Source organism: Galeopterus variegatus, unplaced genomic scaffold (assembly GCF_000696425.1).
Source record: "Galeopterus variegatus unplaced genomic scaffold, G_variegatus-3.0.2 Scaffold1212, whole genome shotgun sequence".
In the NCBI taxonomy this organism is placed as follows: domain Eukaryota; kingdom Metazoa; phylum Chordata; class Mammalia; order Dermoptera; family Cynocephalidae; genus Galeopterus; species Galeopterus variegatus.
Window position 1 is genome coordinate 34,314 of NW_007727323.1, and position 72,089 is coordinate 106,402.

At 38.2% G+C, this 72,089-nt stretch overlaps 1 pseudogene; it reads left to right on the forward strand.

Annotated features, from left to right (window-relative positions):
• The first annotated feature begins 18,456 nt into the window (after nucleotides 1-18,456).
• Nucleotides 18,457-23,844, forward strand: LOC103592754 (annotated as a pseudogene).
• Nucleotides 23,845-72,089: the final 48,245 nt, after the last annotated feature.

A 72,089-nucleotide genomic window follows, 5' to 3' on the forward strand; every position in this document is an offset into this window, starting at 1 on the left:
ATAACTGGAGCACACAATAAAATATATAAACAGCAAAATTGCCCTTTCTTACCTATATACAGGAGAGAAGAAGTCAAGGTCACAGGGTCCAAACACATCCAAACAGAGGAAGCCAAAGGGGAAAAAAAAAAAAAAAGAAACAGTGGATCATTTTGGGTAAAACTAAAATGCAGGTAAATATAAAAATGAAACATTTTGGAAAGAAAACCATGCTCCTCCTATATACAAAAAGCTTCTGATTGCGTGGGCTTGTTCCATTAAATCATATTTTTCAGCCAAATAAACCTGAGTTAATTTGTCTGTAATGTCATTGACCACTCACATTAGACACTCTTAGGTGGTACACAGCTGTTTCTGTTCACAATGATGGATGTATATGACCAGTCTCACATTTTGAACATAATCTGACAATATAGAAAACATTAAGCATGCCTTATATTATCAATGCACAGACATTCAGCTGCAGAAACCCTGCAATCATGTTCAAACTCAGGCTGAAAAGGAATTATGTGCCAAATGTAAATAGTCTGAATGTGACCCAGTATCTAATTATCTGTTTCACTTTGTTTAATTATTGATTGCACCTCTAAAATATGCCTTGAGCCAATGCTAGGAGCCATGGCATATAGATACCAAACATGGCCTTTGCCCTTTAACATCTAACATTCTACCCGAATGTGACATTCACATCATATAAATGGGTATAACTAAAGGCCATCAAAGAGTTACAAATATGAGATTGCCAAAAGACTCCCCTGACACCAGCCCCACAATAAACATTAGTCCCTGTTAAAATTTAGTTTTTTACTTTGCAGGGATATCACATTTAGAAATGAAATTTAAGCGCAAAGCAGTTTTTAAAGATTTTTAGCAGTCACCTATAAAGCCCTAAGCCAGTGAGGTATACTCACAACCCCAAGCCCGCACCAACGCAACATGTGTTCTAGCAAACCGCAAGTATCCCCCTATAAAGTTACTTTCAAAACAATCTACTAGGTCTTGCTTTGCCCTTGGTAAATAACATTGCTTTATTAGAGTTTTCTTATTTTTTTTTCCTGTCTTCTTAATCATTTTATTTGGGGGGGAGGGGGATTTATAGAAAAACCTGCACAAAAGAAGTCAGATCCATCTCTCATACCTCTGTAAAAACAAACAAAACACAACTGCAGAGGGTGTGAGGTGCCTCTTAACAAATTGACTGTAATTGAACAAGATCCAACCATATACTTATTACCCTATGTGGATGCATTTTAAATAATTTTTTATCCCTTAGATTTCCTAGTCAGCCTATCCCTTTTTCCAACTTTTTCCAGAGTTGGAATTCCCTAAACTGTAAATTCTGCATATTTATGATGTCTTATCCAATGGCATTTTTGCTACTAAATAATATCAGTCATCTCAGATTTCTGCCTTCACAGTCAAGGAAATCATAGGTCAGGCCAAGTCTGCTCTAATTTTAAGCTTTCCAACCACTGATATTGATGATCATGCTGACCCTCCAATCTATCTGTAAATCAAGAGCTCCTATTGGATACAGAATTAACAAATATATACATTTCTAAAAAATATTTGAAAGCTATTGAAGTATTATAACCTAAAACAACTCCATATGTGGTAGTTTATATCTTTCCCTCCATCCAACTATTTCATTAAAGAATATCTACAAAAATCCTACAGCTGACATCATACTTAATGGTGAGAAACTCGAAGCTTTCCCACTAAGATCAAGAATATGGCAAGGATGTCCCTTGTCACTGGTCATTTTCAACATCATAGTGGAAATCCCAACTATTGTAATAAGAAATAAAAGGTAGGGCTGACCCCGTGGCGCACTCGGGAGAGTGCCGGGCTGGGAGCGCAGCGACGCTCCCGCCGCGGGTTCGGATCCTATATAAGGATGGCCGGTGTGCTCACTGGCTGAGCGTGGTGCGGGCGACACCAAGCCAAGGGTTGCAATCCCCTTACTGGTCACGAAAAAGACAAAAAAAATAAAAATAAAAGGTATATTGATTAGGAAGGAAAAAATATAACTGTCTTGGGTCGCAGATGACATGATTCTCTATGTAGAAAATCCAAAATATTCAGTTAAAAAAACCTCTTGAAACTAATGAGCAATTATAGCAAGATTATAGATACAATGTTCATATACAATAGTCAATCGCTTTCCCATATACGAGCAATGAACAAGTGAAATTTGAAATTAAAAACACAATACCATTTACGTCAACACCCAAAAACTGAAAAAATCATTTACAAATATAATAAAATATGTACAACATCTATATGAGAAAAACTACAAGACTCTGATAAAAGAAATCTAGGAAGAAATAAATGAAGAGATATTCTATGTTCGTGGGTAGGAGGACTCAATTCTGTAAATGTGTCAGTTCTTCCCAACTTGATCTATAGATACAATTCAATCTCAATCAAAACCTTAGTTTGTCAATATTGACAAAATAACTTGCTAATTCTAAAGTATATATAGAAAGCAAAAGACCGAGATCAAATCTGCAATGAGATATCTCATCATACCTGTTGGAACTGCTAAAAGAGAAAAGATAACAAGTGTTTGCAAGTATGTGGGGAAAATAAAGAAACACTTGTACACTGTAGGTGGGAATGCAAATTAGTTCAGCCATTATGAAAAACTGTATGGGGGTGCCTCAAAAAAATTAAAAATAGAGCTACCATATAATGCAGCAATCTCACTACTGGTTATCTATCCAAAGGAAATAAAATCAGTATGTTAAAGAGATATCTACACTCCCATGTTTATTGCAGCATTATTCACAATAGCCGAAATATAGAATCAACCTAAGTATCTGTCATGGATGAATGGATAAAGAAAATATAGTATATATACACAGTGTAATACTGTTCAGTCACAAAATAAAGGAAATCTTGTCATTTGTCATAACATAGACTAACCTGGAGAATCAAAGGCATGATTCAGGAAAAAAATAATTGATAAGCTGGACTTCATTAAAATTAAAAACTTCTGCTCTGCAAAAGACATTGTCAAGAGAATAAAAAGACAGTCAACAGACTGGGAGAAAATATTTGCAGAAGACATAGCTGATAAAGGACTATTGTCCAAAATATACAAAGAACTCTTAAAGTGCAATAAGAAAACAACCTGATCAAAACATGGGCCAAAGACCTAAACAGACACTTCACCAAAGAAGATATACAGATGACAAATAAGCATATGAAAAGGTGCTCCACATAATACCTGATCAGGGAAGTACAAACTAAAACACCAATGAGATACCAGTATACACCTATTAGAATGGCCAAAATCCAGAACACTGACAGCACCAGATGCTGACAAGGAACTCTCATTCATTGCTGATGGGAGTGCAAAACGGTATAGCCACTTTGGAAGACAGTTTAGCAGTTTCTTACAAAACTAAACATACTTTCCAGCCATTGTGATTGGGTATTTACCCTAAGGAGTTAAAAACTTATGTCTGCACAAAAACCTGCACATTGGATATTTATGGCACCTTTATTCCTAATTGCCAAAACTTGGAAGCAATCAAGATGTCCTTTAGGGCCGGCCCGGTGGCGCACTGGATAGTGCGCCACTTGGGAAGTGCGGTGGCGCTCCCGCCCAAGGGTTCGGATCCCACATACAGACCGGTTCCCGCTCACTGGCTGAGTGAGGCACAGGAGCAACACCAAGGGTTGTGATCCCGTTGCCGGTCCCCGGTCCGGTACGGGGGCAACACTGAGGGTTGTGATCCGTTGCCGGACACGGAAAAAAAAAAAAAAAAAAAAAAAAAAAAAAAAAGATGTCCTTTAATATGTGGACAGATAAACTGGCACACCCAGACAATGGAAAATTATTCAGCGCTAAAATGAAATGAGCTATCAAGCTATGAAAAGACATGGAGGAAACAGAAATGCATATCACTAACTAAGAGAAGCCAGTCTGAAAAGGCTCAGTACCGTAGGGTTTCAACTATATGACATTTTGGAAAGGGCGAAACTATGGAGAAAGTAACAAGATCAGTGATTTCCAGAAGTTGGAGGGAGGAAGAGATGAATAGGTGGAACATGGAGGATTTTTAGAGCAATAGTACAGAAACTATTCTGTACTATACTAAAAAGGTACATACATGCATTATACATTTATCGAAACCCATAGAACGTAGAACACCAAGAGGGACCCCTAATGTAAACTATGGACTCTGCGTGATAATGACGTGTCAATGTAGGTTCAGTTGTAGCATCCCACTCGGGTGGGGGATGTTGATAATGGGGGAGGCCATGCATGTGTGGGGACAGAGTATATGGGAAATCTCTATACCTTCTGCTCAATGTCGCTGTGAACCTAAACCTGCTCTAAAAAAATAATGTCTGTTTAAAAATACCAAAAATAAAAAGAGACAAAAAAAATTCTTCTGTCAGGATGTTCACCTCTTGAGACATGCAATGCACAAAGATACGCTGTAATATAATGTGATGAGTGACATCATAGTGAGCCAGAATCTATACTTCAAATTTCTCAGTTTCCTAAGTCTGAAAGCATACTTTTATCTTTTCTTCACAACAAAGCTAAACATCTCTTCTAAAAATAAAAATCTGATCATATCTCAATCTTTATTTAAAATGCTTTCTTTAGTTGCTTCACATGACCTTGCATGGATGGCTTTGGGTACCCTGCCTGTCCACTCTTCCACCTCATGCCAAACCACAGCCCTCTTGTACTCTGAGCTCTGAACACACCATCCTCATTAAAGTTCATCAAAACTTCCAGGTCACTCCCACCACTGAGCTTTTGCACCTGCTGTTTCCTCTCAGTAGAATTCCCCATATAAGCTCCAGCTTTCATCTGGGTAACTCCTACCCACTCCTCAGATATCTAGGATGACCTCCCTGACTGTCGTACACTCAAAATCTGATCATCCCATGGTTAAATGCATTCATAAAACCATATTTCTTTCCTTCGTAATTTAGATCTCAATTTGCTTTTATACTTTCATTAATGTGGTTATCTCATTAATTACTGTAAGATCTATGAAGATGGAGACTATATATGCTTTTGCATATTAATGCTATCCTCAGTGCCTAGTAACTGGCACACTGTAAGTGCTCAATAAAGTGCCTATTATCAAATCAGTTGATGGATTAAGAACCTCTTTTAGTGTATGAAATGTTAAAAGTAATACTAGGAAAAAAATGAATATTTATTGGGAGACACAGAAGTCATAATCAGTAGTTAAAGGCATAGGCATAACTCTAATTTTTTCTTTTTAATAATTTTTTCTAGGTCTCCTCTGGATATGATGATATCAACAACCAAAAGTGGAACATACCATGCAGATTAATCTCTCTTTTTTCTTTCACACTTTCCTATAGATTTCTATTTTACCAACTTCCTTATATTTAATCTTTGACTCAACTTGAAGTGGGCAAATACAACTGCTGCATGGAATTGATGGAAAGTCATTTCGAAAGCTGGTCAGGACCTAGCGAGACTAAGCTGCCTCCATCCAGGAAATGACCTTAATCAAGTCATTTGATTATTATGGGACTATCATAGTGCTGCAGAAGAGACCAGATAAAAGGTTAGTCCCATAGCTATACCCAAGCTGAGCTTTACGGAAATTTTTTTTTTTAAGTAGGAATATGAATCTATAGAGATTGAAAATTATTGTCATACGAGCAGAAAATACATTCTGTTTGGTTTCGAGGAGCCAGATTTGAAAGCTAATGATCTCAGTATCCTACCAGTCTCTCAATCTGTCTCCACTGGGAGGTGTAGCAAAGCAAGTGGATTGACAGACCAAAATAATGAGTCTGCATCTGCCCCCGGAGGAAGGACCCTGAAGATCAGTGTCATAGGTGACTAGTAAATATCATCGTCGGTGTTATTATTAATAAGAATATTTATAAAGCATCCACAGTGCACAAGAGGCACTATGAATAATATACTTGAGGACAAGAATGGAGAAAGAGAAAATGTTTGCTGAAAATTTCAGCAGTGGCAAGGGATCCTCCCTCCTACTTTTATTCCTTTATTTCTGGAGTGCAGAGGGTAGAGATCTAACAGTAAGGAAGTGAGCATGTTGGGAAGAGGACAGAGGTGAATAGGACACAGAGAGAACAAAGAAGGGAAGGAAGAAACAAAGGTGAGCGAGGCGAGAGCCTGGCCACAGAAAGAGAATGTTGAAAAATAATTAGTTTCCCTTTAGAGCTCCAAAGGGTTTTCCAGTTTCCAAAGCATTCCACACACGATTTTATCCTGCTTCATGTCCAGCCTGTGAAATAGGCCAGGATCACCACCCTGATTCTTCATTTTTAGCCAGTCACCCACGGCTCAGAGAGGCTGCAAGTTGCCCAAAGGCCCAGAGCCGGGGAGCTGAGGAGCAGGATGGATCTGCAGGCTTTTTCTGACAGCAGAATGCATCTGGGGAAGCAACAAAGAAAGGTCAAGTTTTGAGGTTGATAGAGCACGAGCCTGTGCAATTGCTGGTGATATTACCAGTCGAGGGTTAAGCAGAGCTGCTTCTGGAAAAGGAGAAATCCCCCACTGGCACCCAGCACTTCATTAAGTCTTGTTTTTCTACTCTTAACTCATTCTACAAGTATTTATTGCAAGCCTATTGTGGGCTTACTGTAGAGAAAAATGTTCCCTGAATCCTCCCTCTCCACATACACAGGAAGAAAACAAGAAACAGAGCTCTTGCTTATGATTGCTTTTTTTAATCAAAAAACACACATTTTTTAAATTCTCACTTTCTGTCATAAGCTTCTCTCAGCAGCCTTAACAAGACTTCTAGATCATGTGCTTTTTGATTTCAGATAGTTCATCTCACTTTGACTTAACTGGTGTCTGAGGAAGAGCACAGAGATGTGCATGAGGTACTTGGTGGTTAATTCATATCCTGAAATTTATTTTGCAGAGGAAATCAAGAAATTCTTATTCCCTAGCGAAGTCCTAAATCCCATGCTATAAAATAGAAAATAAGTGCTGTTAGATGAAATAGATATTTTTGTGATTAATTAATCTTATTTATGGTTTGGAATGAATCTAAACAAAAGTGTCTAAACCATTTAGTTTCTTTTTAGTATACGGCTATTTTTGAGTGCATGTAAACATTTTTTCAATACCTGGGCACAATGAGCTCCAGAGTATACTGAGCCACATTTGGATGAATCCACTACCTGGGTCAGTCCACAGAAGGACTGAGGATTGCTGGTGAGTCATTTCTCAGTATTGTACTTACCTGCCATCACTAAGCAGGTAAAACCATTGCTCCAAAGAGTTGCCTAGACCTACAATGAACTCTTCATGAGAGAGAAATAGCTTTTGTTCAGCTATAGAGATTTGGGTGCTGCTTTTTATAGCAGTGTAACTTAGTTTAACCTAACTAAGACAGTCTACTTTGCCATATTATTAGTCACCAAATTCTCTTAATTCTGTCTCATCAACATTTCTCAAATCCAAGCCAATGCTAACCATTGTCACTATCTTAAATCAGGTTACTATTCCTTCTTAACTGTATTGATGGGGCAGGTCTCTCTGCCTCTGTTTTGATCCGTTCAAATCCATCTTCCTGTATAGCCAGAACCATCGTTCTAAAGTTCAAAGCCAGGCCTTTTATTCCTTTACCTAAAATTATTCAGTGGTTCTTCACTGCTACAAGGACAAAATACAAACTCCTTCCATGGCCTTCAATGCCCTCTATAATCAGACCTCTGTTTACCTCTCCATTCTCATCTCTTGACATAAGCACCTGTTTTCACTGGAACCACCAAGATATAGACACATTGTTTCCTCTTTCTGGGACTCTGTTGTCCACCCTGCGCAGAGTTTTCTAGGCTCATTCCTTAGAAACTTGTTTGGGCAAACACCTTTTATGACTTCTTAAGGCTAAATTGAGTGTTCCAGACTCAACCTCTGCTCACTCCTGTTACCGGTCACTAATTCAGGATATGTAGTCACTGCCTCCTTGATACTCCTCTGCTAGAGGGAAGACTCCTTGACACGGGACCTGTTTTCTAGTCATCACTCCATCCTCAGGGCTTAGCACACAGTAGACTTTTAACAAGTATTTGCCAAATAAGTGCGCCGCTTGGGAAGCGCGGTGGCGCTCCCGCCCGAGGGTTCGGATCCCACATACAGACCGGTTCCCGCTCACTGGCTGAGCGAGGCGCGGGAGCAACACCGAGGGTTGCAATCCCGTTGCCGGTCCCCGGTCCGGTACGGGGGCAACACTGAGGGTTGCGATCCGTTGCCGGACACGGAAAAAGACAAAAAAAAAAAAACACAAGTATTTGCCAAATGATTAAATGAATAAATACATAAATGCATGGCTTAAGTCCAATGTGCCTTTCTCGGAGCATCCCTTCTCAATTATTCCAAAGACACAGACCACACAGAAAGAGAAAAGACTTAAGAGTCCAATCAATCTGTCTTTAAATTCTCTCTCTACCACTTGGGAACTGTGTGATCCCAGGCAAATAACCTAATCTCTCTCCCATTTGTAAAATGGGAGTAATCATATCTCCCTTATGGAGTTGTAAAAATTGAAGTTGTGAACATAAAACAGGCACAGAGTGAGAGGCACAAAGCAAACATTGAATATAAATGGTAGGTATAATATTATTAGTATTATCGATCAAATAAAAACTAGTCTGATGGCATAAACGGAAATGCACTTGGAAGTGAGATCAGATTTCGTCTCAAGCAGGAACAGAGTAAACAATTAGACTGGAGATGAGTCTAGGGAACTATGTGGGGGATAATGGACTCCTGTTCAACTGCCCTGCCAGCTTCCTCTGTCCTCCTCATCCTTTATGGTTCTCTAAGTACATTCATTTTCCAGCTACTCCAATTCTTCCCTTTTTGCTGCTTAGGATTTCTGTCATTATTCTCTGCCTTCTCCATGTGTTCTTCTCTTATCAACTTTAAAACCCTTCTCTGCACATTTCCCTTTTTATATCTCTGGCCAAAAAGAAGCAGGCAGTTAACGAACATAAATAAAACTAAGCAATCTATCCTCACTTAAAATACTAAGGCTTAATTCTGGGTCTGCAAATGTTCCCATCAGTCATTCACTCAACACATACTGAGCACCACTGTTTTAAGCCTGGGGCACTGAGCTAGGTGCTAGTGTATTCTCTGAGCAAACACTAAGTAGTTACAAACTACTGGCCATTACTAATTAGAAGAAAATTTCTTGGAGGAAAAGTTAGTCCCCCTTCTTGATACTCCAGCCTTCGTGATACCCAGGAAGAAAAAGAGAAGTTTTGTGTGTGGTTTTTGTTTCTTTAATAAAGGATTTAGCAAATTGGTAATACAGTATTTCATTTTCAGCATATGTGAGACTTGCTTTTTAATCATGAAAATTCATCGCTCCTTTGACTGAACCAAAGACGCAAGGGCATGCATGGAGGTCAGTTCTTCCGCACTAAGACCCTGAGCTACAGATACATAAGTGTAATGATCTCTTTAACCTAAACAGCTCACAGGTGTCAGCAAACCATAGGTCATTGTCACCTATTAAAGAATACAGTAATATTTAACTTTTTACTTTGTGTTACTTGTAGTTGTCATTCCAAAAGGGGTCTGATGACAAAATGAAAAATCTATTTACATCTCTCTCTTCTTCCACTATCCCATTCTCTCAGCCCAAAAGGCACATTGCCTTCTATATAAACTAAGTGAAGCAACAGAACAGTCGAAGGTAGGCTGTTCAAGAAGTCCAGAGGCTTACCTTCCAGTTAGCACTAGTTAGAGTGGGATTGGGGGTGGAGGGGACGGGAGTGGGCCCCTGATAGCTTCTGGGTTCTCATGAAGAAAATAGAAAGAAATGCCATATGGTCAGCATTTTACCATAAGCAGTTGATTTTTAAAACAACACACACAGGAGGTTGAAGAGTAACTAATCTTTCTCAGCAATTCATGTCCAATATTAAATAGTCCTGACTTGCAGGAAATTCCTCCTTACAATTTACTCCAACCCTTCATCTGTGTGAAATGTTCTGAATTATTTAGAGGATCTCAAGGACACTATCAAATCAAGATACTGTCATCCTCAGCTCCACTCCATCAGCTTTTGATATCAACTTTTCCTCAGGGATTGGTTTCCCATCATTAACAGCACAAATATATTTCCCTTTCTATGATTCAAGATACCACACCACAAATATATTCCATCCAAGTGAGCCACACTTGGCAACATTCACAAGATCTAATGTCACCACATATAGTAAACTGTCTCAAGGAATGATTCAAGTCTTACTTGTCCATTCCCTTTAGCAACCCATCCATTGGATTTGTGTAAAGTTCCCGAGTAGCTGTCAAGAGAAATTAACCTAATCATGTGCACTCAAGCGTTTAGGCTCTAGTAAAGATGAAGGTGGCCTCTTCTCACCACGTCCATTTCAGATTTATTTCTTAAACTGAGCAACTTCATGAGCCATGAAGATTCTTCGCTTTCAATAAAAATGCATCTATCTCTTATTTTCAGGTTGTTGTTTCTCTCTTCAAATAAAAATCTACCAGCTACCAAGTATCTGCATCTTAGCAGGTCACTCTATTTTATTCTAAAGCAGTTTGAAACAAGGACTGAGATATCAGACTGTTTTGTTGTTTGTTTTTTAGTTTGTTTGTTTTCAGACTCTTCCTGCCTTTTCTCTTTTCAGCCACATGAGGATTTTTGGATGAGATTAAGCCAATTATCATAAGTTCCATTTCAACTTGCAAATTCTTCATTTGGGCATATGACCACATATAATGGCTTACTGTGGTGGCAATGTTACAGTGATTTCAACTGAATTTTTTTCTTGTGTCCATTGTTGGTTAAGTCCCTAATTACCTAGTACATACCATTAGCCAAAAAAAAAAAAAATTGAGAACAATTTAGGAGTATTTTTTTTTTCTTATAATACTGTTGCTGGGTAAGTGCAGCTATTTTCTCAGGGTATTCTAGCCAAATAGTTTCTGCTGACATACATCTTAACAGACTGCTGGTGGTCAAGGGGCAGGCAGAGGTTTCCAGGGAAATAAAAGAAAACTTGTGAAAACTAGCTTGAAGGACACATTACATATTTATTATCAAGCAGCTAAACTATTTTGCTTGTATTAGGGCCCAAGGCCGTAAGGAAAAAGTGGATTCATGGAGCTTACTTTAATAGCTGCTATCAACCTCCTGTCATCCCTAGGGCATTGATTAAACCATGGAGTGGGCTTCTACGTCATTGACCACTTTCTTGGTCCAAAACCAAAAAAGTAGATGACTGAAGAGTTCTTGCTCTGAGAATTGAATACATTCAGAATCCAAGGATGTTCAGGATTCTGTACTGGCATCAGAGCAGGAATTTCCAAATGCAAAATGTAAATTAAAGTTTCTGTTAGGAACCACCACCCCCTAACCCCCTAAAAAAAAAAGCCTCACCTGTGAAAGGATAGAGTTGCATTTTAGCCTTGAACCTTGCTTTTTCTACTTGGGGAAAATTCCTATAACCATCAACTGCTCCCCCCATAAAGTAACATGTTTCAATAGCCAATCAAAATAGGAATTTGAGTTCTCAGCTCAGCATTGCGATCAGCTTCTATTTGATTTCATACAATTTTTTAAAATGTGCTGTGCCTTAGTTTCTCATCTGAAAATTAAAAATATGAAGAGCAATCCAAAGATTCTTTGAAAGAGTTTACTAAAACAAGTCTAGCTAGAGACAATAATTTTCTGTTCATCTTTTCCCATTAAGTTAAACAAGCCTCCCTGGGGCAAACATTTCAGAGGGGTCATGTTTTCTGGGTTTCTAATTTCTCTTCACCATAGCCAAATTATTCTTCCAGCAAGTGTGGTGACTGAAAACAAGTGATGAACTTCAAATGATTAACTTATTACATTAAACTTATAATATTGTGTACTAAATATCATTTTTTTCTTTGCATTCTATCAATGTGATAACTTTGTATAATCTAAAGATCCCTCCTAAATCCTGCAATTTGATCCACACAGATTTGGTTCTGCTCTCTTCTCAACACCCCACACTTGCTCTTCATCTATGGGACCTATCATCATTTCTTTCTACTTTCCTTTTTTTTTTTTTTTCAGTGTTTTCTATCCATTTGAATACAATCTCACCAGTCTCTAAGCTAACCCAAGGAATCCTAATAGCACCATTCCCACCAGTCTTTCCATAGGGCGCCCTCTCTAACATCCAGGAGCAAGCATCATCCTCCCCAAGCTTCAGTGTCATCTCACTGTGCTCCTCTCCAAACCTGACACGCTGCCACCACTAACAACTCTGCGTAATTAAAGGAACTGCCACTGTCAGTACTGTGCTTGATGCAGAGCAGTAACATTAACATGTGTCCAACAAGGAAAAAAAAAATTGAAGGAGGGGGTTCCATAAAATGGAGGTGATTCATTGACCAGCAAAAATCAATGAAGCAAAAATGGACCATTTTCCTCTCATCGATTTTCACTGCTCGTTGTATGTTGACAGCCATCTCTGCAACTCTCCACTCCTTTTGTGGTTCCCAGGGAAGCCATGTGACAGCACAGGAATGCTCACAACACTTGGTCAAGCCCTGCCCATTCCATCAGGTTAAAACAACCTACTGGAAAGAAATTCTCACTGAAAAAACAACTGTAGTTTCTCACTTCAGAGTAAGTTGCAGCCAGCACGTTCCTGAGAAACATTGTCCTCATGGGTTTCTGAAGAAATCTCACTGCTGCCCTCACGCAGTGGCCTCTTGACTTTGGCTAGCCACATTCTCAGTTATGCTGTCCTGTGGGAACAAAGACCTACCCTTTTCCGGACTCAACCTCCCTATTCCAGAGAAATCGCATTTTACAGAAGTGCCATCCATCATGTGTGAAAGCCAGGAAGTGAAAGTCCCTACCAAGAGCAGGAGCAGATATTCTGAGTAATTGGACGCCGCCTCTGTAGACCTAGCTGCCGCCAGAGCAGCTGGAGACCTTTTGTCGACGACGAGAAACCTTCCCCAGAAGAGGCTGCGATGCCAGACACTTCGGCTTTCATCTCAGAGGCAATCAGGTGTGTGTCAAACTCCCTACCTATTTTTAAACAGCACATGCATTCTAAAACAAGTCAGCATATACTTTTTTAAGAAGCTATTTACCGTGATGTGTCATGCAGTCACTTAGGCTCTAGAGAAGGTTGGCAGGAGAGTTCAGATAAAGATAAACTCCTTTTGATACATGCTTAGAATACGGAGGAATTCAGTGCTGGCTACATTCATCATCCTTTCCTTTTCCAATAAGAAAATGACCTAGTAACAACGAAGTCCCCATTTCCTTATTAGCATTCCACGAAGGGAACTCAAGGCTGTGCCTTTAACTACATATCAGTCAATGACAGGGCCAGAGTGAGTGCTCCGTGTGTAATTACACCCGCCCATGTTGAGGCAGACACTGCTTAGCAAGGAAGTAGCTGAGAAATATTTACAAGGAGGTGAGAAAGGGTACAAACTTGGTTTTGGAAAGAGACTTATGGTCTGAGCATGTGCTTATAGTACTAAATATCTGAATTCTATGGATGAAAGAATAATGCCTACAAAACTGAGCAAACACTGGTATATTGGTTGAGGCCCCCTGTATTAGTCTGTTCCTGTTGACATAAATACCTGAAACTGGGTGATTTATAAAGAAAACAAAATTTGTTGCTTACAGTTTCAGAGGCTGGGAAGTCCACAGTACAGGAAATACATCCGATGAGGGTCTTGGTGGTGGTGACAGTGACCCAGGGGTCTCACATGACAGAAAATGGGGGAGCAGAGAGAGAGACTCCCACAAGTCTCCTTTTAAAGCCTCCAGAAAAATACCCAAGACCACCATTAAACCATCAACTTAATCACTTCTTCAAGGTCCCACCTTTCAATTACTATAATAGGATTTCCCACCCTCAAAAGTCACAGTGGGGATTAAGCTTCTAATATACAGGCTTTGGGGGACACAACCAATCAGTCCACAGCATCCGCCATCTCATAACTATAGAAACAAGATATTCCTACCATAAGTCGACTGGATGAATCCAATGAATGAGTTGTCCTGCAAGGAAGCAGCCACCACTCTTCCCTTCCTTCTTTCCTCTCTCCCTCTCTTCCTTCCACCTTTTCATCTTCTCACTCCTCTCCTTTTCTTTCACAAACATTGAATGAGTGCCTACTTGGAGCCAGACACTGTGCTAGATACCAGGGACACGAAGTCAACTAAAGTATGACCATAGCCCTTGAGGAACTTTCAATACCGTCTGGAGGGAGAGAGAGTTAAAGCAACGCTATAGCACAGAATAAACAGAATGACAGCGGTAAGAAAAAGAGGCCAAGAAACACAGAGAAGGGGCATTGATGGGGGCTTAGCAGAATCATGGGGGGCTTCCAGGAAGTCTTGACCTCAGTTTTAACGATAAGAATTAGCTAGATAAAGAAGGAGGAGGAAAGCCAGAAAGAACAGCATGTGAGAAGATATGAAACAATATGGTGCCTTCAACAGAGATTCAGTTTGGCTTGAAACCAACTGTACGTATATGTGAGGAAATTATGAAGAAATAAGGCTGGAGGGATCAGCCAGAGGCAGTTGCATACCGAGCTAAAGAATCGGAACTTTACCTTGAAAACTAAAAATTCATCAAAATTGCATAAGCAATTTAGGACTATGGTGCGTTGCATTCTTGTTCCCAATTCCTCTTCACTGAACCTGCAGTACAGGAGAGAAAGTGAAGTACACATCCTCACCCCATCAACATTGAGCTTGGCCCTGTCCTATAGCTTTAAGCAACAGAATGAGGGTGGAAGTGACAGTTTTCACTACTGACCCCAGGCCTTCAGTAGTAGCCCATGTTTTTATGCTGGATAATGTCAGAGAAGGGCAAGCCCCAGGTAGCCTCTACTCCTTCAGCCCAGGTCCTGGAAGGAGCAGACCCAAACCTGGATGCACCAAACCCAACCAAGCCCAAACCATAAACATCCAAACCTTAGCTCCTGCAGACCCATGAGCAAGAAAATAAATGCATATTGCTATAAGTCCCTGAGATCTGGGACATAGTTTATTACACTGCCTTATTGTAGCAAAAGCTGACTAACATAAATCCTGAGTCCATTCCCCACTTCCTAACCCCTACTTTTCCAATGAAAATAATAAGGTGATGGTTAACTCAGACTCCATAAGGAACTCATTTTAGATAAAATAAGCCCTTTTGATAAGGACAATATATCCCACTGCGTTAATAAGGAAAGTATAGAGGAATGTTGAAACTCTCCCGGATAAAATCACTTTCTTGTAAATGAGGAATATTAGTCTTTTGAGGCTTTAGATTGCTTATGGAAATGAGAAAACGCTGGGAGACAGTTGTTCAATCACTTCACTGGATTTTTAAGTGAGTACTGAAATAGATAGTGGGATGCCTGCCAGCTCCTGATCCCTACCCTCTGTGAGCAGCCCACGGCACCCCAACACCCTCAGGTTGCAACGCTGGACACCATGTTTCTGCCACTTGTGTCTGCTCCCCTGGCATAGATGACTGGAACTGAGGATGTATCAACTCAGAAGAAGGAAAGGGAACCCTATAAGAAGGAAAGCGGGTCTATAAAAGGGAAAAAATGGGGCCAAAGCACAGAAAGAAACAGAAGCTAGTAGTCTTTGGCCCCGAAGGCAGAGCACATCTAAGATAAATTGTCTTGATTCCTACAGCTGTCTCTTCCTATTCTCAGTCTTCCAAGGCCTGGTGGCACTTCCTGCCTTTTGACCCAAGATGTAACTCTGAATCATCACAATAAATTCTCCTTTTGCTTACGCTGGAGAAAGTTTCTATTACAGGAAACCAAAAGAAACTTGAAGAAAATATACGTGTACTATATGTCATATATGTGCTAGGCATCAGGGAATCAAAGGAAACAGGTCGGACAAATGAATAGACATGTTTAAACAGTTCCTAAGTTATGAAAAAATACAGATGCTATTTCTTTCCCAGACTTGGAGGGGTCCAGAAAGTCATCTTGGAGGAACTGATATTTAAGCTGAAACCTAAACAGTGAACTAGAGATGACCAGATGAATAGATTAACAAGAAGGGTGGCCAGTAAGGGGTCTGAGAAATGGCCTTGAACTGGGCAAAATAGGGCATTGGCTTATACTGAGAGAAGGTTTAAGGGAGTGCTCAGGACAGAAGCAAGACTACAATGGGTTGAAGAGATGAATGAGAAAGTAGAAATGATGTAATTAACTATAACAACATTTTCAAGAAGCAGGACCATGGACAAGACAAGGCTGCAAGTGGAGGGGAAGTGCAATGGAATGGAGTTGCCTTTTGCTTGTTTGTTTGCTTCAGTGGGAAAGGCTTCAAATTCCAGACAGGAGGAAGGAATAGGTGTCACAGGAAGACATATCTTGAAGAAGATATCTTTTGTGGAAAATGACGAGCAGAAGGAACAGTACAATGAAATTGGGAAATAATGTGTCAAGAAGATAAAGGCAGTCCATTCAGAATGTGCAAATTTAGTCAAACTAAACTGTTCTTATTATAAACCAACTGCTCAGGAGGAAATTATTTGGAGGGAAAATACATTGCCATCCTCAAAAGGAATGCCTGAAAACTAATTACTATTCCTAACGTATTCATCCCCAATGCCTCACCAACATGATCCTTTTGTAATAGATTCATATTTCAAAGTGTGAAATGAAAAAAAAATGTGCCAACTAGCAATGACAGGGAGACAATCCTCTCAGGTATAACAGTGAGGGGGAAAGCGAATATGGGGAGATTTTTAACACTACTAAATTACAGGGTTGGTTTCCTTCTACAGCTCTCATTTCCCAAGGGTACTGAGCGTGCATCAAACAAATAATAGAAAATTTATTTTGTTGACTTTGAAGAATCTTCTATCTATATGTATATAGCATTATTTTATAAAGATAAAGACTTCCCTTGTTAATATTAATTGTATTTTCTAGAGACGGAAAAACATTAGAATAGAAAAAGAACTACATGTTGTGGTAATGACCAGGGCATAGAAAATTTAAAAAGTGTCACATCAACTGCATTTCCTAGAACCTTAATTGGGATGCTTTTAAGCCACACTAGCACAACTACCATTATTATCATTACTACCACCACCACCATCACCAACACCACCACCATTGGTGTAGGAGGTCCTCAGTTTCCCTGGGCTCGGGTTTCAGGACACATCTCCGGGTTTTAAGCTGCTCCCTGAAGTCTCAGGCCCCTCCTCTAAACCCTCCACTAGAAGAAAGTTACTGTTGCTAGTTAGACCTATTTTCAGCACCAACAAGAGGAGAATGAGACCACAAGGGGCAGCTTATGCAAATCCAGTGTCTGGGCATGCTCAGTAGAGAGGGGTTATGTAGCCCTGATGGTCAGTCATGCTCAGTAAAGTGGAGTTTATCCTCTGAGTGACTTTCCACTAAAGGTGGTAGAGAGCACAGAACATTCTTGAATATGTCTAGTGCATGTGAAGGATTTGACCAGTGAACATGCTCCAAAAGGGGACCAACTGAGCATGTGCAAGACTAATGTTACATAACTGGGAACCACGCCCTTAACTGAATATTCATTAGATAGTGAAACTATAAAAGACAAATCCCAGCAGAAGGCAGAGCTGCTGCTCACTCTCCTGGAGCCAGTCCACACTGTGCCTGCGGAGTGCGTATTTCTTTTGTATCAAATTTACCTTCAGTGAGTTGCTGCTCACCCTCTCTCCAGCCAGCCTGCATTCTGTACTGAACTTTAAGTATTCATTTCTCACTTTTGTGTTACACTTAGTGTGGGCCCTGCTCAGACTCCAGAGCTAGGCCGCACTCTCTCTGTGAAATCTGTGTTTCTTATTCATTATATTAAACCTGTTCTCATTTTCTACTCTGACTCTGCTCTTGAATTCTTTCCTGTGGTGGAGTCAAGAACCTGATAAGGAGACGGGTGGGTTGAGGCCAACTCTCGGGCCCCCCTGGGCCCTACCTCCAACGTCAGTGACATCACCACCATCACCCCCACCATCACTACCACCATCTCTACTTCCATCACTACCACCACCTCTGCAAATATCATCACCCCCCAGCTAGTTTCCTATCCTGATTTCTGAACCATGAGTTGCTGTTAACTCAGTAATTTTAAACATGGCTCATTCAATTGCAACCAAGTTCTTCTTGGCTACTTTTGCTCCTGAAACTGCTTTCCTGCTCTATTTGTGAATAAATATACAAATACAGGCCAGCTGGCAGAGGTAGAAAGTGGAGAATTAAGCCTCAGGGCAAAAGGTGGAGGAGCAGGGTACCAAGGAGCTGTGCTGCCACAATGACCCTGCCTCTCAAAGCACATTGGCTCTGCAGCGGGACGGACTTTGGATAGGAACTTCCAAAAATAACGTATGCATCCAGGGCTTTATTTTTAATGTCCCAGCATTGATTAAAAAAAAAAAAAAAAAATGGGGGGAGGGGTGGATTCAACTAAGCCAATGACGGAGAAAACTAATTTCATGGTAAAATAATTCTAAAATGTATTTAAGGTGCACTGGCAAGACCATTTTCAAAGAAATCTGCATTACAAAACATGCATGGGAATTGAAGACTCCATTCAGACAACCTCCAGCTGCTAAAGAAAAACTGTTATTCTTCAGCGCTCTCCCACTGTTTCGTGTAAACAATTTTATGAGGGAGAAAAAGCTTCCTTACCACATTGGCCCTTGTCAAAAGAAAGGCACAGCATGGTGTAAATATTTTGGTTTTGTTTCTTCCATTAGCAACATTTCTTTTCTTTAGTAAAAGACATGAATAAACAAGAAGAAAACAGTGGTGCTGAAATTATTTGCTGGCTTCCTTGAAGAAGATCAATATGGAAAAGTCATCAAAAATGGTCTTTTTTTAGGTCTTGCCAAAGAGAGGAGCTCAGTGAAGGCATTTCTTCCTGTGAGCTGTTGTATTTCATGTTTAATGCCAAAAGATCCAAGATAAAGATTTTACTGCTTAAAAATGTCCAAAATTCTAAATTATGGCTTCCACAGCCTCTGCAAACAGGGCTCGATGGTACCCATGGAGTAGATTTTTCTTGTTGTTTATGATGATAACTCCTTGCCCCAGCAGCTGTGTGTTGCACGGACGTAAACTTGCAGTGGGAACTATAATTCAAACACAGTCTTGCATTTGCATGTCTGTTACTTTCAGTTTCCTTCTTTTCCTTGAAGAAAAAGGAGATAGGGTTGCTAACATGTGGTGGGGGGGGGGGGGTAAGCTGTTAAATGTTAAATAAAATCCAAATGACCACACAAAGTCATTCAATTAAATTATGATTTCACCTAACAAATATTCTATTAGTTCAATGTCTGTTTCTATTCAAACTCATTTCAATTTAAAGACACCCAATTTCTTCCTTTCTGAGATTTGTTATAATTTATGAGAAAAAATTTCAGGGTTCCTAGCCCATCGTGCCTTACGTTGTTTGTACATTTATTCCTAAGCCTGATTTGTCATTTTTCTTAAATTTAAGGCTTGAAGTTCGCATTGAGGACTGTGTGCAGCAATTCCTGACATTTTAAAATGCAAATAGCTGCTTGGAAAAGTCCACAATAAGGTATGTTTAAAGAAAACAGAAGTTTTAATCACTAGGAAAAGACAGCCCTTAGGTATCAGCATAAAGAAACACAGGGCTAAATAACACTGAATACATGTCCCCAAAATTAGGGGTTTAACGAAGTCAGTTCCAAATTCCTGAGTTTCATTTATAACCTTGGTACTGACTAGTACTGTTCTCCATCCATACCTAGCCCTTGCACCAACCTTGTTTTCTGTTTTATTTCACGGTAAAGTTGAATGCCATGTGAGTAGCACATACAAACAGTGGGTCAGGAGTCAGGCTGCCTGGCTTTTTAATTCTGACTGTACCATCTAGTATTTATATCACTTCATGCACGTGATTTGACTTTTCTGTCTCCATGTCCTCATGTGCAAAACCATGCCCAGGTGATATAGTTGTTATAAGAATTAGGGGGGTTAATATGTGAAGGATGGGTGTCATACAGAAAATGCTAAATTAATGCTGTGGTTGTTATCATCATGATTTATTATTATAATTAATTATTATTAATAATGTGGTTTTATGTCCCTTTAGATAATAGATTTCTGGAAAAAAGGACCCGGCCCAGTACATTCGTGTAGTGTGAGCAATGCTTTGCATATGGTAGGTGGTCAGTCACGTAAAGCTGTCTAGCCTCTGGGTTTTATTAGAAAATCTACTGAGGTAAAGATAAAAAATGACCAGGGGCACAATTATGAAAGAATAATGAGAATTCCAAAATTATCGCACTTTTCAGCATGATCTTGCTTTTTTTTTTTCCTATGAGACTAATTAAAGAGAAATGGGACTCAGAACAAATTTAAGCAGAGGACGGTGCCAAGCAGCTAATGTGGCATTCCTGAGCGTTGCCTTGCGATCTTTTTCCTTCTCATCATGTTCAAAGGTGGTGCTTGAGAGAGACTTCCCCACTTAAAAGCAACAGAGCACGAGAAGAGTTGGGAAGTGTAACCAAATTTTGAAACTTCTGGGAAACAAGGATGTTGTGTGATATGCAGAACTCAAGCAAGCACGGCAGACTCAGAGCCAGCAGGGAAGGTCAAAGCATATTGCAATAGGCGTCAGAAACTACAAACTGAAAACATACACGCAAAGGTGAAATGATTGGAACAAAGGAAATTAGCTTCCGGGGGAACCTAGGCTTCAGCAACGCTGCACTTTTCTAACTGTTCTTCTTAACATTTCTTGCTAAGAAGTACGGCAAAACTGAATTCCCCTTGGGAGGCATCCACCTTCTTCTACTGTGACCAGGAAAATTTCATATGGGACACATGGACTCTTGCCGTCATAGAATATTTCCAACTTGAAAATGATAACATGGTGCATGTCATTTTTTTAGCTTTATTGAGGTAAAATTGACAAGTGGGAGTTGCATATATTGAAGGTGTACAACTTGATGTTTTGATATATGTACTCATTGTGAAATGATCACCACACTCAAGCTGATTAACATCACAGCAATCATCTCACATAACTACCATCTTCTCTCTCTCTCTCTCTCTCTCTCTCTCTCTCTCTCTCTCTCTCTCTCTCTCTCTCTCTGCCTTAAAAAAGAAGGAAATCTTGACTTTTGCAACCACGTGGATGAACCTGAAGGGCATATGCTACATGAAATAAGCCAGGCACAGAAAGACACATACTGCATGATCTCACTTGTGTATGAAATCTTAACGAGTTAAATTCGTAGAAGCAGAAAGTAGAAGGGTGGTTGTCAGGGACACAGGTGGGAAATGGGGACATGTCTGTCAAAGGATAAAGTTTCAGTTACACAAGATAAGTAAGTTCTGGAGATCTACTGTACAGCATAGTGACTAGAGTTAACAATACTGTATTGTGTACTCGAAATTGGGTAAAAGGATAAAAGGGTAGATGTTATGTGTTCTCACCAAAAAAATAAAGAAAGAAAAGAAAAGAAAAAATGAAATAAAGCATGTCATTTCTTTTAGATTATTCTAAAACTAAAATTATTTTGAAATTAAAATTTAAATTATTGGAAAACGGAAAACAAAAATTCAAAGAAAAAAATTAAAATTATCAGTGATGCTATGCCTAAAAGAGTATTGTTAGTATTTTGGTTGATTACCTCATTTTAAAATTTTTAATTATAAGACATAATATGTAATTCACAAAGTATATAGAACAGACATTTTTTAAATGTATAACAAAGTGAACACCTATGTAAGCACTACCCACCCAGTTTCAAAAGTAGAAATTGTTCCTAACCAATAACGAGAGGAAGAGAACGTGTGGAAATGCACTCTTGATCAGGACTCTTGCTCACTATGTGACACCCTGCATCATCATTTGTAGAGAGCCCCCACCAAGAAGAAGGCTCTCACCAGGTGTGCCCCCTGGGCCTTGGACTCCCCAGCCTCCGAAACTGAAAACGGCAGCCCCCGAGCAGTCACTACCAATACCAACAGGATGCCTGAGCTTCACTTCGCCCTCCTCATTGCAACGCCACTGAACCCTTCTGATGAGGCACTTCCCAGCCAAGCTGACTGCTGAGGAGAAACAGGAGTTGCTGAAGTACCTCAGGGTGCAGTCAGTGGGTATCCTGTCAGATACGGGGCAACTGACATAGATAGATTTTGCTACTTTCCCTAGTGAAAAAGCAGGTAGAAAGGCACTGACAAGAATCCATCAGCTAAAACTTTTAGGTCATACTTTAGTAGCTGAATTTGCAAAAGAGCAAGATTGAGTTCACTCTCCATGTCCCACTTCCCGCACTAAAAAAAGAAAAGGTCTGAAGGCCCTGTGCAAGATGAAAAAGAAAAGAAAGAACTTGGTTGTTTAACAATAGAAAATGGAATTGCACCAAACTATGGGGTGACTTTTCCTCTAAATTCATGCCTGAAGTATATGTACCCACCACCTTCAAGCACAACCCTAGTGAACATAGTAAATGCTTTGACAAGTATGCCTAAGTTCTATGTACAGGAGTTCCATCTTGTGAATAAAATGAATTTTCCCACACTTTTTGGACTAATTACTGCAAGACCTCCCATGTGTGGAGATTATAGGCCATTGCATGCACATCTTCCACCCACACCTCCTGAGCCACCTGAGGAACCTCCTTTGCCAGGTGAGAATAAGAAATTATCTAGTAAAGAATCAAAATATGAAGACAGTTATGATGAGGACCGACAGAGAATAACCACACTGATGGAACTAGCAAACCTTCAGCCCAAGAGAACAGAAACAATAAAGAAATGCCATGTGAGAAAAAAGCCAAAAAATTGGGGCTGGCCCGGTGGCGCACTGGATAGTGCGCCGCTTGGGAAGCACGGCGGCGCTCCCGCCCGAGGGTTCGGATCCCACATACAGATCAGTTCCCGCTCACTGGCTGAGCGAGGCGCAGGAGCAACGCCGAGGGTTGCGATCCTGTTGCTGGTCCCCGGTCCTGTACGGGGGCAACACTGAGGGTTGTGATCCGTTGCCGGACACAGAAAAAGACAAAAAAAAAAAAAAAAAAAAAAAAAAAAAAAAAAGCCAAAAATAAAGGATATGTTGAATACACCTTCATGTGCTTCACGCAGCAGTTTACATCCAGTGCTGTTACCTTCAGCTGTGTTTGACCAACCACAACCTGTAGGTAATAAAAGAATTGAATTCCATATATCTACTGACATGCCAGCTGCACTTAAGAAAGATTTGGAGAAGAAATAAAATTGTGAGGAAAAAAAATTGTGAAAATACTGGAATATACATCTTTTTACATATATCTTTGAGAACTTGTATGAATATAGGATAGAGTTCTAATTTACCTGCTATTGAAGTTGATGCATCCAATATAGGATTTGGAAAAATCTTCCCAAAACCTAATTTGAACATCACAGAGGAGATTAAAGAAGACTCTGATGAAATACTGTCAGAACATATTTCTGGAAAGGAATTGGAAAAGGGCAGAATTTCTAGAAAAGAAATGGAAACACTTTTGGCTTTCAGAAGTAATTGATCTGGTAAACCAAACGGTAGGATTTATGTAAAGAATTTAGGTAAACATGTTCAAGAAAAGGACCTTGAATTTATTTTTGGAAGATATGTTGACTTTTCATTAGAAACACAACGGATCATGTTTGATTTAAACTTGATGAAAGAACGTCACATGAAAAGACAAACTTTCTTTGGACTTCCAAATGAAAAAACAGCTGCAAAAACCTTAAGGGAAGCTAATGGATATGTTCTTTTTCGAAAACCCATGGTGATTGAATTTGCATGATCTGCTAGGCCAAAACAAGATTCGAAAGAAGAAAAAGAAAGTGTTAAAAATTAGTAAGGGTTCCTTTTGAATTCCATGTCTTTCAAGTGCTTTCCAACTTTGGGGAGAAGAAAGTGACCATCTGGACTACGGGACTGTGCATAACAACTTTGAAAACATATTTAAAAATTAAATCTATATGTATTGAAATCAGTTTGTTAGAGATATATTACATGTGTTTTAAGAACTTTCCTCATATACAATAAATTATTGTTTTCCGATAAAAAAAAAATTGAACCTTACATGAGATGTCCTTGTTGGTCCAGCCCTGAGCACATTACATTCCTCATCATGCTCCCATCCTTGCTCCCTCCCTGAGCTTGTCATCTGTTTTGCTACCTGTGGGTTGCATCCCTAAATAATGTATTAAAAGTTCTGTTTGTTTTTTAACTTTGCATAAGTGAAGTAGTTCACTCTCCATGAGTATTATTGGGGGGCTCCAATAGTATTATTGGGGGCTTGCTTCTTTTCATTCCTCCCCCATCTGTGTAAGATTCGTCCACATTAAGGCTCAAGATGTATTTCAGTTATATTCATTGCTGTGTAGTATTCCATTAGATGAGTAAGCCCCCGTGTATTTCTTGGTTCTACTATTGATGAATATTTTTGTTTCTACGTTCTGCTGCTACGAATATTTTTAGGAATGTTTGCTGGTGCCAATATGCAAAAGTTCTCTAGGGATCCCACCTAGTAATGGAGTTGCTGTGTTCATGAGTTACATGCAGGCTCAAATTTATTAAGTAATTCCAAAGTGTTTTCCAGAGTGGTTATAACAATATCACCTCCCAATAGAAGTGGAAAAGAGTCTCCATCAACAACCCACTTTCTAGTGTTATCCAACTTCCTAATTTCTGCCAATCCTGTAGGTGTTTGTACTGATGACTATTGAGCTGGAGCATCTTTCACCATTTACGTTCTTTCTCTCTCACTCTCTCTTTCTGTGTATGTATGTGAAGTGTCTTGCCAATATCATAGCATATTTACTATGGATACTGTGGAAAGCTATGTGCTGTTTTCAAATTCATCGAGAAATACAAGAAGCTTCTCTGGTCATCTACGCCTTTGTAATTTAAAATAAATATAGCAACGATTAGAAAAACTATCATAATCAATGGCACCACTATTCACATAATTGACTAAATCCAGAACCTGGAAATCATTCTACCCCTCTCTTCTTCTACTACTCTACCTTACAGTAGGTGATCAAATTCTACTGAGACTGCTTCTTAAACACACAGTGATTTCTAGAAAATTGGTTCCCTCTCCTTCTATTATATAAATATGCAACTACTTACTTCTATGTTATGCCATTGAGAGCCATCTATGTTGTTTCCACTTTTTAGCTATTACAAACTATGATGCTATGAGCATTTTTGGATAGTAATGTGTAAGCATTTCTCCAGGATGTATTTTGAATCATGGGAGTGTGTGAATGTTTGTTTCCTAAAAAATCCCCAAAGTGAAGAGGGTTCTGCTCCACTATTATAATCTCACAACAGTTTTTAGTGTGGTAGCTTTAGTGGGTGGGTAAAGGTACTTCATTCTATTTTTAATTATCATTTCCCTGATTAAAATAATGTTATTTCACATCCTGTCATATGTTTGTGAGTCTTTCTATTTTATCTTTTCTCTTGTCTTTTTTTTCCTATTAAATTGTCTTTCCTACTGATTTGAGGAAGTTCTTCTACGTAATATGGATACTAGTTATTGCCAACTGTATGTGTTGCCAGTTTGTGACTTGTCCTTTCTGTTTCAGTGCCTTTTGATGAACAATACCTTAATTTTAATATGGTCAAATTAAATCCTTACTAAATGTTTTACATTTTTGTGTCTTGCATTATTCATGTCTTGTTCAAGAAATCTTTTTCTACCCTGTGGTCCTAAAAACATAATCCTGTATTGTCTTCTAAGCATTTTATAGTCTTCTCTTCTACTTTAAAATTTTTAATTACTTGTAGTTTACTTTTGGTATGGAGGCAGGCACCCAATTTTACTTTCATCATATGGGTAGCTAATCCTTTGTCCTAGTTCTATTTAATTTACCTTTGTTCTGCAATGCTATCTCTGTAAATAAAGTTTTAACATATGCCTCAGTCTGTTGGGGTGCTCTGCATTTAATCCCATAGTTATATGTCTAACCCCCTACATTGCCTAAACTAAGATATAGATTTAAATAAGCCTGATTATTTGAAAAGGATTGACTTACATTGTTTTTCTTCATGAGTGTCTGAGATATCACTTGTATTTTCCTTTTTAAAGTAATTTTTAAAAACAATTTGTCTAGCTATACAAATTCCTACAACTCTGTTGAAGTTTTATTAAATTGGCATTAAATCTACAAATGAACCTGGGAAAAATCAACATCTTCCTAGCTAGGAATATGATATAGCTCTTCATTTATATAGATTTTCTTCAAATTGTTTTTGCAATAGAACTCACAATGTCCTATATTTGTTCCCTAGTGCTATTTGTCTAACCTCACACATTGTCTAAAAGGGAATACAATATTACAAAACTTTTGTCAGACTTATTTCTCATTATTTTATATACATGGTTTACTAACATTTTGGTGCTAGCATTTAGAAATGCAAGTCCCTTTAATATATTGATTTTACATCCAGCAACTTGCTAAACTGTCTTCTTCACTCTAATAATTTATTTGTAGACATTTCTGAGTTTTCTACATAGATAACCTTTAAACAGTGGCAGTTTTGTTCCTTCTTCCAGTCCTTTTTCTTTGTCTTATTGCATTGGCAAAACCTCCAGTGCAATATCAAGTAGGAGTAGGGACAGTGGCTTTCTTATCTTGTTCTTGATCTTTAAAATAGTGATTTTAGTATTTCACCATTAGATGTATGTTTACTGCAGGCTTTATATAGATTCCCTTTATCAGGCTTTATGTAGATTCCCCGACTAACAAAGTTTCATTATTCCCCTAGCTTGCTAAAAATTAGTCTTCTTAAGGCATAAATAGATGCTGAAATTTATCAGAATTTTTTTCTAAATCTATTGAGCATTTTAAAAATTACTTTCATGTGTTTTGATATATTACATTAATCTACATAATTTTAAATCAATTTTGCATTCTTGAGATAACACAACTGGATCATTACACACTATCTATCTTAGATGTATCTAGATTTCATGTGCTACAACTTTGATTAGATATTTGCATCTACGTTCATGAAGAGAGTAGGCTGTAATTTTTATTTCTTCTATCTCCTTGCCTCCTTGCCAGGTTTCTATATCAAGGTTATACTTGCTCATATAATCAGTTTGGGGTTGCTACATCTTCCTTCTTCTCAGAAAGAGTATATGTTAACGCTGGCATTACCATCCTTCAACTATCTGGTAGAGCTACTTGGCCCTGATGTGAAGGTTCAAAGTCTCGTGGATTTGGCAGAAACACTCAGGGTGAAAGCTAATTTTGGAGCTCATCCACCCTGCAGAATTCCAGCTTTTGCTTCAGTTTTGGCCTCTTTCAATTCGTTCCTTTTGTGGTAGCTCAGCAATACATTATAAAAGATATTTAAAATGTATTTCACCAGTCTGTGGTTATTTTAATCAGGTAGTCATTCATACTGCCAGAAATGAATATCCCCAGGGTTGTGTTCTTCTAATAACATTTGACCTGTCTTTATTTCTAAGACCACGTCTACTCAAGCCCACCATATGTCTCTGGCATATAGTAGAGGCTCAGGTAATACTTATTAAATGAATGAATAAATACTATAACTGTATTAAACATATTTTACTGTTGTCCTGATCACAATACGTTATAATTTTCACTTGCATATTAACCACCCTTGCAGAACTGTCAGCTTTTGAAGGATAGGAAGCTGTTTCTCTGTTTTTAGGTCTCCTCATCCCCAATGTTTAGCACAGAAATATACTGAATAGATGAATAAATACATATACAGATAAATCCATCTCTGTAGTTAATTTGAATATATGTAGGTTAAATTTTACCCTGATGCTTTTTCATCTGCTACCAAATTGGTAATTAATGCAATGCAGAGAAACCAAGGTGTAAATTATTGAATTCTGCAGCAAAGTAAATTTACTGCCATTTAATTGGGAGTATCTCCCATTTTGTAGAGTTGCTTATGTAAATCTCAGATAATTAAAAGTCTACAGTGAGTTGTACCAGAGTACTGATGATGCTTTTTTTGTTTTTACCCCCAGGCAGCTTGTTTTTGGCAATAGATGTCCGGCTCACATGCATCATATGAATATAAGTTATACTTCTTGACAACACGCTCTAAACCTCACCACTGAAAGAAAAAAGAGGCAAATAGGTCTATGCTGAGCAGGCACACTGCCAGCCTTATCTCTTTACCCGAAAACTGCCTGCAAATAGAATTTAGAATCATATGAGCTGTCTAATTCTTAAAGCCGCTGTCATCTGAAGTAATGGCCTCCCACAGTTTACTGCTAAGTATAAAGATACCAAAATCAATACCAATGCACGTGTATTTCTCTAAGAAAAACAAATGCGTCTGCAGTAAATGACAGCATCCGGTCTCCAAGAGTGTATAGGCCAGGCAAATGGCTGGGTTGACCTGCTGCCTTTAAAGTTTGAAAACACCAACATGCTTCCTATACCTGGGAGCTCAGAGAAGATGAGCCAACTAAATGTATATTTACAAAATATTATGGGAACTTACAGAAAATATATGAGTCATGAGAAGGAAAGAATTCCAGGATAAAGCTTAATTAGCAAATTAAAAGAATTTTTTTCTGTATATGAAACCATCAACAACTTAAACAAGTAGAAAAATTCCAAACAAATAAATTACTTTCACAGTGTAATCTCGTTTAATTTGCTAAATTCTAGGTCAATGTCTGAGAGTATGAAGCCAGAGTTTTCTGTCTGTTTGTTGGGTTTGCTTCTTGTACCCACAGACTAATAATGCCACAGTGGCTGGATTAAAAACACACAGAAGAACGGTTCAATTCTGGGGAAAACTATACTTTTTCACAGAAATTATGTTTTGGCTGTTGTGTCATGTGTAATAACTTGGCTCTACCTTGAGCTCCAAGTAAAAGATTCTTTACTTGTGGCTATACTTGGAGCCTTTAATACCTGCAATATAGTGAATTTAACTACTCAAAAGTATTTAAAGTAGAGCGATTTGCTCATTAATCATCATTATACTTACAAGGAGAATCAAGCAAATAACCTTTAAAAATGATCCTCAGGTCAAACTTCAGATCAGTCCTACAATTTTGAAAAACCGAATTTTAAAAGGTGGTTTACAAATGTATGCACACACTGTAGCCAGTCAATTAAAGCAGATCTTAATTACACCATGATTCAATTTATCGTTTTAACATTACAAAAGCAAATGTGAACTCTGATCAATCTCTTTACAACTTGGAGGAAATCATTCTTGGCAAGGAGCAGTCACCTTTTGTGTCCATGGAACCAGGAAAGGAATATGCTATGCAATCTCACCAATAGTTGTTGAAAAACAACAGAAAAATTAAAACCACCTTTTATCCCAATGAATACATAGAAATGAACACATTGTAATGCAGCAACAGTGGGAATATCAGAGTCTATCTTTATTCCAAAACTGTACACCTATTCCTAATACCAGGGATGTTAACTGAACTACTTATAGTTGTACCTGTATTTTCAGATATTAGTGTTTTTCCATGTTGCTTTACACTCTACTTTGAAATCAGTGTGACTTTCACAGTTTGGACTTTTCCAATACAATGACCATGATGATCTTGGTATCCCTTTTTTGAGGTCATTCATATCTTTGGGGTTCAGAACAAGATAAAGCAAATATATTTTTCTTCCTTACCTTGATGACTCATACAGAAATGTATTTGCCTTTTCTTCTTTATTTATGAGAAAATTAGTAAAAATCAAATGAGTGCGAGTTATAATCTCAGAAGAGCACTGCCTCCACATCCCAGTGCTCCTCCTGTCAGGACCAATTATGAATTGCGAATGCTCTCCCCCTTTTCACATCCCCTCCTTCTTACAAATCACATCATTTTTATCCATGTCTACTGCAGTCTCTGTTTCCCCAGTGGTTTAATACTGTCCCAGCTCCTTCAGAATATGTATAGCAGGAAATGGAAATATGATCCGGGAATTTCAAATCTCAAACCACAATTCAAAGGTCATTCTCTTTTTTTCTTTTTTCTTTTTGTCTTGAGAACCTGACAAATGTTACAGATTAGGCAGGATAGGCTCTTAGAACCTATTCCAAATGTTGAAAGAGAAAGTCAGATCAGAGCCAGAGCACCTTGACTATGAAATGCAGCCACCTGCCAAGGCTTTATTCCTTCTCGATTACTTCCTACCCCTTTGAGTGAGTCTGAACCTTATTTTAGCATTCAGAGAAATGGTTCCACTAGAAGAACTGAGCAGAAAATATCTAAGAAAAACTTTGGGTGTTTTGTAACAACATGGAAGCATCGTAAATCAGAGGTAGTACAGCCAATCCACATACCTTATATCATTTATTTTTACCACAAATATGATCACATGCATAAATGCTTAAAGAAGAAAAACATAATTTGGTATTCCTAATATCCAGTATATTCTTGATGCCAGCTTACCAACCAGTTTTCCTTGAGCACAGTTAGGACTCAGTGTTTTTTGAATGAAGAAAGGTAAAATCACAGTGTGAGAATATGGAATACAAAGCAGGAATTGTGCCTACCTGGTTAATGATAAAAAGGAAAAATACTACCCTGCTATTAGACAAAATGGCCCTTTTAAAAAAAATCTAATTATCCCCCAGTTTCTGAAACCATATGCAATAATACTGAAAAAAAAAAAAAAAAAAAAAGTTATCTAGTAGAATCAGGTACAATAGTGGTCTTATCCACTAGCTACTAAAACCAGTAGCTAAGACACTTTTAGCATTCTTATTGAGGGTAATAAAAACTGAAAGAAACACTTAATATGTTTTAAAAAACAAACAAAAAAAGAGGATGCAGAAAAACAAGTTTTTATCGTGAAAAATGCCTACATGCAATTTATATCTTAAGTAAATATTTTAAATCTTCTTACTCAAGAGTACCTAATGATGAGATTTCCAGGCCTGAATTAACAGAGCCACTTCTCCTTGATACAGAAATAGTTTGCTATTGATCAAATTCAGCAGAGGGCAAACTAAGCAGTCTTGTCTGCCCATCTGTGTGTGTTTCGCCAGCTCAGAATATCCCTAAAGAAGAACAGAAGTGCTTGGAATCAATACTGTCCAAACCAATTTTTTTTTCATGGCTATCAAAGAGAGTTTGGTAATTAAGAAGCAATTCCATTAAAATGTCTAATACCTATACTATAATCAACAGGGACTCAGATGATTCTGTTTCTGAAATACTATTTATGTGCTCACATTGCATTTGACATTTATGTAACTGCCACATGGTCACCAAGCAAATAACAATTTTCTCCTTCTACTACCTGAGCAGCCAGAAGTTACATTAAGAGAAATGACTTTATATTGTTGGACATGGGATTATCTTAAAGAGGACCATCCTGGGATTATGAAGTTTGTGACTTTAAGCATTTTTGTAATTAAAGCAGTTTCCATTAAGTATTTTAAAGATAAATGTCAATCTGGCCATATTCAAATGACAGAAATTTTTCATTAAAATAAATAAGAGTTTGAGCCCTGAAATACACTTCAGAGCAAGAACAATGTAAGAGTAGGGATTCTAGCCATGGTCATTCAGCTCATTATAATCAGCCCCAGAGAACTGATAGAATTTGAAGTCATACAGATCAACATTCTTTGCCTATTATTTTCTCTTTGATATAGAAATAATTTCCTATTGATCGAATTCAGCAGAAGGCAAACTAAGCAGTCTTGTCTGCCAATAGGTATGTGTTTTGCCACTCAGAATATCGGAATATTTATTAAAGTATATTTAATAAAGCTACTTTATTAAAATATTGCAATCAAAAATTCTAGAAATTAAAAATCATTTGCATATACTAAGGGTTGTTATAGTAATAATTCAGAAATATTAATTTATTTTGTAAATATGCCATCATTATAAATACAAAGAGTCTTCAAAAAGTTCATGGAAAGATTTGTGTTATCGTTTAACTCCATGTTTCCACAGACTTTTTGCAGTAGCCTTATACATACGATAGCTACATTTTATATGGAAAAACTCTAGAGAGCAACCAAATATTTAATATGAGAAACAGAAATGTTTAAAATCAGGACTGCACAGTAAATTCCATGACTAATGCCAACAAATTAGATGTAAATATAAGTAAAGTTTTATAATTTTATATAAATGAAATTAATAGAAAAAGCAGATTAGTGCAAGAAAACCTCAGTGTAAATACCAACATCAGTGGGGGGGGGGGGGGGGATGTTTTTCAAACCCCCCTAAAAAAAAAAAAAATGAAAGAAAAAAAAACCCAAAGTAAAAAAAAAACCAGGGGGGGGGGGGGGGGGGGGGGGGAATGCTTTTGCAAAGCTCCTGATAATATAAATAACTTTCTTAGATAATTTTACCATAAATTAGGCAGAAGTGAAACTGTCCTCTAGGAACTTTAAAATCTAAGACTATCAAGGCTGGCAAAGTTAAAAACATGTATAATAGGTACAAAGAATAGATATTAACAGAATGCCTACGTAAGATTAAATACTACGTAACTCATCACTAAGAAAAGTCTATTTACAACCTAGGCAAATGTATTTGCAAGTCAGTAGTTAGTGTAATTGGGGTGGAGGGCTGCTAAACTTTCAATCTAGATACAGTGGAACCACTTTGTCTCATCTAAAAACTGATTACAAATGGATAATGCATGTTTTGATTAACCTACTCTTCTTCATTTTTACCCACCAGAAATGATTTATGACAAAGGGTCAAAATGCTGATTATAGGGCTAGAGCTATCTAGTCTTCTTCAATATACACAGTGATAATTATAATAAGGGTGAGAGCACTGATTAGACAGTCATTTTAGACCTGGTACTCTTACTGTATTCATTCTGCCACATCCAAATAAAAAGACAAAATAAATTTGTTCTTTCAAAAATTTACCTGGAAGGGCCAAGTTTTTATAACTCCATGAAGCCTCAGAGTCTAAGTAAACATACACATAATAAAAAGCATTCAAAGAATGCTGTCTTCCAGAAAGAAAGCACAGCTTCGTCACACTGCCAGGAACAACTCAGAATTTGTGAGTATTCACCTCCAGAAGCCTAGATTTAACAATCAGCCTTCAGTAGACACTTAGTCATTTTTCTACAGTCGTTACATTGGCCTGGTTATTTCTGTTTTACAAAAGCACGGTCTTTCTGTTTCCATTATAAAGCCAACATCAAAGAGTTTAAAACTGACCTAAAATCCAGCAGACAACCTAAATATGGATAAATAGTTCACAATGGTTTACAGTAAAGGCAAGGTTCTGAATTTCCTAACCACTAAACTTATATTTCAAAACTATTCTGAAAGTACTAAAAGTAGCCAATTACTCAAGTCAAACCTTATAAGCACCTACTTTATTTTAAACTTGTTTTATCTGTCAATTGATTGCTAGTGACACAAATGTATTGCTCAAATAGTAGATAGTCAGTATTAGATAGACAGATTAATGTTCAATAATTTACTTTCAGTGGTGAAAACATTATTCTGCAGAACTCTTACTGGGGATCCACTTACCCTGTTAAGATCCCTGCTTTGTTTTATTACATTCTAACAACAAGCCAAATCAATACAGTTTAAAGCAAAGTGGTCTTAGCTAATATACATTGGTAAAATTAGTTGTCAGACCGACAGATAAAATCTAGAAAAAAAAGCTGAGTCTTGATCCAGAAAGTAGGAAAGGGAGGAATTTACATCACTTGCCTTCCCACACACAGTTAATTCCTTTAACTTCAGTTTACTTCAGCATATCAAGGATACTGTATACTCCTCTGCTTGGCTGACATAAAGGCAGATGTCATACTTTTTAGGGCTCCATAATGTCATTCCCTGGTAATAACAAAAGTGGGTGAAATCAAACTAGAGGTGAACCAGATAATTGGCTACTAGACCCAAAGTCTTAAAATGCCAGCTATCGTACTATTCTTAACCACTCTCCTCATGACCCACAGTCAAACTGACTGCAAATCTGATTTTTCTAATGCAAATGAGTCTCACCATTCATTAATTTTTTTAAAAAAAAGCACTAAACGGTTTAAATCGTAAGCAGAAAGCTCTGCTACTTTAGCAGATACCCATCCAAGAGAAGACGGAGCATCATACACAAGCAGATTTTAGTGTTATAATCAATGCAACTTAAAAACTTGATCTGACACATATTTAATATTATGAATAATCATTGCACTGCATGGTAATTAGAGATAAATGCTAAATCGTTCACATTAATGACTACAATTAATGTTAAGTTTACACAGCAAAATCAAATTTTCATAGCAGTACATTTTTCATTAAATTACCCCAAAAATCGATGTCTGCTATCATATGCAGTTGCTCTCATATCCACATTGAAAAGGCAAAGGTCTCAAATCCTAGTCCCTAAACAGCTGATGGACATTCTCACTTTGCATTAGCATAGACCCCACTCTGATTTTATTAATGGCCCAGGGCTGAGGCACACTGGGTTCCTAACACATGCCCTAATCTCCAGCCCCTTGATCCACAGGCCCCATGAAAGGACCTCGTGCAGCAATCTTGTCAACAACTACTGCCAACACTATTAAGACAGTGAAACTCTAGGCCCAGAAGGCCAAGGGTGAGGTGTTAGAGATCGGGGAGTGGTAGTAAGAAAAGGGAGAAAATCTTCCCTTTTTCTATCACCTTCTGTCAAGATTTTACGCAATTCCTTCCAATAATGCCCAAGAGGGCAAGATAAGGGGAATAAGATTAGGGGGAGAAGATCCAGAAAGAAAAGCATAGTTACTCATAAGATACTCTTTTCTTTATCAATGCTTTGATCAAACCTGACTCTTTTAACTATAACCAGCAGAGGTTGGCCAAGAAATATTTAAAATTTTCAGACTCTACAGAAGTAAGAAAGGGTTTTACGTGCTTGGGGTGAGCTGTGTTGCAATTCTAGTCTTCCCGTCCATTTGACTTCCAGGTGTATGGTGATGCTGAGGCTTTCTGAATGGGCAAAGTAACCAGTGGCTAATTGGATGGCTTGTGGCTGCATCAAAAATGCTATCCTAGCAACTGTTTTCTGCTATCTCCAGTGCTACTAAAAGGATATCAAGGGTTCACTATTTGAGGAAAGGCCAACTGAGGCAGGGCAAGAAAAGGAGGAATTTACATCACTCACCGTCTCGTTATTTTCACTTGGCAGGTTGACAGACAATTCTCCATGGTGTTTCTGCACACCTTACATCAGCTTTGGTTCTTGTCTAATCTTTCAACCTTGTCTTTCAATCTTCAAAGATAAAGACAGTGTCTCTCTCCAGGGCAAAGGTTGGTCAGATTTATATACAGTCCATTGTGAAATATTAAGGTTTTCTATACTCTGGGTCCTCCACTGTGCCACAAACCCTCATGTGCATAACCTCTACCTAAGCACCCCTTGTGCATGGCATCTATCTAGGTCGCTCCTCATATCCCCTATGGGACTTGGGGGCACAGAGGGCAACATGAAACTCATGCTGCCTGTCGTGCTATGAGTAAAAAGTCCTTCATCTCTGACCCAAGGGTCTCGTGTGTTTTGCCAGCTCCATAAAACTATGGCAGGCTAACCTGTTAGCTTGCAAGCAGGGTAAAATCTCATCTTGACAATTCCTCCCAGGTAGCAAGGTAGAAAGTTGCTATGGATTCTCCAACCCCCTTGGGAAGAAAAAAAATAGAGGAATGTTTTATGCCAGTACAGGTGCTAAAGGGAGAATAAATAGCCGGGCAGAAAAGAAATTCTCCAAGATCTTGGGGGCAGCCATATTTCCCTAAATAATCAGTTTTCTTTATTGTACATTAGAAAAATGTATATTATTTTAGAATGTAAGGCTCCTTTTTTTGATTCCTAATAGAATAGTTGGTAATTCAAAGAAGATTAAGACATTCCAAAAACTAAAATAACCTTCTTACAATTCACATTTTGAAAAGAAAACTGCAACGATATCGAAAGTCTGATTTATTTTTGCCCATATTAATTTGCAGTCTGCCACAAAATATTAACATTAAGCTCACTTATTTTCCTGCCAGTGGATTTTCATCAATCTTTTGAGGGGAGAAAGGAGAACTTTATCATTCCCTGGGCAGGGAAAAAATGTCTCCTTCAACACCTGGGCTACTACTGCTCAGCTGTATCATTTGTTTGAAGCACAAACTCAATGATATTGTTCCAAAACATGCTATTTACCCTCAAGCTCTGAGCCTCTATGATTTAACAGGTTTACTCTGAGGATTGTACTGAGGGTTGTGTTCTGCTTGGTTAATTAATGCTCTGCAACATGTAATTCTGCATTACATAATTACCAGTAAAGAGAGTGGGGAAAAAACTAGATGCAAATTTTATGCTCATTGCAATGTGAAAATTAGGCCATAGAAAAATTTCTGGCTGGATTCAGAGTTTATATGTGCCAGCTACTGCCTTGAAAAAAATGTTAAATTATTTTTCACCAGTTCAACAGAGGTAAAAATGATCACGTAAAAACCAGACTAAACAAAAACAAGTCAATGAGGCTGCTACACATAAAGCTTTATACAAATGAAGGACTGTCAAAATATTTCAAAATGTCAGAAATATATTTAGAAATTTACAGTATCTTAAAAAAAGGAAAACCTCCTAGTACAAATTTGTTTTTCTGTAAATTTAATCCCAATCTCTCATTATCACAAAAATGTCCGTCCTCTCAATTTCTCGAACAGTATCTATAATGTTAATTTGCAGAGTACACACAGTCTGCCAGTGCTACGTCCCAAAGGTGGCCTACTTGATTACAGTGTTTGAAGAAGATGGCCTACAAGGACAAAACTGTACACAAAAACAATCAACCCTGCACAAGATGGCTTTTCAGAATCATTTTTAGACACGCATAAATCAGAGATGCATTTGTGTTAGCTAATCACTGCTAATGAGGCTTGAGCAGAGAATTCAAACTTCAATATCTAGCTAAAATTTTGAAGTACAGCATCTGAATTCAATTAATACCACTGCTTGGAAAGCTAGGATAAAGCATCTTACATTTTATGAATTTCGTACAAAACATTCAATATTCGATACTATGACCATGTGGTAACCTTTAGACCAGAGCAAAACTAAAACACGAAGAGATGTAAAAACCACCCTCGCTGACAATGGCAATTCAAAATAAAAATACACTTCGCTTTTTTTAAGGATAAAATTATGTTATCTATATCAACATTATTTTTTTAATAGTAGAAAAGTGGGAAATGTAACTACCATCTATTCATTCTTTTTTCCCCGCTAATATCAGATGATTTTTAATATGTGAGAGGAAATAATTTTTTATGAAACATAAAAAAGAATCAGAAATAAAAGAGCATAGTTATAGCTGGTACCAGAGGAAACTAAATCTGCTTCTATAATATTGGTGGTTTGGTTTCACATGGCAAATATTGGCCATTGGTTCCAGATAAGGCCTTCACTTAGGGGTTTAAAGAGCCCCTATGGGGACTTCACAAGCCACATCTGAGTGTTTGGCTACCATCAGTATATTTGATACCCACTAAAATGGTTCTGCCAGTATCATAATTTCACCTCTTTAGTAGGGATGCCAAGTGCTCTATGACAGGCTACAACTACACTTTCAGCCACATCTATCTCATCATGAACAAGGACAGTCACTGCGATTTCCTGAGCAAAGAAAATATGCTACAGCATAATTTCTTATTAATCATAGGCACAGTTTCTATGGACGAGTTAGCCAGAAACCTCCTGGGAAATTTGTATGCTCAAGACAATCATTTCAACTTCTTGTGGAAATGGTAAATATTTGCATTGAAGAATGAAAGAGAGATGGCCAGACTCCAGGGTATGGAAAAATACTCAATAGTCATTCAAATCCCAGTCAGAAAGAAAGCACAGACATAGGCAGGCAGGGGTCTCTATTCAACACAAAATGTTTAAAGACATCTTTATCTAAAATAAGCAGACCTCACAATAATTCTATAAAAAGTCAACTGTGGTGAGATTTTTCACAAACATCAATGTTGTGTTGAGATGAATAGACAAGTTTTTAAATAAGTCTCAAAACAAATCATGTAAGTTCCTATGGCAAATACCAGTGGGAAAACAGGAAAGTTAACAGTCCGTCAAAAAGGCTCATAAAAATGATAAAAAGCCAATCGTGTACTCCCCCCAAAATGACTTTGCTCAAGCCAACTCATTTATGAGAAATACCTATCCCTCCTAGAGCAAGTTTCCAGATTCACTGAACTACTACCAAGCAAAACGTTTGTTAGAGGCCAGAAAGGCAAGTTCCACATATAATAATTAGTTGGGTCTTTGGGAGCAGAAGGCACAAATTTGGGGAAAGAACAGGGGTAAAAATTACTCTGTAACCTGGGGCTACTATTTAATGTTTGTATTTTTTTTAATCCAGGATATATACTTTACCCGTAGTTTTCATAAGTCAAATTAGAGCTTTAGCAAGCAATATAATGTAATGCATAACACCTTTCATCTTACAAAAATTCTGACTTTGAAATTCTATAATCTCTTTTTAAACAGAAGGGCAAGGGAAGTCATCCAACGTTGCTCAATGTCTTTGGAAACTGTTCCTAAGAAGTAAGTCTATTGAGAAAAATAGCTAGATAGCCTACCACCTGCATTCTCTTTAACAAAGACCATCTAGATTATTAGTCTTCTGAAGATTTAAATATATACATAGATCAATATAAACATATAGACATATATGTGGATATAGACATTTACGTATGCATGTATATACATATGGGGACATATATACCAATGGAGGTATAGCCTCCTGAAGATAAATTTACTTATTTATTTGTTTGTTTGTTTGTTTACTTGATATTTAACATGTGTCCACCCTATAGAGAGATCTGTTTAGTAGCGTTATTTGTAACTAGGAAGCCACCATCCCAAGGTGGAGTAGACTAAGGGAAATGGAAGACTGAGTCACAAGAAGCATCTCCTTCATAGAAATTCTGCAAGAATTGGAATCATGAAGACTGGTAGGAGAGGCATAAATTTTATTTCTCCCAATCTGGCATGGTAGATGTCATAATGAATGCCTTAGCAGTGTCTTCATAGGGCGGAAGGGAGAGAGGATCTTTTTTGGGCAATAATTCATATTCAGCATGACCATTCAAAAGGCTTCCAGACTATATCTACTCAACCCAAAGGTGAGAAAAAATGGAAATAAAAATTATACCTCATCCAAAAATATATGCTCATTTCAGTGGCTGCTAAAGTGTTAGGCATGACATATTAAGATGAACTATGCAAATATTCTCATAGTCTTATAGAAACAGATAAGTTTAATTTGATCTAAGTGTTACAGTAGTACTATTGGAATAAAGAGGAAGGTCACTCTACTGGAGAGGGGTTAGGTGGAAAGGGTCCCCAGGGGAGGCTCTTCAGAGTTGAGTCTAGAAAGTCAAGTAGTTGGGGAGGAATAGAAATTGCAGGGGCATTAGATAAAGGGAAAAGGCCCAGGGAAAAGAGAACATGATTCATTAGAAGCGTAAGTGGTTTCTGGTGGATAAGACCATTTTATGAGTATTTATTAGGTCCCCTGCACGGCAGTAGACATTGGAAATCCCAGAAGAAAGCTGTGTTCAGGCGAGTGGTGAGAAATGAGGACTGAAAGTTCGGCCAGAGGTACACTGAGACAACTATGGGGTGCTATCCCAAGTATTTGGATCTTCAGTTGTAAGCGATTAAAAAATCATGAAAGAATTTTAAGCAATACTTGCACTAGAAAGAGACATTTTGGTGGTGATGGAGTTTGGATATGTTGTCCCCTCCAAAACTCATGTGGAAATTTGATCTCCAATGTGGCAGTGTTGGAAACTGAGTCATGGGGGTGGATCCCTCATGAATGGATTAATGCTCTCCCTGGGTGGGGGGTAGTGAGTGAGTTCTCGCTCTATTAGTTTCCATGACAGCTCATTGTTTATAGGACCCTGGCACCTCCTCTCTGTCTCTCTCTTGCTTCTTCTTGCCATGTGACCTGCTCATACCTGCCGGCTCTCTGCCTCTTTCCTCCATGAGTAGAAGCAGCCTGAGGCCCGCGCCAGATGCAGCTGTCCCAGAATCGTGAGCCAAATTAACCTCTGTTCTTTATAAATTACCCATTCTTAGGTATTTCTGTTATAGCAACACAAAACGGACTAAAACCGGTGGCATATGTGAGGATGGATGATTATTTTAGGAATAGATACCATTAAGTAGGTCTGTTTAAGAGGTATAGAATTTAAGACCAAAATGTATATTTAGGGAACTGATTTTTAAAGATAATCCAGAAGCTTTGTGCAAGAGAGGAAATAAGTTACATATCCTCAAGTTTTTAGGCCAGAACTAAAGATTAGAGGATGTGGGAAGGCTAATTGCTCTGGCTTCAACCAGCTGCATTTACTGTACCATGAACAATTAGCAATAAACGATGATTGTATGTTCAGAGAGAAGAACACCACCTCCTCAGACCATAAGATAGAAATGAAGAAAACACAGGGCTCTCAAGAGAGGAGAACCCAAGGAAATGAGGGATCAAGTCACAAAGGAGAGGAGGGAAGAAGGAAATCGAGGAAGAAGGGGCTGGCTTTGGACAGTTGTGAATGGGGACAGCGCATGAAGATTGATGACCTTATGTCAGTAAGCTTTGCCTCCAGAAATTCCTCAGCTGGAAAATTTATTGGGTGGGACCAAAGTAGAAGTTGATATTTTGTTGAGTGTCCTCATCTAGGAACCAGGGAAAGCCCAGTCAACAGACTAGAGAATGGAATTCAGGGTGACCAGATTGTTGCAAGGAGATGGGATAAGAGATTATTGGATTCGCCCAGATATCGAGGGCCACAGCTACGAAATAGACAAGTTGGAGATGAAAGAGGTAAAAGAAAATTGAACTGGGGGGAACACCTAGAATAAAGAAGTGTGGAAATGAGAGGACTACCAGGTTTCTGGCCAGATAATGAAGTAGATAATCTCACTAACTCAACCAAGGAACACAGGGGAAGGAGCACATGGAGAGGTCAAGTTGCTTGCCTTTCTGGACCTCCATGTCCTTTCTACATCCATAGAAAGAAGGAGTTGTCCTAGAGGGTCCTAACGTCCACTCCAGCATTGCTGTCTCTGCAAATAAGAATTCATCCAGAACATTTCACTTCCAGCTGACGGATCTCACCCACACATCTCTCCTGGACCCAATGACCTGCTTATTCTCTCCACTGCCAAAGTTGTGTATGAATTCAGGAGAAAGGAAACCACCAGAATGAGAATAACAAAACCCAAGCCTAATTCAAGGCTGTCGGGAGAGTCAAACAGGCTCTTTTTAGAGGGAGCCACACCACAGACCTTGTCAATTACTTTCCTTTATCACCGTGAGGGGAAAACTACTCATGCTTACAACCCTGCATCAGTCTTTATAGAAAAGCTTACGTATTTGAAGGTGTTACTGTCGGGTAGGTCAATACGTGCACGGTAAGGTGCTGCTGATTAAATTTAGACTCAGTTCACTAGTCTAAAAAAATAATATACCTGAAAAAATGTTTTAACTTACTTTGGGACTCATTTTTTATAATAGTCATAGATATTAAGAGTGATATCCAATTTACATAAATTCCATAAACAAAATATTTTTTACTTAAAAAAGCTAACATTGTAATTTTTTAATTATCATTTTTGCCAAAGTGATATGATGGAAAATATGTAATATGGTGTACTCTCGTAGGGCTTATTTTAAGTCTTTAATAAATATTGCTTTAATGCTAACAAATTTTAGTTGCTCTGTAAAGGATGCATTTCAGGTTTATCAAAGTATTCACAATCTACAAGACTTCAAACTATTTTTTTAAAGTTATATATAAATGAACAAAACTCATTTGATTGTGTTAGATTTTGGCCACCAACACTGATGTCAAGCATCCCCTGAAACACTTTTTTGCCCAACTGATTGTTTTATTTCATAGAAAACATAATAGCTGCAGTGTTTTCTTCTTCAGTAAACACTAGGTGATATCTGGTTCAATGCTTTTCAGCACAAAATTACACTGAAGAAAGGCCAATGTAATAGGTTTAACCTATTATTTTTACCTATTTCTTTCCAATTTCCACAACCTATTGTACCGTCAAGCATCTCTAATGTGGGGTAATTCATTTCTGACTCTCTACAATTGACCTCTAAATAAGCCCAGGTTATTCACTACATTCGATACCCCCATTTTTTTTTAACAACTTCTCCTTACATTTAGACTACACTTTTATTTAGACAAAGTATGGTGTGCTCTAAATCTTCTAATCTTCAAAGAATATGTTTATGAGATTCAAGCACAGTTTGAAAATGAAAGGAAAAAAACCTTGAAAGTGCTGTTTCAGCGGATGCCATCCATCCAGCCTATTCATAAGAAACTACCAGATGAAACCTTTGGTCTCATATCACTATCCTGAAAGATGTCACATAGATAAATAGCACAGTAACAATATCTGTTTTATATACCATATAATTGTATCCTTAATCATGTCAAACCCTTTTATTGCTCATAAAAAGGTGAACTCTACTAAATATATCCCTACGTAAGAAACCCTATCATTTAGGCATCACACTGAACCCAGAAAACACAGTATAAAACAACATTTATGTACAAACCCATGTGTGTTCCATGACAAAAATAAAAATTTTAAGATCTTCACATTAAGAAACTAAGATTGGTTACTTCATTATTAAGCTGTTTGTGATACTCAACTTTTGTTCAACTTACAGAAACTAGTGCAAGACTTCACTGTTTAAGTAAATTTTAATTAAACATGTAATATGGGAAGTCTTCATCATAATAAAACTTCCCTTTTGGCTGGTCCCCACATTGGGACCATTCCAGGATAATCAGTTAATGCTTTGAAATCTATATGCCATGTGATGTAGGCTTTTACTCTGGTCATTCCCAAGAAGCCATAGAGTCTGGAGAAATAGCGACTAGAACAGTGGTTACCAGAAGCAGGGAAAGGGTGGGGGGGGGTAGGGGGGAGTGTCAGGAAAAGGTTGGTAGACGGGTACAAACTTGCAAAATCACAGTCAGGAAGAATAAGTTCTGGTGCTCTAGGGTGACACAGCTAATAATATTGCATACTATATTTCAAGATAGCTAGAAGAGAGGATCTTGAATGTTATAAACACAAAGAAATGATAAACGTTTAGGTGACAGATAGGCGAATGATTCTGATTAGATCATTTTACAATATATGCATGAATTGAAACAACAAATTGTATCCCATAAACATGTACGATGAAAAAAATGAAAAAAAACATATGTTGAATGAAAAAAAAAAGCCAATTAAGTCTGTTTCAAATGATATAGTGCTTCCCTTCATACATCCCAAACCCATGTACCTGCGACACTAGAGAATTTATTTTTTAATTTTTATCAAAGTACACGTGTCCATGATTTATATGCAAGTAGCCCAGAAGAATTCATAATAAAAAGAAGGGGTCCCTGCCCCACACTCTGTACCCTTCCCCACCTCTCCTCATCCTCACCATCTCTCACCTTCTTTCAGCAGTAATTAATTCATTCCTTCAGAATTAAGTCTGCATACAGGTCAACTCCAGAAGCTGAACACTAGTAAAGAGCACTTGCTTTATTGTAACTGTGGGGAAACTGTTTACTTCTCCATCGAAGCGACAAATATTTACCAAGTACCCTCTATGTGTATGGCTCCAGACCCTCTTCTACATGCTGGGCATGGAGTGGTAGACAAGACCGACTTAGGGCTTACATTCTAGTAAGAAAGAAATGATAAATAAGCAAACAAATAAGAACACCACTTTAAGTCAAAACTTGTGTTATGGTTCCCCTGTCATGCCCTGTGACCTGAAGGAAAACATTCAAAGAATTATTCCTTTTTTTCACAGTCCGGGATTGCTCAAAATTACACTACATTTTAGTTTGCTTTAAATTTATATGATGTTTTCTTATATATTTTTCCTTTCTTTGTTCTTGTTGGGAGAATTATACCTTTTTTACCTTATCCCTTATATTGCTAAATTTCTTATTCATTCTTTCTATTGATTGAAATTCTATTATTCTTGAAGCTGACTGATCTCCTAATCTAATTTGGGACAGTTATTCATAATTGGACCAAGATTTTCTTGTAAAGCTGTTTGTTGTTCCTAGAGTTCTAATTTTTTGTTTGTTTTTCTTATGCTCTATTTCTTTATAATCTCCTCAAACCTTTTTTTTTTTACTGCCAATTGTACTCTTTATTAGACTGAATCCATTGTTTTACCAAAACCCCACCTCCTGAAGTCCTCTTTTCTTCTCTCCCATCTGGTCTCCACAGGTGTGTGACGGAAATGTCATCTTGTGACTTTCCTGCTCCCTTAGATGCATCATTTTTTGAAATCCATAACTCTAAAAAAAATCCTCACCCTCTTTTTGCTGCTGTGCATGCTCAAGTAACTTCCTAAGAAACGTTGTATGTCTGAAAATAACTTTATTCTGGCCTCCAGATTGATAATTTATTAGAACATAAGATTCTTGGCTGAAAATCTTTTCTTTCAAATTTGGAAATCAATGTTCCATTGCTTTCTAGGATCCAGTTTGCTAAAGAGCATTTGGAGAAAAACTTAATCTTTTTTTCTTTTTCTTTTGGGTAATAAGTTTAAATCTCTCTATTTAAGCTTGGAGTCCTAAATTTTTAAAATGATATTGTCACTTTGATCAGCTCTCTGTCTTTTCAATTAAAAATTTGTGACAATTTTTAACTCTGAGAAATTTTCTTATATTATTGAAGATTTACTCCCATCAGTTTTTTTAACTTGTTAATTCCTGGAATTCCTATCAGTTGAACATTGAACATTATTGATTGATTCCTATGTCTCTTATTTTTCTCTGATGTTCCTAGTCTCCTGTCTTTTTATGCTATAGTCTTGCAAATGTCCTAAAATTTAACTTCCAAATCTTCTATTTTATTTTGTATATTAATAATTTTTTTTTTTATTTTTAGGAGCTCTTTTTCATTCTCTGACTATTCAGTTTTACAGTATGTTGTTCCTGTTTTACGGATGTAATATCTCAAATCTCTCCAAGGACACCAATTATAACTTTTTTATTTTCTGTGTTTTCTGAACTCTGAATCACCTGCTTCTTTTAAGGTTACTTTTTCCATGTTTTTATAGGTCTTTCTCTGTAATGTTGAAGACTTTCTTCAGCTACCTTGGGCTTCTCTGTTATTATTCATAATAATAATGGATCTGGTGTTCATGGCAAGACTTGTCAACTGGGAAATTCTACGTTAGGATGAACAAAGTGAGCTGTCATTGCGCTAATGGCTCCCCAATACTAGCACATGGAAAGCTTTGCTCTGTGGCACAAACCTTCCCATTAGCTTTCTTGTGTCTCTCCATCCCTCATCCAAAAACAAATTTTTTTGTTCAGCTTTTTTTTTAAGTCCTTGTCTTAGTCAGTATGGGCTGCTATAACAGAATATCATATACTAGTTGACTTATAAACAACAAACATTTATTTCTCACAGTTCTGGAGGCTGGAAGCCTGAGATCAGCATGCCAGTATGGTCGAGTTCTTGGTCAAGTCTCTCTTCCTGGCTGCTTTCTTGTTGTATCGCATAATGTGGGAAGAGAGCAAGCTAGCTCTCTGGTCTCTTCTTACAAGGGCACAAATTCCAATAAGGCTCCATTCTCGTGACCTAATTACCTTCCAAAGTTCCCACCTCTAAATATCATCCCACAGGGATTAGGGTTTTGACATGTGAATTTGGAGGGATTCAGTCTATTGCAATCCTCTGTCTATCTTTTTAATCTACCTAGTAATAAGTGCTGGTGAAAAGGGAGGGGGGATTAATTATTCTACTTCATGGTCCCTGTTTTTAGCTACATTTCTCCCTCCTAACCATCTCTTCTTATGCTGAGATTCTTTTGGTCAAATCACTGCGGCCTCTGCTACTGCGACTAGCTATCAACACTCTTCCCTCTTATATCATCCGGAAATCTGTAGAACTCCATTGTCCACTGGTATTTCTCCCCCTTCTCTTCACTCATATGTGATGATACCATCTTTATTTCTTTGGTGTTATATTAACAAATTCTCTGGAATAAGAGGAAATAAAAGCATGTGCTCCGTCTGCCTTCTTGGACTAGGAACCCCCTCTTCGTTTCTATATAAGAGAAAATTAACTTTAAGATTACCCTTAAAGGCAAAAAGAATACACAGACAAGCAATATCAGCCTGAAGAATGCTTTCCGGTATAAGTGAGCATAACAATATACCAGCATTTTCAGTAAATCAGCCCCAGGCCTTTTTGAAATTGTCCCAATTCACCATACTCAGAAGAGAGTTCTGTCTAGTCTTTTTCTGTCTGGTATTGTCTGCCCATCTAAAACAAAAGAGAAAGTTGACCATTGACTACCCAAACTGACTAACATGAATTTATCACATAGCTAGAATCCTCTAATTTGCAGAATTTCCTAATTAGGTTGTGATAATGGCAGATCTAATTCTGAGTAACCACATAATTCTGTAACCTCTTTGCATGGATTTAATTTAGGGCAAACAGTCACATCGTGCCTATTCTGAGCCAAACATCATTCCAAGCATTTAACATGTCTTAACTCAGTCAATCCTCACACCACTCTACCACATAAGGATATTATTCCCAGTTACTGAAATCCAAGACATGTAGGATGAGAAACTTGCCCATGGTCCCAGAGCTGCTAAGCTAGAGCCATGAAGTAAACACACATTGTCTAGTTCCAGAAATTGTGACCTCACCACCATGCATGCTGTATCCTCACTGTGATTTACAATTAATTTATTTGAGTTGTTTCAAAAACCACTAAACATCTGTCCTTTTGAAATTATGGTTAGCACTCTATTTTCACATGAGAAATGGAACCATCTTGCTATAATTTAAGAGATTACCACATCCAGTCTAAAATTCACATCTTACATTTTTATACTTTCACAAACACTCACACATATTATCTGGATGGAACTTAACAACAGCTTTTCCTGGGTATTATCACATGTTTCTAACAGATAAAGAGGACCAGGACTACCTGGCGATAGAGCCAGAACTAACACCATAGTATTCTGGTTCCCCTTCTACTGTTCTTTCCACTAAAAGATGTTGTCTACACTCAAACACAAGATTTAATTGAAGATCTCTAGAAGCCATATATAGACATAATATTTTAAATTAGGAAAGACCTCAGAATTCTAAACCACAGGATCATACAGATGATTTCTCATGATATTCAAGAAGTTTCATTAGAATCACCTATAGGCACTATTGGCCAGAAACAATTGTGAGTTCTTTGAATGGAGTCAATATATTTCTATTGAAGTGGTGCTCATTGTAAGCCAACTCCACTGATTAAGAAATGTAACACTGGAATACCCAAAGTAGCTGTTCTGTGATGAGCTAAAAGGGGTCAAACAGCAGCCAAATAGAAAGAGAGAGAAGAAATCAAGACTGGAAGTTAGGAGATTTGGATATGGATTCTGGTTCCATCCCTAACCAGCTGTGTGACCGTGAATAAGTCACTTCCCTTTCTGGACCTTATAAATAAGAACATCACATGAGAGTACACAGTATGATGAAACACTAAGTCAGAGTCTAAGATTTTTGTCACAATATGGTTAAAATCCATGCATGTAATAAGCCTTCAAAATGCTCCTTTTTCATATACCAAAGGTGGAGGAGAAAGAAAATCAAATTATTACACAATGAATAGAGTGTATTAAGACATAAGAACCAACTTGAACTGAAAATAGACATCAGTCCCTGGATACAGTGGAATATATATTGAATGAATGAATGAGTGGCAAGAAATTTACGTTTAGAGCAGTGAAATTCTTAAAAGATGAATGTTGCTGACATTTGTAAAGAGTAAAAAGTCATGACATCATAACAGAGTGTCCCTCAGCAAGTTCACTGTTTAAAGTGTTACTCCTCCCTAAGACAGGTTGGAGATTTCCAATAACATTTGTCTGTGCCTCTGACTGGCAAAAGAATTTATTGCACATTTACACAAGCAAGAAAGAAAAATTAGAAAACAGACCAATCCTCATACTTTTTAACATGAAGAGTATCCCCAGTAGGGTTACTGGGAAAACAAAAGCTCCCCTAAAATAATTTAAGCACCTTTTCATCATGTATTGAATTGTCAATAGCAATTCTCTTTTCCCTCGCATATTATGAACTGACTACAGCAGGAAAGATACTGAACAAGAAAAGGCAAGGGTTTAATATAGACTAATAAATCTACCTTTGCATTCAAATGCCCCCTTCATTTCTGAAAATAGATATTGATATTTCCTACCAGTCCTGTTTCTGATCACTTGTTTTCAGCCCAAATAGTCATGAAGAATCAGAGTTGTCAAATCCTCTGAATTTAATTCAAGAATTAAGCATCCCTGTGTGCTCAGTCGTACATCAGCCCCACTGGGATGAAAATGTTACAGAGACAGTGCGGAGGAGAGAGGAAATGAAAAAGAAGTGGTCATATTTTCCTTGCATTTAGAAAACATAAAAGTCTTGAAGATGAAGACGACTCAAAGAAGAAAAAACACTGAAGAGATTGAATAGTGAAACAGAGCAGCTTATAATATTCATAATTAGTAAGCGATCTCAGTGAATAACATGAACAACAAGGGACTGAAAATGGAGACGAAAGAAATCTGTATAGAACGGTGGTCAGGGAGATCTCGAGGAAGGCCAGGAAATTAACACCCTGCAGGAGAAAGGGCCTGATGTGCATATGCGTGAAGAAGGGGTGAGGTAAACTCACCCTCAAAGATCAAACCTAAGAGGAGTTTAGTAAAAGGACAAAGAGCTAATGGACCACACAGTGGCTTAAGTTGTTCAAGGAACACTCTATGACATACATATTTGGAACTACCTTCTAGAACACTGCCCTGCAGTCTGATACCACAATGAATTTGTGAGGAAAGCGAGAAGGGTTAAAAAAAAAAAAAAAAAAAAAAAGGAAAAGAAGAGGCCTTTTTTCCCTCTTTAATACTCTCCACCTAGAACTTTATCAATAAATGTATTTGAGTTTTCCATTCACTGCAGGGTCGTATCAGTTTGCTAGGGCTGCCATAAGAAAATTCCACAGGCTGAGTGGCTTCAACAACAGGGATTTATTCCCGCACAGTTCTGGAGACTGGAAGTACAAGATGAAGGTGCCAGCCAGTATGATTCTTGATGAGAGCTCCCCTCCTGGCTTGCACACAGCCACCTTCTCACAGTGTCCTCACAAGGCCTCTTCTCTGTGAACCTCCTATCTCTGTGTGTGTCTAAATTTTCTCTTCTTACAAGGACACCAGCCAGATTGGGTTAGGACCCACCCTAATGACTTCATTTTAACTTAGTCACCTCTTCAGAGACCCTGTCTCCAAGTACATTCACATTCTAAGGTTCTGTGAAGTTAGGGGAAGAAGGGACAATTCAGCCCACAATATGGGTGTATATGTTTTTTAATCATAAGGGAAATGACACTAATAACTATGGACAGTGCTGTGGAGAAAGCATGATACAAGAGACATACTTGTGGACATGAAATTTAATTTTTAAAAAATGTATTTATACAAAGGTATAGATAAATACACTTCAATGTGCACAGTATAACTCCAAAATCTTGCAAGACGGGGGAGTTACAAATTTAGGCCAGGAAATGATAGTGTTGACCTTCAATTTCCCCTCCATAGGACTAATAAGATGGTTCAATAGGTAAATTTGATGATAAAGCATACAGCAGAGCAATGTAGTAGAAAGAGCCATGGGTTGGGGTTTGGGCATTCTGGCTTCTAATTCCAGGCAGAAGGAGAGGCATCCAAAGAAAACAGGAAAAGAAAGAAGAGAAGGAATCAGGAAAGAGCAAAAGATGAGAGACTTCCACGATGGAGAGTACAGCCAAGAGACCACAGTGGTGAACAGATCAGATAAATAAGGCCCAAGAAGACTGTCTGCCATTGCACTTTGGAATTCATTCATGAGCTTCAGAAGAGCTGTGTTAGTAGGTTGAGATTGTTAAAGGCAGATTTAGTGGGTTGAGAAGTGAATGGGGAATGAAGTACAGAGAATTTGTGACTTTTTTGTTATTTTGATGGAGAAATACAGTGGTGGCTTAGGGGAAGACTGGACAAGAAGAGGTTTGGGTTTTGTTTGTTTGACCATCAGACTAGTCTGTTAACAGGCTGAAGGAAAGGACCCCACCTAGAAGTAGGGTTGAAGGATCACTGGAGTGAGGGAACTCTCCATCAGTTCCTTTAGCCACTGTGTGAGAGCTTCCTGGCACTGTGCTTGTCACTCTCTGTCCTCAGGGGGCTTCTACAGTAGGTGAGATACAGACAATTACCCTAAGTTGGTTGTTGTATTGGTTATATGCAAAGGGCAGCAGAAACACAGAGAAAGAGTCTGGAAAGGCCTCACAAAGGAGCAAGGTTGGAGCTGAAGCTGGCAGGATTGGGTAGTTTGTCCGGCTAACAAGAGAAAAGACGCATTTTCTAGAGAAGGGTCTATGCAAAACCATAGTCATGAAAAAATACGGATGGACTCCATGAAGGGGTTCATCTGAGAAAGGAATGGAGGCACTTCTATCTTGGAGAGGAAGGAAAAAAAGAAATGGACAATTTTTGAGAATGAATAGAGGGGAAGTCAGGAGAATTGATGAATAAGGGCCTCCATTTACTCAATTGCCTTCTGAAACCACATTGGCTGTTGATCAAATTTAACCATTACATTTTGAATATTCACTTTTAAAACTATCAGGAGCCTCAAGGGATTATTTAGCATCAAATATTGACACCTTCAGAAAAAGAAAAAAATAAAATGGACTGGGATTGAGGCTAGGCGGTAGGATTGCAAATTTACCTACAGAGAAAGGCAAAACATTCAAGTCAGACAGACAAAAATCGTTTTGTCCATCAAAACAAACAGCTCCCTTATAGTTGCAAACAGGCATTGTTTAATCAAGAAAGAAGGCATCGAATGTGGAATTATTTCAATAAACCTTTCTTATAATTTATGGAGAGTATTTCTCAAGGGACTAATCTTGCAGGGGCGATGAACAAAAAGTATTTGTGTACAAATTGGAAAATAACACATAAAAGACAAAGAACATTAAGTTCTCATAAAACAATCAAAATATATGAAATAATCCCACAGAGACTACACTACTGCTTCTATCCAGAGCCAAACTTAAAACACCCTACCCAACTGTCACTACAGAGCACACCTACAGGAGGGAGTCTCTCCTCTCAAAAGCTACTCCAGAGTATTAGAAGAAGCAATGGGTCCACCAGATGCCCAGACATCAACACAAGGATACTAGAAATAAGAAGATATGACACCCCCTAAGGAACACAATAATTCTCTATTATCAGACCCCAAACAACAGGAAACCTATGAAATGCATGAAAAATAAACATAAGAATACTCAATGAAATGCAAGAAAATTCAGATAGACAACACAATGAAATGAGAAATACAGATCCGAAGGGGCAATTCAACAAAGAGATAGACATCTTTTAAAAGAACCAAGCAGAACTCAGGGGCCGGCCCGGTGGCGCACTGCTACAGTGCACCGCTTGGGAGCGCGGCGGCACTCCCGCCGAGGGTTCGGATCCCACATACAGACCGGCCACTCACTGGCTGAGCAAGGTGCCGGGCGCAACACCGATGGTTGCGATCCCGTTGCTGGTCCCGGTCCGGTTCGGGCGTGACACTGAGGGTTGCGATCCGTTGCTGGTCACGAAAAAAGACAAAAAGGAAAAAAATAAAAAATAAAAAAAATAAAAGAACCAAGCAGAACTCTTAGAACTGAAGAATTCATTCAATGAAATAAAAAATACAACTGAGAGTAAGCAACAGGCTAGAGAAAGCAAAAGAAAGAATTTCTGAACTCGAAGACAGGCATTTTGAAATAACCCATATGGACAAAAAGGAAAAAAGATTTTTTTTAAAAAAAAATGAAGAAAAGCAATCAACATAATGTTAACTACAAAAGAAGGGAAGGGTTGGAAGCCTGGGGAGAGAAGTGTGGATCTTGGCAGAGTTGGTAAGGTCAAGACCAGCTAAGAGAAAAGCCAGGGCACTGGCAACAAGAAAGGACTGTGCCATGGAGCTATCAGTAACACCCCCTGGTGCCGTTTAGAGCTGGTCTCCAAGTTTGGGTGAAATACCTGTATTTGGAAGCCAATCAGTTGTCTAGCCGGAGGGCAGAGGTGCTCTAGGGAATCACTCCACTGGAAAACTAAAACCAAGGCCAAGCCAGCCACTAGTCAAGGAAGGCAGGGAAGTGAGGCCATCGCTGTGATAATTAGGGTTGATGTGTACCAAAATAAGAAGGAAAAACCTGGGTGATGTATGTGAGTGCTAGAAAGGACCACAGGCTGGACAACTAACACAACAAAAATTTATTTTCTCACAATTCTGGAGGCTAGAAGTCTGAGATCAAGGTGTGGAGTCAGCAGGGTGGTTTCTCCTGAGGCCTCTCTCCTTGGCGTGTAGGTGTCTGTCTTCTTCCAGTGTATTCACATGATTCTTCCTCTGTACCCGCCTGTGTCCAAATGTCCTCTTCATTATATGAACACCAGTCTTATTGGATTAGGGCCCACCCCAATGACCTCATTCACCTTTAATTACCTCTATCTGCAAATACAGTCACATTCTGATGTACTGGGGGTTAGGACTTCAACATATGGATTTGTGGAGGACACAACTTAGCTGATAGCAGGTGGTAATTATAGGACCCTTTAAAAAATACACCAGGTAATCAATATCTTGATAACAATTTAGTCTTAGGTATACTCGCCTTGCTTTAGAAAATATAGAAATATTTGCATGATGTTTCTCCCCTATACAAAGGTGCCACCTTGCTCAGTTGAGGAACCAGAACACAGGTACAACTTAGTTATTGACTTTGTTTTTTATCAGAACTGAGAATTTTATGACCATCTCACTATATACCTCAAACAAATACATAGAACACAGAATCAGTGAAAAACACTAAAAAAAGAAAGAAAAAAAAAGAACAAATTCAATCTGTGGCTCTGGCTAGTTCCCAGCTTCATTTTTCTTTCTATTTATTAACCAAATAGGCCTGCCCAGAATTTAAAACCGAAGATGAGGGGAAATTACCATGCACTCTCTTCACTTATGATTCTCAATATTTTAAAAAGAGCTTAAAGACCTTTTATTTTATACATTTGCCAGTAATCGTCTTTACAGTTTTATTGGTATTAATTTCATACAGCTCATTTAGAATGTCAAGCCACATATGCAACATAGTAATAAAGTTATTATTACTTCATAGAGACATAATTATGAGTAATTTTGATTCTCTCATTTTCATCCTCTCACTTTCTCTTCATTTCTGCTCATGTTTTGTAAGAATGAAGATGAGTTTGCTGACCTTTTGCTAAAGAACATTTAATATGAAGAAAGTGATGATTTCATTCTGATTGAGGCCTGTGAACCTCTTATTTTCTAGCTCCATTAGCTTTTTCACAGTAAGTCTGATTAAAATATTACTGCATTACAAATAAACTTCTAAATTCAGAAGAGAATGCAAACTCCACAAAACAGTAAATAATTCAAGTAATATGAAGCCTCTTTTAGCCAGTGAACCATGTTTCAATACAATGTCTTTTTTCTTTATTAACAATATACTAGAGAAGATATTATTTAAAAGGAAAGAACAAAGGAATAAGAGGAAAAATAAAGTTTCTCACTATTCAGTAAAGATCTGATGACATACATCATTAAATATAATACTATAAAGTTTCTCAGGATTAGGTGAGCAATTTAAAATGTATAGTAAATGTAATCTATACCACTAAGGTAATTTGAATATTTTTACAAGCTTCATTAACCATAGTTTTGAAGGGCTGTGTGAATCTATTAATTCTTACCCTAGCTGGCCCAAGGTAGAGATAAGGTATGATCTTGGCAAATATTTTAGATCCCAAAGTAAAAAGACAGAAAGAAATGGAAGGTTCTATTTCCAGACCATGTCCTGTGAGAGGCTAGAATAACAACCTTTCTGGTAGGAGGAATGAGAACCTGGAATCTTAAAAGGGGGGAAACCCCATTCATTTCAAAACTCTTGCTGCGGGGGAATGAAATGGAATAAGGGGAATATAACTTTAGTGCTGACCAAGCTTTTGTTCTGGGAAAGATGCAGGTGCAGATCATGGAGTTATGCAAATATAAAACACATACCATATTGTACAGTCAAAAGTTTGAGACCTTGGTGCTTTGGAGAGCTAAGTCGCCCTGCAAGAAATGATCTGTGTAGTAGGTGAGACGTGCATCTCTGAGCACAGGTGTCTAATTAGAGAAATAGTCATTGCCAAACATTGTTCTTGTGGGCAAGGGTATGTTTATTCAAGCTGTTTGTCATGTAAGCAGAGCCTGAGAACACAGGGATGGTGGGAGATCATTGAAAAGGAACTGGACTAGGCTTTACAAAGTTCAACCTAGACTGTCCAGCAGAAGTCCAACACGTGGTGTAAAAATGAAATCCATAGATGCTGAGAAATGTCTGCATTAAAGGACCTGTCCTTTGTTTTTGTGATTTAGAAGGAGATGTGAGAAGGAGATTTACTAACGTACGACCTTTGGGAGGGAAAGGTTAAAACCACATCCCTGTGGTAGAGGGTGGGATCTGAAGGGGTTTGGCATTACCACATCAACCCCTCTGGAGAGACAGACAATGAGACTTGGAAGGCGGGACAAAACTGGGAAGAAGGAAGTCCTTTCCCCTCTCCTGATGCTGTTTTCTCAGGGCTGGACCCCATGGAATCTACCTAAGGGTAGACATGAGCAGTGGCAAAATATGCCTCTGAACTGTGGAAACAGGCAGTGAGCTGGCAAAAGAGAACCTGTGAACAAGCAGGTCAGCATTACACAGCTGAGCAGAGAAGAAGCTTCAGAACGGAATGGCTATGCCTTTTGCAAGAAACCACAGCTGGTTGCCAATGAGAAGCTGATCTCAGAGGTGCACTTCCCCTGGCCATCTCGGAGTCGTGCTGCAGGGATGATTGGAAGTCCAGGTAGCGAAGAGACGAGCAGGCCCTTCTAAGACTGGCATTGAGGGCATTGGTACAGCAGCAGGAGCTCAGGTGCCAACTCCAGCACTCAGGATGGAGGCTCTCACCATGGCAACAGAGAGGGTCAGCACCCCAGGAGAGCCCAAGATCAGCTCTCTGCAGCGGAACAAGGGCCAGACAGAGCCCAGGCTAGCACCTGAGGTTCACAAGACACCGTCCTGGAAAAGTATTAGATAATAGAGGCAATCCAAAAGAATCCAGGAGAGACAGAGTTCACCTACTACAGTTTGCCAGTCAAAGGGAGAAGACTGAATTTGCTAAATGTGACATCATTTGTATTCCCCAAGCTGGTGAGACCTGGGAGATGTATGCATTACACTTGAAATAAATGACTCCCATGAAGCCAGAAATTAGGTTTATTCTAATTTCATAGATAGGAAATTGAAAAGACTGTGAAATTTCCTCAAACTAAAAAATGGTAATATCTCAAATTAGAACTCAAAGCTTGCAGCATTCACACCTATGCTAAGACACAAGGAGCAATGTTATCTCAGAGGCTGAACACACAGCAGGCACACTCATTCAAGTTGGGAAAGCACAGTGATCAACGTTAATTTAGATTCTATGAATGAGCCCCTGTATTAACCTTGCCTTTCTGTCAGGGTTTATTATTTGTTAAAGGGTTTAAATCTACAATAGAAAAATATTTCTGTGAAATCCAGTAACATGCAGTGGTTAACCATAGCTGAATTTTATAAACTATGATTTGTCAAATAATTCATGCTTTTCCCCAAACACAAGCCCCTGCATTATTCTGACAGCAAAAAAAAAGAGTTTACCTATTCCCTATAATTTTCTATTGAGCCTACAGCATATATGCTTTACCTGAATCCTTAGAGGGTTAGGTATTTAAGCCTAAAAACCACTTTGGATAGAAAATGTAAAGTCATACAGCTAAAGGGAGTGGAAATATCATTTCCCTGGACTTCAAATATTACCACCTATGCACCAGTTCAGGTTGAATTGAGAAAACTGTACTCTTTAGACACGTCTTGGAAATGAAATTATGCAGGGGAGAAAATAACAATCAATCAAACTAACAATTATTGAGCAGCAAGCTCTATTCTAAATCTGCTAAATTTACATTAGTCAATCTGCTAAAATTACACATATTAGCTTATTTAGTCCCCCCAAAGTATGAGGCTGATAGTACTATCACAGAGGTTAAATTCTTTGTCCAAGATCATACAGCTGAACAGTACAGCTGGTATTTAAAACAGATGTATCTAATTCCAATGCCAGTGTTCTTTTTACAATACCATGCTGCTTTCATTTGTAACCTTTCTAGTATTTAACCAATGTTTCTGTCAGGAAATTTCTATCCTATTCTAATCTGAATCTTATTTATTGCCATTTAAGCCTGTTTACTTGAAATCTGTTCTTGTAAAGTTTCAAAACAGCTGGTCACTGTCCTTGGTTTAAGAATTCCCTCCCATACTGTATTCAAAGATAATTAAATACTCCATCAGCAATTGCTTCTTTTAGCTGAATAAACCCTTTTCAATGCTTCTGTTAAAAGATTTCTGTACCTTTAAATATCTTGCAGCAGCGCCAAATCATGTTGACTTTTACAGCTGGAATACTGGCACATGATTTTGTTACAGTCATTTATAACTACAAGGACCATTCCCACCCCTCCCCCACCGTGTTTTTTAACCAACTGTCTTCTGTTTCATGCCTAAGCAGCTTAGTTCTCCCATTGAGCATTTTGTCCTTATCGAACTTCATTATGTTTCCTGTGACCGTTTTCTCCAATTTGCCAAGAAGCTGCTTCTATTTCTAAGGAGCGCTGCAGATCATTTACCACCCTGGCAAAATCCTTCGCCTCTTCTATTTCAGTGTATGGCCCTACTTGTAGGCACCTGTTATGGGCTGAATTGTCTCCCACGCCAGGCCAATTTTTATGTTGGGGTCCTAAACCCCAGTACCTCAGAATGTGACTTTATTTGGAGATAGGGTCTTTAAAGAGGTAACTAAGGTTAAATGAATTATTGGGATGGGCTCTAATCCAGTATTACTTGTGTCATTATGAAAACAGATGATTGGGACACAGACACATGACAGAGGTAAGACTATGTGAAGACACCATGAACAGACAGCCACTTACCCTCAAGGAGAGAGGCCTCAAAAGAAACCAACCCTGCTGACCCCTTGAGACTTACAGCCTCCAGAACTCTGATAAAAATAAGTTTCCGTTCTTGAAGCCACCCTGCCTGTGATGTTTCCTATGGCAGCCAAAATAATAGAGCACACTATAATGTGTCTCATTTCCCTAATTACATTATTAATTAGGTAAAGAACCCCACATACACTAAGATCATGTACCTCCTAACACAGAAAAGGGTACATTACTCCTGTGGCATTGTTGCCAAAAATGCCTAAACTTAATCTACCCGTGAGTTGGCATCAAACAATCCTAACTGAGAGGCATTCTACAAAATACCTCCTAGTAGTCTTCAAAGTGTCAAGGTCAAGAAAGTAGGGGAAGACGAAGAACTGCCACAGAATGGAGGCCACTAAGGAAATAAGAAAACTAAATGCAACCTGGGATCCTGGATTGGATCCTGGAGCGGAAAAGAACTTCAGTTAAAAAATGGTAAAATCTGGGGCCGGCCTGGTGGCGCACTGGAGAGTGCGCCACTTGGGAGCGTGGCGGCGCTCCCGCCGAGGGTTCAGATCCCATGTGGAAACCGGTTCCCACTCACTGGCTGAGCGCGGTGCAGGCACAACACCAAGGGTTGCAATCCCGTTACTGGTCAGTAAAAAAAAAAAAAAAAAGAGACAAAAAAAACTGAAAAAAAAAAAAAAGGTAAAATCTGAATAGAGTCTATACTTTAGTTAATAGCATTGTACCAATGTTGATTTCTTAGTTTTGATAAAGGTACTATAGTTAGGCAAGATGTTAACATTAGGGAAAGCTGGGCAAATGTTACACAAAAACTCTCAGTTCTATCTTTGCAATATTTTTGTAATTCTAAAATTATTTCCTGGGCTGGCCAGTTACCTCAGTTGGTTAAAGTACAGCCTTATGATGCCAAGGTCACCAGTTAGGATCCCTGTATCAGCCACTTGCCAAAAAAACAAATAAAATTATTTCAAAATAAAAAGTAAAAGAATAATAAATACATAATAAATAATGTATCATAATATAATGTATTATAAATATACATTATAAATACATATATTATAAAAATAATACATATGGTAAATAATATAAAAACTAAATAATAAAATTAATGAACTAATAAATCAACACCAGGGGAGAAAAGTCACATATTTTATCACTTGTGAAGTATCCTCTGACATAAACTCTGTATTTAAAGAAGGAGAGAAAAAAGGAGCTGATGTTCATGGAGATCTACTGGATGATAGTCCCATGCTGGGCATTTGACATCTACTATCTCATTTAATCCTTACAACAGGACTGTCATTTGTAAAATGTGACAACTGATAAAACAGAAGCTTAAAAAGATTTAAGTAACTCATCCAAGGTCACACAAGTAATAGACCAGAATTTCAGACCCAAATCCATTTAATTCCAATGCACTGTGCTTATTCTACCGGTTAAGTAATAATTTATATGCCCCTGCCAACTATACATTCACCTACTTATATCTATTCTAACTCTGTGGATCCCATTCTTGGCTGAATATTGGAATTTCCTGGAGAGTTTTAAAAATTCCTGAGGCCCAGATCCCAGCCGCAGACTCTGCTATAATTGTTTTGGGTGTTGATCTGACCTAGGGATTTAAAAAATATTTCCAGATATTCCAAATGTGTATAGAACAACTGTACCAGTTTATCAATGTTAAGGTCTTACAGAACAAAACTAAAACCTTTGCAAAAGACAGGGCAGTCCTATTTATCATTTATCTGGGAGTAAGCACATATCATCAAAATCAATTACATTCAACTTGTGCAACATATTCTTTATAGAAACAACAGAAGAAGAAAATTTTTTTTAAGATACATGGAGTGTAGAGAGCAGCTTTAGAAGGGCTGTCATCAGCTAATTGCATAGAGCGCCAAGAACTAAGATGCAGTTGACTCAAGAGATAAATCTCAAAAACTTCCCAATACAGAGAAGAAAGTAGCAATCTTTCAACTAGTAAAAGTCAAATGACTTACTGTCTCAGATTTTAATTTCCTCTGGTCCCTTTAAAATGGCAAAGGGAAACTATCAAGCTATGTAAGACTCTAATTGAAAATAAACATTTTCCTACTTTTTGAGTGGAATCGAAGCTGGGAAAAACTGAATAGCTTCAAGGTGAGGAATGAAACAGAAAGCAACATCAAGAAAGCTGCAATGACAGTATTTGAAAACCATTCCGTTTGCTGAATTGTCAGCCATGCAAGCACTTACAGACAATTACAACCTTAGAAAACAAATAAAAAGTGTGTAAGTAGGCACTTTGATGCTTCTTCCTAATTATAGGGTTTATGAGCTGGATTCAAAAAACACAAATAGAGGCAATGCAAACAATAGTAACCCTGAAATGAGGTTATGAAGCTTATTAGCTTTACATAATTACACAGCTGTGACAGGTTGAAGAGCCCCCAGCTTGGAGCACAGCTCCTCTTCTCCTTACCACTGGGTCTTACAGCAAGGTGCCACTTTTTTATTTTAACTTTTTAAAAAATACAATTTAAGTTGAATTATATGGAATTGCCAATATTTGGACTATGAAAATGGCGATCTCGTATTTTGAGTGACAACATGGAGATCTCCTTCATCTCCCTCGGGGTTCTCAGGGGCACTGACTTCTTTTTCTCTAACCTTTGAAACATCCATAGCACCGACCACAGTGGTGTGAATAACACAGCATGCTTAGTAAAGGCATGTGTGATAAGTGAAAGAAACTCACCTATCTGTAGGGAAAAGCTGTATTTTCTAATATTTTATCTATTAAAAAGAACTGGAAACCACCATTTGTGATATATGTCCTCCCCCCAAATTTCATTCTGGTAATTGGCCTGGATACCAAATCATATCTGAAATTCAGCTGATAGTCTGGGGGTAGGAGAGGATGATTATTTACTGTCATCCTCTCTGATGTGTTTGTGCAGGGCTATGGAAAGGGCATGGGGTTAGAAGTCTTTCACTGTATTTGCACACACACACGCACAAAAGTTCCTAATGAACTATTTTACATATCAGTGACTTAAAAGTGTTAATTATTGATTTTTCATTTTTTTGATATAAGAAAGGAAATCTAGGAAAATGAGAGCAATCCACAAAATGACGTGAACGAATACTTAGTTGTCTCAAATTTTTAGTAATGAAACCTATGTATGAACTCCTTCATCACACACACATTTTATTTTTGAAAAGCCAAATATGGACTTGGCAAGTTTCCTCGTACATGCCAAAGAGAAATTTCTCTAGGAAGCTTAATTCAGAAGAACAGCAAAACTCTTCAAGGCTTTCAGCGGCAAACTGCAGCATATAATAATAAAAGCTCACATTTATCTAGTGCTTGCCACATTTGCTGTGCTAGCACTTTAAACATATTAGCTATTTAATCCTCAGAGCAATCTAACAGGCTAGTACCATGTTTATGCCCATTGAACAGAGGAGAAGACAGAGGCTTGGACAGGTCATCTACCCAAAGTTGCATGCCTATTAAAAGGCCGAGCTTGGGCTCTAACCCACGGCATCTCTCCCCAGCACCTGTACTCATCCTTAGTACTCTCCTGCCTCAGGTGGGCAGATCCTACTAGCCACCCATGGCTTTTCTCCCTTTATCCCAAAAAGATCTGCTGCAATGTTCATCCACAATAATATTCCAGAATTACATAACCCATTTGTACATTATTTTGACATGTATGGTAGGTTAGAAGCACCTATCTTGAATGTTGCTCAGTGGGGGGAAAAAACAAAAATAAGAGCCACCAATCTTACATACAGGCATGAAGTGTAACTTGCTTTTATTATGTGATCACTTGCAACGGATTGAATATTTACGTTCCCCCAAAATTCATATGTTAAACCCGAATGCCCAGTGTGATAGTATTTCGAGGTGATTAGGTCATGAGGGCACATCCCTCATGAACGGGACTGGTGCCCTTATTAAAGCTGCCAGACAAAACTCTGTTGCCCCTTCTGCTGTGTGAGGACACAGAGAGAAGGCACCATTTATGAACCAGGAAATGGGCCCTCACCAGACCCTAATCTGCTAGCACCTCAATCTTGGACTTCTCAGCCTCCAGAAGTACGAGAAATAAATTTTTGTTGTTTATAAGCCACTCAGTTTATGGTATTTTGTTATAACAGCTTGAATGGACATCACTTTAGGGTTTATTGCAAGTTCATGGTGTAAAAGATGTTTGTTAGAAACATGATGTGCCCATTTACTGTGTACTGTATTTCTAAATGAAATACTAGCAAATGACATTAGGGTTAATAATCTTTTTAATTGATGTGATTGTGTTTTGTGTTTCGAAACTGATTAAATGAAATCATTTATAGTTATAATTATTAAACAAAAATTGGTTGGACTCAAGTATTATTGAAATAAGAGTGACTATAAATTGGGATATATTAATTTTAATTGGAAATATTCTATTGTTCTGGAATTCATTTATTTGGTAATGTCATCTGTGGGGAAAAAACTTATCTACAATAAATGTGGTCATTATAATTAGATTTCATGTTACTGAACTAGTTGGAGAATGATGATGCTTTATAGAATACATACACTTGTAATATGAATATAAATAGTCCCTGAGGTAGTTTTGAATCCAGTCTTCATGAAGTGTAAAATCGGGATAACAGGCTTAGAGTATTTAATGCATGTGGATAATTTGGATTATTGCAGCCAGGATACTACAGCATGTTTAGAGAATGAAATAGGTTTGGAAACCCACAGGTTGTGTTACTATGCAGTCACCTGGAGCAGTGCAGTAGCCTCATAATTGGTCTCTGTAATTCCAGGTTATTCACCCCCTCTAGTCTATGCTCAACACAGCAGCCAGACCGATCCTTACAAAACGTAAGTTAGATTAGTTACTCTCCAGACGTGTACCATCACAGGGAGAATAAAATAGAAATCCTAACGATGGCCAGGGAGGTGCAACCTCCTCCATTCTGCTCCAGCCACACTGGCCTTACTGCTGGTTCTCAAACTTGCCACATGGGCTCCTATTACAGAGCCTTTGCACCTGCTGTTCCTTCTGTCTACAAAGTCCTTCTTGAAGAAATATTAATGGCTGGCACTCTCACTTCTCCATTGCTCGGTCAGCCAATTGATCCACTTCATTTTTCACTTTTCACTACCTGAGAGCATCTACCCACCCTTTTTTTTTTTTTTTTTTTTTTTTTCTTCCCCACTAGAAAATAAGTTCACTGAGGGAAGAGACTTTTTTTTAGACCCAGGACCCAGAACAGTGTGAGGCACATAACAGGAATTCTCTAAAACTTTTTGGAATGAACAAAATGAACCTGAATAATTGAGTGAAAGTCTGCGAATAAATAGCCCACTCTGATTTAAAGTGAAATACCAGAATCAGAATGACGATAGGACCCTCATCCTTAAGGAAAGCAGAGTTTGCCAATTCGTGGATTTTATCTGGAGGACCACTTTCCAAAACCCCAGAAAACCTCAGGAAAAATACATGGGCTCCTGAAAAATAAGAAAGGAAGACTTTGTGTATTTTTTTCTATTCCCATTAATGAGTTTTATTTCAATTATATATTTATTTCATTTTAGTGCTGTTACTTACTGTTAAGTATTTCTGCTTCCTTTAATGCCCACATTTAAAAGTATATTACTTACAATGTTATGATAATATTACATAAGCTAGGTGTAAACTACATAAACTAGATGGTAAGGCTAGATGCTTAGGAAAGCAAGAAAAAAGGAGGAAATATGTTTTAAAAACTAAAATATAAATTGGAAAATATGTTTTTTATTATTTATTCTTTCTAGTTTCTTATTTTGAGTCCCTCCTATTATATGCTTTATTATCTCACACTTCATTCCAAGAGTATGCACAGTTTATTTACAGGATAGGAGTGAGGGATGGTGGGTGCCTTCCCAGAAATAGGAGCTCTAAGGGAATTAGCTCTAATGCAACTCACATGACAAGAAGTCATTAAATCCTTGTGCCTATGGAGATGTATCACACAGTTGCAATCACTCCTTCATCTTCCTCAAAATCTCCTGCAATTATGACACACCTTCTGCCATAACTTCCTTTAGGCACCATTTTTAGCTGTTGCATTCCCTATCAGTCTGCAGTGACTTATATGTACCCTGCAGTGTCAAGGGACTTCCACCCTCCCTAATTTCCTGATAAATATTATCCTCTATTTTCTAGATCATCACTTGGAAAACTCTCAGGCCACTATAAAACCCTTATTGCAATATCCAAAAGGATACCAGTCCTTTACACAAATGTTCACCAAAGTATGAAATATGTGACAAAGAGAGAGTCCACTGCAGACCAAACTACATGTGCCACAGAACCCCCTCAACTCAGAATAACTCAGAGGGCTCATTGGCTGAGAGTCTGCAGTACCATGTGCTAATGCAGTTGGGCCAGCAGTGTACACTACAGTCTGCCGTAGCTCTCACTGGCTGAGAGCACATGGCCAAAAAGTACATATTAACAGTACGCCGTAATTTTGTTTCAATTACAAAAACACTTCTAAGATAAATAGTGTTAAAATGGATCAGTGTTATTCAGAGAAGCATGAAACGTGCAATATATTTAGAAGGAGGTGATAATTATTTCATAAATGATAAAACAAATTGTAGAAAGATATGAAAAGCTGAACTGTGAAGAAAATGAGCTAAGGCATGAAAACATGCATTCATTTAATAAATATTTATTTATCTATGTGCCAGTTACCTAAACTTATAAACAGGACATATAAAAATCAGATGACATTGTTCATGACCTCAAAGAACTTGCAATCTAGCATGGAAATAAATACTCAAAAAACCAACCAGTATGTTGACTGTTTTACCAGAGTTGTTTGCAAAATACTGTGGGAACAGGGAAGTGGAAGGCACCAAATTCTTCTTGGTGAGTCAGGAACACCTTTACTAAAGGTTATTACGATAGAGCCTAAGAGATGAGTGCAGGTCACTGGGCGAATCAGGCACAGAAGGCCTCCAAGCAGAAGCAACGCCATAAGCCAGCATGAGAAAAAGAGTGATGCACTGAATATTGCAGAGGACAAATTATAAAAGGCCAAAATACCATGCTAAAAGCAAACTTATTCTGTATCTTGAGTAAAATGGAAAGTTACTAAAATATTTAAAATAAGGAAGTATTATGATCAGATTTGCAATTCAACTTTAACAGATTCTAAAGCACTACTGTCCTTTTCCCTTCCCTGAGAATCTGGAGCATTGACAATAACTAAAGTTCTCCACAGGGGAGAGAGGAAATCATGAATGAATGGGTGACTTAATATTTTACAAATCTCTCTTCTCTTCTTTTTAATGTCGGTACTAAAGCAATCCTGCTTTTACAGTTAACCTATACTAAGGGTCTTGTGTGCAACAATCCAAAAGTATGTTTTAATAATTCAGTGATACTTAATGTTAACATCTGTTATTAGCTTTGGTATGCAACTTTGATTTTCACCCACAGACAACTTGCAGAAGAGTCAACATAACCAAGGGCCTCGTATTGGTCAGGAACTCTCAATAAAGCATTGCAAGGAACAGATTTTGTGGCTACATTTTCATAAGAGTTAGAGAAAAACAAAGTTAGATTGCATGAAAGATGACAGTGGAGTAGGAAAGAAGGCCAAACTAGAACTAAGAAAACTGAGGTTCAGAAAACGTTCTCATTCATTAACCATGTGAACCTCAGCAAATGCTTCATATTTCCTCTATTTCACTCCAATCAGGCAAAGTGAGAATAAGTATACTACTCACTGACTGTGCAGAAATGCTTCAAAAACCAAACAAAACACAGGCATGTAACTAAAAAGCACAAAATATTCATCTATAGGCATTCCTAGTCTGGGGGTGAAGACCAGCTGATCATATCAGTGCACATAACATAAGAAGACGTAAAAAGTACAAACATGGGCACTATGGTGATGAATGAGTCATAAATATGATACTAGTGCACATTTCCCCATCAACTATTTTTAAATATTTAAAATGTATGTTTGATTTTGTATCCATTAACTAACCTCTGATAGTAAGTTCTAGTGATCTACAGTAGTGCTAAACATCTATAATTAACAATAATTTATTGTATGTTCTCAAATGGATAGAATAGAGGAGCTCAAATGTTCTCATCACAAAGAAAGGATAAATTTTTGCATTGACGGATATGATAATTACTCTGGTTTGATGATCACACATTGTATACGTGTATTGAAATATAACTATGTACCCCCTAAATATGTATAATCAATATATGTCAATTAAAAATAAATAAATAAAATTCAAAAAAAATTGTAAAGTGTATATTTGTTACTCTAAAGGTAGATCATCCCCCAAGTATTCACCAAACAGGCAAAATAAGTAAAATAAATTCTTAAATAAAAATTTCTTGTCTACAAGTGCTGTGGATTGAATTGTGTCCCCCAAAGTCCATGTATTAGAAACTTAACTCCCACTATGACAATGTTAAGAGGGTAGGAAATCCTATTGTGGTAACTGAAAGGTGGAGCTTTAAAGAGGTGATTAGATTGTGAGGTGTCATAAGCATGGCTCTGATGGCTTTAAAAGGAGAACGCATGAGACACTGTCTCTCTCTGCTTCTGCCATCTGCAATGTGACATCCTGCTTTGCTGTGAAGAGTCACCACCAACAAGGCCCTCACCAGATGTGTTCCCTGCACTTTGGACTTCCCAGCCTTTGAAACTGTAAGCAATAAATATTGTTTCTTTATAAATTACCCAGTTTCAGGCATTTCTATTATAAGCAACAGAAACAACTAAAATCTGTCTAAGTGATACGTTATTAGTCCACTCAGTAAATATATCACGTATCTGACAAAGAAATAGGCTGATATAAAGTATGGGGGTTGGGAAGAATAAGAAAGGGGAAGATGTGCAAAGACCCCCAGAGAAGTAGACATAACACAGGGACCCTACCAAACATGAAAAATTGATTTTTTTTCCTTCATAGGTGTACCATAAATCCCATCATACAAACTCAAGCACTCATCAGGTAACTCCCAGCACTCTTCCCCCAACCCAGTTAGAAAGAAATTGGCTCAAGTACAAAGTTTCAGCACAGGTAGATCCTAGCTGTGTGGTGTGTGCTGCTGTTCAGAGGAAAACCTCTGGCAGGAAGGGAATAGAGAAGTGGTCTTCAGGCAACCTATGACTGTGAGGTTACACCCCACAGTATATACAGGATTTTTATGAATGATAGGGTAACCTCTCTGTTATAGGTTGAACCATGTCCCCCAAAGAGATATGTCAAAGTCCTATGAGATAGGTGGTGCTCAGTTTCCCTGGGTTTGGGTTTCAAGGCACTTCCCTGGGTCTCAAACCACTCCCCTAGGACTCAAGCCCCACTCTGGGCCCTGAGTTACTTACTGTGGCTTGTTGCACCTATTTTCGGCACCAACACGGGGAGATTGAAACCACAGGAGGCAGGCTTATGCAATTTAAGGGGCCTAGCATACTCAGTAGAAAGGAGTTTATCCTTGAATTAACTTCCACTGGAGGCAATAGAGAGTGCCAAAAATATGTTAAATAATTTTCAGTGTACATGTTGGAATTTGAGCAATGAGCATACTCCAAAGAGACCAACAGAGCATGTGCAAGGCTAGATGACATAACCAGTTACATAATCAGGAACCATCCCCTTAGTTACATATTCATCAGAAAGCATGAATATGTATAGATAGCCAACTATAACGTTGGAATCCAGGAAGGTGGGGCTGCTGCTCATTCTCAGCCAGCCTGCGCTTTGTGCAGTGTGTATTTCTTTCTCTTCCATTAAACCTGTTTTTGCTTCTAACCCAATGCTGCTCTTGAATTCCTCCCCGTGATGGAGTTAAGTACCTAGTAGAGGACAGGGTGGAGGTCTGGCATCTGACCTCCCCAGACCCTCTCCTCTTGACCCCAGTATTTGTGAATGCTACCTTATTTGCAAATGAGGTCTTAGTAGATGGAACCAATTTAGGATGAAATCATCAGAGTGGGTCCTAATCCAATATAACTGGTGTCCTTGTAAGAAGAGAGAAATGCCATATGGACAAAGAGACGCATGGGGAGAAGGTGGCCATGTGATGATGGAAGCAGAGATTGGAGTGATAAACCCACAAGCCAAGAAATGCCAAGGACTGTCAGCAAAACACCAGAAGCCAGAGAGGCGGGGAAGGATTCTCCCCTCAGGTGTAAGCACAAGTGTAAGCACATTCTGAAATGGATATTTGTGGGGTTGAATGGAATTCATTCTCTACAAAAACTGTCCATTTCAAATTGAGCTGTCAGCTGACAGCTTGACTTTGGCCTTCTAGCCTCCAGAACTGCAGATGATAAACTGTTGTTTGAAGCCACCCGGTCTGTGGCACTTAGTTATGGCAGCCCTAGGAAACAAATATACTGTTACACGAATTCATCTGTCTACATACCTATCTATCCATCTGTTGGGAAAATATAAGGAAAATGGTCAGGTGGGTATGCGCGTGCACATGGGTGTTCCTTGTTAATGTCTTATGTGATTGCACATGTGCTTCGGGCTTTTTTTAGATTATGGACTTGAGTAAAAAGGACTAATGGCTCAGATGTGCAAAGCTTCGAGAGGATGCTCTGGGAAGCCATATTAGGTTGACTGTTTCTAGTTCTATTATTTTTTTCTTCCTATTATTTCTCACCCACAGCTCCCAGGACGTTTTCCTGTTATCTGGCTCATAGACCTGCACGTGGAGGTTTTGTGACCCAGTCTGGACAACGGGCTCGGGGGTCTGTGAGCGCTAGCCCAAGCTCTACACTATCTATCATAAGACTATCATGCTGAGCAGAGTTGGTGCTTTTGCAAATATTATTCCTCATAACCAGCTTTTCTCTGTCCAGGCCCAGTCAAATGCACAATGATCCAATTTATTCTTTACTTTTTTGGTTGGCTATTCCATTTTCTCTCTACACTTTTACACAGCTTCCATATTACAGTCTCTTGCTGCAGACACTTGAAACATGGTTTTACGTCAAAATAGAAAGAGAACTCATAATTAGTGATTTACATTTGTTGACTAATTACCTTTTAACTGAAAAGCATTCACACTAATTGTTACAACTGAATATTTTTATCTTTTCCCTGCCTCTATAATAAAGGAATGAAAGGCTTTTCTCCTCAATAAATGAATTTCAGGCACCCACCTAATCAATTGACACCAGGCAAAAAAAAAAAGTCTGACAAAATCTGTAAAAAGCTTCAAGACAGCTAACCAGTCAAGAAGGCATATATCGAGGCACTTCATGCACCTGGTGCTGAGCTTTAGGCTTCCAAAGCTGCAGGTATGGGCCAGGTCCTTTCTGCCTTGAAAGGGCCGCCAGTTGGCTGAGAAGGGTTTGATCTTGAGAAGGCTGGAGCCGGTAAGTTTCTGAAGTGTGGAGCGACTCAGTGAGGCCTGGACTTACAGCTGAGAATCAGGAACCTGGCACAAAACAGAGAGCGTAGCCCTGCTGCCGCCTGGTACAGCTCAGACAGCTTGTTTTCTTGTTTTCTGTCACTGTCACCGCTTGCCTTCTTTCTTCCAACCATTTCTTCTCCAACTCAGTATTCACAGCACCTGGGACATAGTTGGTTACAGAGCACGTGGGTTGATTGAATCACTGAACCATCTGCATCTCTTAGGGCACCTACCAGGGTGCAGGCAGAGAGAGGAGTCTGGACTGTTCAGCTCAGTACCGGAGCATAAAGGGGATTATCTTGCCTCCCTACTTGGAGCCTGAAACTCCATTTCCAGGCTTTGGATTACAAGTCATCCAAAGATAAAGCTCAAAACTCACTGGGAAAAACAGAAAGCACAGTTTAACATATATCTATATATACAGCCAACCCTCATTATTCCCAGATTTCATATTTGCAAAATAGCCTAATGGTAAAATTATTTGTAATGCCAAAATCAACATTCAGAGCGCTTTTGCAGTCATTCATGCCACGCGCTCCACGTAGCAAAAAATTTGAGTTGCCCGATGCACATGTTCCCCACTGAGGCTGAACAAGGCTACTCTCTACCTTCTTGTTTCAGCTCTCACACTGCAAACAAGTGTCCTTTTCATTGTCTATTTAGTGCCATGTTTTTTGCTTTGGTGATTTCACTGTTTAAAATGATCCCAAGCATCATGCCAAAGTGTTGTCTTGTGTTCCTAAGCACAAGAAGAGAAGGCTTAGATATGCCTTATGGAGAGAATACATGTGTTAGATAAGCTGCATTCAGGTGTGAGTTATAATGTTATGACAATGTTAATGAATCAACAATACATATTAAATAAGATATCTTCAAATGGAAACACACATACAACAAGGGTATCTACTGATCATTGAAAATGTGACCAGAGGCTCCCAGTAACCTAGACCTGTACTTCCCTTAAGAACAATTAGCATTCTCTAAATCAGTGTTCACAGCAACTTTATAGAACACAATTACCACAAATAATGCGAATAGATTGTGTGTGGAATAGGCTATATACACACACATATTTATATAAAAACATACTTATAGATTTTTATATTGTTATATATTATGTCATATATATGTTATATTATTTTCATTATGCAGGGCCCTATATACATAGTGGAAAACAAAACAGACATGGCTCTAGCTCTCATGAACTACAAAGTCTAGTAAAGGAAATTGGGTAAGGGGCACAAAGAATAATTATGATTTGTAATAATAAATATGTTAATAATAATGATTTGATCATCACATATTATACACAAATAATGATAGTCAACACTGTACCTCAAAAATATGTGTAATTGATTATGCTTCAATAAAAAAAATTAAAATAAAAAAGATTAATACAAAAAAAAATTTAGTAAAGGAGTAAAACATTAATTAGCAAGCCCCTCTTGGATGCTACATTAAAAGCCATATTCTCTAGTCGGCTTCATCAGTAGTAAAGCACCACGTTTTTATCATTACTGTTTTATTCCTCTCTCTTTCCCAACTGGCTATGAAGTAGGGCAAGGAAGAGGAGTGGTTCATTAGAACTTCAGATTACGAGGGCAAGATCTTTGTCTACTTTGCTCTGAATCCCCAGCTCCTGGCATAGGTACCTGGTACAAAGCAGATACAATAAATGAATGAATTTATTGGCCCACTAAATACACCAACAGCAGGTACCTGCAAGGAAAGAGAGCAGAAGTACACCGCAAAGAAAAACTGCAAAACATGTTCACTTATCTGATAATAATTCTTCCAGTGCCTGCCTCCTTGCTAAGAATTTCTGAATGTGAGCTGGCAACAGAAAAGTTACCCATGACTCTGCTGATAAGCAAGTAGGCAGGCCCTCTAAAGGGACATTGGAAATTAGTGAAAGAGCTATCCAAAAAAATAAACAGATAAACACTTGGCTAGTTTACAGTTCTAAAGAAGTATTCTTCTTTGGCCCCACCAAATACTTTGTTCTCCAATCAATCAATGTATTGAGTTCAGTTGCTCAATAAATTTCGCCTGTATAAGCATCAACAAAAATGCTGTAAGCACTTCAGAAATGATGAACAATAGTAAATGCCATTAAATGAAAAACTGATCTGTAAGTTGTTTCTGTTGTTTTTATTCCTAACCATATGCTTATTGACGCAAAATTTCTATTATTTGAACTATTTATCTTAGTATGGGGCTAAATGGGGTATCCCCCTATCCAACTCTGCAAGTGATCAATGCATTTAAACAGAAAAATAATTTTCTTCAATTGACTGCAAATATATTTTAATGCATGCATCCCAAGATATTGGCAACACCAACTGGATGAGAAGAGGCAGTTTGGCCAGGTGCCATTTTGCCACTAACTAAAAAAGCTAAGGACTGCTCTGCAAATCTCCTAAATAAAAAAGCAATCTAGTTTCTGGCAAGGAGATCAGCAATGGCCATTTCATATAAATGAATCTGTCATGATTTCATTTGCGCACAAGCTCGATCATCCAAAATAGCAGAAACAGCAGGCTGTGGTATGGCTTTTCTTTATCTTTTTTTGATAGACTGCTTCTCCTTTTCCTGCCCCAAATGATGACTGCCATTGGTGAAAAACTGTACTGTGAAATTGCAAGAAAATTATTCTCAATTTTAATAGTCAACTAACTTACCAAAGAGAAATTGTACCTTTTATTTTGTTAGTGCTTTACAGGTTCCTAACACAAGATCAAGTACAAATATGATCCTCCTTTTATATATCTTCATCAAAATAAGATAAGTGGCGTGTAACAGGCTAGAAGGCACATTCTTTGCTTATTGGTATGCCCACCTGTTCCAGTGCATTTGCAGGGCTGCCAGTAACAGAAGGAGACGGCATAAATGAAACATGTCTTTTCTCAGTAAGAGTCTCTTGCAAGATCTGCAGAGAACATCAGCCATTATTTTCTAAAGCCAATCAGAGGTCTTCCGTGCCAACATGCACATCTAGACAGCGATGCAAGCTGGTCTTATTTCCCCAACTCCGGCTATTCTGGTCATGTGGTGCCTAAGCAGCTTCATTAGGCAGAACCAGCAAAGACAGCGTTCTGAAAGGGTGTGCCCTTCGTTCCAAACAAAAGCAGAGCACGTTATTTTTTCTTTCCGTCAAAAGGCAATGAAAATTGCTGTAGCTTAGCAAGAGGATAATGGAAGTGCATCACTGGGCTGTGAGAGGCTTAAGAGTTGCTTTATACTCTGTCCCTTTCATCAGCACGACTTAGGTCTCCTCACAGATTTCTGAGATTTCACCAGCGAAGGAGTAAGATGACTCTACCTTCCTCTCTCTCTCCTGTCTGCTCCCACCCCATCTGCACAGAACACCATGTTCCCAGACAACTTCCCCCAGGAACTATAATTTTCTGATTAATGTTACACTGAGAAGATTCAAACTGGTTGAGCAAGTCACCCCCTTCCCTGAAG